Source organism: Coptis chinensis, chromosome 8 (genome assembly GCF_015680905.1).
Source record: "Coptis chinensis isolate HL-2020 chromosome 8, ASM1568090v1, whole genome shotgun sequence".
Classification (NCBI taxonomy): Eukaryota; Viridiplantae; Streptophyta; class Magnoliopsida; order Ranunculales; family Ranunculaceae; genus Coptis; species Coptis chinensis.
Window position 1 is genome coordinate 11,304,203 of NC_141463.1, and position 72,089 is coordinate 11,376,291.

At 37.4% G+C, this 72,089-nt stretch overlaps 2 protein-coding genes and 1 pseudogene across 22 annotated transcripts; 1 reads left to right on the top strand and 2 right to left on the bottom strand.

Annotated features, from left to right (window-relative positions):
* Positions 1-6,835: 6,835 nt before the first annotated feature.
* On the bottom strand, positions 6,836-21,215 carry LOC147479937 (uncharacterized; annotated as a pseudogene). Its single transcript, XR_015205416.1, has 15 exons — positions 20,506-21,215; positions 20,150-20,216; positions 19,855-19,938; positions 19,392-19,508; positions 18,437-18,923; positions 17,985-18,375; positions 16,933-17,029; positions 16,772-16,831; positions 11,845-11,958; positions 10,138-10,213; positions 9,920-10,025; positions 9,667-9,814; positions 9,311-9,495; positions 8,509-8,609; positions 6,836-7,479 (listed from the first exon to the last, which is right to left on the bottom strand). The product of XR_015205416.1 is annotated as an uncharacterized LOC147479937 (transcript).
* A 4,913-nt stretch (positions 21,216-26,128) lies between these two features.
* Positions 26,129-30,407, top strand: LOC147479938 (vacuolar protein sorting-associated protein 55 homolog). 20 transcript variants are annotated; one of them, XR_015205427.1, is made up of 9 exons: positions 26,129-26,229; positions 26,318-26,463; positions 27,441-27,573; positions 27,656-27,695; positions 27,778-27,944; positions 28,021-28,093; positions 28,176-28,275; positions 29,008-29,447; positions 30,123-30,407. XR_015205427.1 is itself a non-coding variant. In XM_086578638.1 (9 exons), exons 2-5 carry the CDS (start codon positions 26,499-26,501, stop codon positions 27,819-27,821), a joined length of 231 nt encoding a protein of 76 aa, XP_086434764.1. In that variant the 5' UTR covers positions 26,129-26,229; positions 26,318-26,498; the 3' UTR covers positions 27,822-27,944; positions 28,021-28,093; positions 28,176-28,275; positions 29,008-29,447; positions 30,123-30,407. The 20 variants fall into 20 exon arrangements, 8 of the variants coding, with proteins under 8 accessions (XP_086434764.1, XP_086434765.1, XP_086434767.1 ...); XM_086578638.1 differs by having other exon boundaries at positions 26,318-26,512; XM_086578639.1 differs by having other exon boundaries at positions 26,318-26,512; positions 28,176-28,216.
* Positions 30,408-59,786: 29,379 nt separating this feature from the next.
* On the bottom strand, positions 59,787-60,416 carry LOC147479939 (uncharacterized). Its single transcript, XM_086578526.1, has one exon. The coding sequence runs from the start codon at positions 60,414-60,416 to the stop codon at positions 59,787-59,789; it is 630 nt and encodes a 209-aa protein (XP_086434652.1).
* Between the last annotated feature and the right edge of the window lie 11,673 nt (positions 60,417-72,089).

Genomic DNA, 72,089 nt, shown 5'->3' on the forward strand with positions numbered 1-72,089 from the left:
GAGTGTATTTAAGATTACTCTCTATATATACTTAACCTACCTTGGGTGTTAAGAAAATACTAGCTTTCGAACCCGTCTTACAAACGGGTGTCGTTATATTAAATTATTCTAAAAAATATTAGCAACTATACATAGCTATGAGATATGAAAATTATATTAATCACTCATTCAAATTTCTTGCACCACTCTATAAAAAGGAAGGACCAAACCTTGATAAAACCCATCGACTTCTTTTTGTTATTAGGTTTAATAATATAAGTTTGATTGAAGTTTTGTGAGAATGCCCAATATGGCAAAGATAATATTGAAGCTACTTGATTAGGAATAACAAGACATTCCCAATCATAATAAAAGAATTATGATAAATACTACTTCAAAATGCAAAACTATATTTGTACGTCGAGACATTCTATTCTCCCTACATATAATACAAATATGTTACAAATATGTTACTAGTTCAATGCATTTGCATCAAGTTTCTGATTTTCTATTAATTATTTTTTGAGATTAATTCAATGTAGTTGCATCTATTTTCCAATTTCCCGTTAATTATTATTTGAGGTTAGTTCAGTAGAATTGCATCAACTTTATAATTTTCAGTTAGTTAATCTCTGATTTTAGTTTAATGCAGTTGCATCCAATTTCTGATTTTTTGTTAATTATTCTTTAAGGTTAGTTCAATGCAGTTGCATCCAATTTTTTATTTTCTGTTAATTGTTCTTTGAGGCTAGTTCAATGCATTTGCATCAAGTTTCCAATTTCCCGTTAATTATTTTTTGATGTTAGTTCAATGCAATTACATCAAATTTATAATTTCCCGTTAATTATTCATTTAGGTTAGTTCAGTGCAGTTTCATCCATTTTTCGATGTTTCATTAATTAGTATTTGAGATTAGTTTATTACATTTCCATCCAGTTTCCGATTTCCCGTTAATAACTCTTTAAGATTAGTTCAATACATCTGCATCTAGTTTCTAATTATTTATGCTTTGAAATTAGTTCAATGCAATTACATCTAGTTTCTGATTTCCTGTTAACTATTCTTTGAGGTTATTTCCATGCATTTGCATTTAGTTTCCAATTTCCCACAAATTATTCTATGACGTTAGTTCAATGCAATTGCAATGGATTTTTTATTTTCTGTTAATTATTTTATGAGGTTAGTTCAATGCATTTGCATCCAGTTTCCAGTTTCCCGTTAATTATTATTTGAGGTTTGTTCGATGCATTTGCATACCGTTTCCGATTTATCGTTAAATATTTTTCAAGGATTTGCATCAAATTTCTAATTTCATGTTAGTTATTATCTAATGTTAGTTTAATGCAGTTGTATCCAGTTTTCGATTTCTAGTTAATTACTTTTTGAGTTTAGTTTATTGCATTTGCATAAAGTTTTCGATTTTCCGTTAATTACGTTTTGAGCTCAGTTATATATTTGGAACCAGTTTCCGATTTCTTTTTAATTATCCAATGTGGTGTGTAATACCAATTTCTACTGATTCATCTGTAGTGTCCTTGCAAATATGGCATAAAAATAAATTATGCTTAATTTATTATGTGGGATCATCGAAGATTATCCAGTTCTCGATTTCCGGTTAATTATTCTTTAAATTATGCATGACTCACTATATGTGGAATCTTCAAAATTTATCTACGAACGGGTGTTGTTATATTAATTATTCTGAAAAATATTTGTAACTATGCAGAACTATTATATATTAATATTATGTTGATCACTCATCCAAATTTTCTTATAACGCGAAAATCTCACTCTATCTCCATTTAAAAAAAAAGAACTCACCTTTGATAAAACCCTTCAACTTCATTTTGCTATTTAATAATAGAAGTTTGATTGAAGTTTTATGAGATTGCTTAATAAGACGAAGTTCGTATTAAAGCTACTTGAATAGTAAGGAGTTCCCAACCATACGAAAAGACATAAGATAAATATCATTTTAAATGCAAAACTATATTTATTGAGACATTCCCACAACATATAATCCAAATATATTTTGAGGATAGTTCAATGAAGTTGTATTTTTCGATTCCCGTTATTTATTTTTTGAGGTTAGTTCAATGCAGTTGCATCCAGTTTCCAATTTCTCGTTAATTATTCTTTGCGGTTAGTTCAATACATTTGCATCCAACTCAATTTCCAATTTCCTGTTAATTGTTCTTTGAGGTCAGTTCAATGCATTTGTATCCAGTTTCCGATTTCCCGTTAATTACTCTCTGATATCAGTTTAATGCATTTTAATCCAGTTTCTGATTTCTCATTTATTATTTGATAAGGTTGCATTTGCATCTAGGTTCCAATTTCCTGTTAATTATTGTTTGAGGTTAGTACAATGAATTTGCATCCAGTTTCCAATTTCCTGTTAATTATTTCTTGATGTTAGTTCAATGCATTTGCATCCAGTTTATTTTTTGAGATTAGTTCAGTGCAGTTGCATCCGCTTTTCGATTTCCCATTAATTATTCTTTTAGATTAGTTCCACGCATTTGCATCATGTTTCCAATTTATAATTAATTTTTCTTTGAGGTTAGTTCAATGCAATTGCATTCAGTTTCCGATTTTCCATTAATTTAATCTTTGAGGGTTAGTTTAATGCATTTGCATACAGTTTCTGATTTCCCGATAATTAATTTTTTATGTTAGTTTGATGTATTTGCATCCAATTTTTGATTTTCGGTTAATTATTCTTTGAGGTTAGTTTAATGCAATTGTATTCATATTCCGATTTTCTATTAATTACTTTTTAAGATTAGTTTAATGCTTGCATTTGCATCCAGTTTTCGATTTCCCATTAAATATTATTTGAGATTAGTATGATGCATTTGCATCCAATTTTCGGTTCCCCGTTAATTGTTTTTTGACGTTAGTTTCATGCAGTATTATATATATTTTAAAATATTTGTCACTATTGGTTTGCTGTTATTTTATTTTATTCATTTTCTATTATATATTTTGTGATGTTATTTTTTGTATAATTTAATTTTCCACATGTAATTTGTTTTGGTTTGGTATATAATTTATTTAAGCCCAACGTCCACTTTAACTGAATCTCCTTATTCCGCAACCCTCACTCCAAAACAACTTCTAAAATAGATGATCATATAACAAATCATGCTAGATTAAACAATACCACCCCCAAACAATTCGGGAAGGTGGGATTAATGATAAATAGCAACGCACAATTTGAAAATAACCAAATTATATTAAAATTGAATTCAAACAACAAGTAATTACCGAATTTCAAATATACTACTTAATTTAACGACTTAACATCCTATCTACTAAAAACAATAAAAACAACATCAAAACAACAAACAAGAAGCAATCTAGCTACTCTTAAAGGGAGCGAGGTAGGGATAAGAATAGGAAGTTTAGTGATCAAGCATGGAAAAACCAAACACCCCCCCCAAACAAATTTTTGAAAATAGGTTTGTAAAAATTTGTTTTAAAACGTGGGTCTTTTAAAGTCAGATTCCCGAGACTTAATGTGGGGTTATTTTACGTCAGATTCCCCTAGACGGTGCACACCCCCAAACAAGTAAGAAACTGGGGTGGCACAAAATGGATGTTGCGTGGTCAACTATAAACAAATAGTCGAAAGAGTTGGAGGTCTAGCCATAAAAACATGATACTAACAACACCCCCAAACAAAATGATGTTGTATAATTGAAAACAAACATCTAAGCGAATGAAAGAAAACTTATGCAACCTATCAAAGAATATATGCAAACCATCATGTTGTAGCTGTTGTAAATAGTTGGAATGACCCAAAAGATGAATTAGCGATACTTTAGGTGAGAAAGGAATGAAGTGTGGATCCTGATGTCTTTTATTAAGCTCAGATGAGGAAAAATAAGACAAACTAGGTTTTTCCCTACACTCGGTGAAAGCTTGGCTCTCAATTACCGGCATGGTGTGCTCATGGGAATGTGTGCTAGGCAAACACTCTTCACTCTGAGGCAATAGGCTTAAGTGCAAAATCGAGGTTTTTCTGAAATGGTGGGTGAATGGATGGCTTATTTGTGGTAAATGGTTGGATTTTAGGAGGTTGTAACTCTGGTGGATGGTGGTTAGTTGGTGGTTCATGAATTGGTGGATCCTCACACGCTCTTAAGAAATCATAGAAATCTTCATCTAGCTTAGCTGAATCTATAAAGTTGTGGTTCGTGGCTTTATTGTTAAGAATTTCATCTATTTCTTCCATTGTTATTTCTTCAGATTCACATTGCACTAAAGAAGTTACTTCCTCTGTTTCTTGCACATTAACTTGTACATGCTTTATATTATAATTTTTAATCTCTATTTCCTCACCCTCTTCCTCTAATACACTATAAGTATCCTCAATGGCCTCAATCGAATGTGTCGAGGAATCATCCAGCCGAGTGTGGTTAGGAAACTCAAAGGCCTGGACATGCTCAACAGGAGGGTCCGTATTAAGAGAATGTCAATAGTTATCAAATTCTTCTTTCGTCACACCTTTATAAATATCTTCTAAAGTGTCATCCTTATATTCATCGTCAGGTGGATCAGTGGGAAGTTCCTCGAAGGCATCGCTCAAGTTTGAGTGGTCATCCGAAACTAGTCCTAAAGAGTCGTCTTCAAGAATTTCCTCATCCAGGTGGGGTGTGGAGTTAATATAATGGTTAATGGGAGGGTCTTGGGAAGGTAATGGTTCATGAACTTCAGGGTAGGTCTGAACTAGGTCGAATGGCGTGGTTATGGGAATAGAGTCGATCCCTGGCATGGTAGAAATGTCTGGCGTAGGTGAGCCTAGTATCTTTAGGTTCCGGTCTAGGTCCTGAAGTATTATTTTGTTTTGGGCCATTATTTCTTCGAATGTTGGTAGTGGAGGGGAAGCTTGGTGGTGTGGGTCTGGTTGGTATGGTGTTTGATAGTCATAGTTATTGACGTTTGAGTGACTCTGGTTGATATCGTACTGTGATGGGTTAGGTTGAGGTTGAATGGCTGGTTGATTGTTATTGGTGGAACTCCATGAATAGTTTGGATGACTAGAAAACTCTTGATTGTATGGGTCACTATAAGAATTTGAAAATTGAGGCTCATAATTATTATTATATCCTATAGTAGGCTCAGACTCTTGATACGATGGGCAATGAGAGGCCCAATGGTCAAGACTACCACAACATGAACATGGTGAAGGGTTTTCATAATAATTACATGATTGCTCTTGATATGATGGGCATTGAGAAGCCCAATGGTCAGGACTACCACAACATGAACATGGTGAAGGGTTTTCATAATAATTACATGATTGCTCTTGATATGATGGGCATTGAGAAGCCCAATGGTCAGGACTACCACAACATGAACATGATGAAAGGTTTGCATAATTATCATATGATTGTTGGTCTATATATTGATATGCCATATTGGTTTTACAAATATATTATAGGGCAATTAATATGCAACCAAAACTCTAACTATAAATTTCTAGATAGGCGTGTGGTATTGCATTTTAAGAAAACAAACCTGATTATACTAGAATTAAAGCTCTTCTAACAGAAGAAACGAGGAGTGAAAGAAGGAGTACCTGAATGCCTCCTTGCTTCGCTTACGAATAACGTCTTGTTTACGCGTGTTCAGTGTATATAACAAGTTAGCACACTGAAAAACTTGAAAAAAATAAAAGTTTGAAACAAACCTGTGAAAATCGGGCAAATTCAGCAGAGGCTTCGGTTTGGTTTGAGCGCTCCATGTAAACTTCGAAGTTCGGCGTTTTGGTGGTAGCGCCTCGTTTGAAGCGCAGTGCGTTAAGTGTATTGTCAGATGTCCAGTGTTTTGAGCGCAGGTGGTGCTCTGTTTGGGCGCAAGTGCGCTCCGTACAGAAATGGATGTCCAGTGTTTTGAGCGCAGGTAGCGCTCTGTTTGGGCGCAAGTGCGCTCCGTGTATTTTCGCGAGGAAAATTTAAGTGCTGAAATGGACAACCACAGTATAAATCAAACAAGGGTGGGTGGGTTTAATGGAACTTTAGAATGACTAATTATACTATGAAAACAATACTAAAGGGAACTAAGATGGCAACGGCGCCATTTGATAACCCGTAAAAACTCAATTAGATTTCTCTAACCTTATTCTTACGGTATCAATAATTTATTTCCTACTCTCACATATATATTCATTCAATATATAGAGTACGGAATCGTTCCACTCCTAGTTCTTTAGCATGTGTGTTTTCTAGCTTATCAATCCTACTAAAGTCTAATGAGAGGTTTACGGACTATACTACGATGCAAATTATGCTAACTAGATACGAATAACTCAACTACGGAATTTCTAACTTGACTCTATGATAAGAAATTAGGGGGATTGATTCGGCCTTAACTCTACTTAATCTATTAACAAAGAACTGTCGCACTCCAAATTGAAATGCTATCGCATAACAATTGGTAAATCTAATCCCTAACTATTCATGGCAATCTCTACCAAGTAATAACTAGCATGTGAAGCATTAAACCCATTCTCATGGTGAACTAATTACTTCTAGAATTGAATAGATTATCACGACGAATTCTAAGCTAACAAAATCAAGTTTTCATCAAGGCTTCCTCAACCCCTCTAATGGAGGTTTAGCCTAGAGTCATTAAACTATCATTTCCATATGAAATTAAATAAGTCATGATAAAAAGATTGAAACTTTGCTTATTTAAACTCATATGGAAACTACTCATGCAAGAATTTATACAAACTAATAATGACAAGTCTTTGAATCTAAGAATTGAAACTAACAAATTAATGGAAAATAAAACTAGATTATCAAGAACACTGTTTTATTAATCTAATGAATAATAAAACAATGATTCAAATACTAAATTAATAATCTACTTTGTTCTAAAGTAATTAATTAAACATGAAACTAGATCTAAAACAAGATATGAAAAAACTAATTAATTAACTAATTGAAATTCTAAAACTAAGTTCTAAAACTAATTAATAGAGGCTAACTAATCTAATTTCTAATCTAGGTCTAACTATCTACCATTAACAAAGAGCTAAGCTTTTGTTTTTATATGCTTCAGATCCAAAATTCGTGCATGGGCTTGGTGCCAAGTTTTGGGCCTGAAAATCGGGCCCAAAACCCAATTCTTTCAATCCGGAAAGGGCTATTCAGCTGGATTTGGCATTAACAGACTCTTTGTCCACTTCTGCTCCTCTGATTGGGTCAAGGCTTGGACCATTGGAAAGCTCTTTCCGATCTGATCGTTTTGACATAAGGTAGACCCAATTCCGAGGTCTGAGTCCAAAGATACGGCCTTCGAAAGTTCTGCTGACTTTGTGTGCTATTTCTGCCCGCGTTGACTTTGACTTTTCAACTTTGACCGGGTTTTAGAAAGGCTTTTTCTCCTCGAATCTTGGCCTTTACTCATAGAACTTCTTAGCAACCAACCCTTGCTCCTTTATCTCGCAAAAGTGGCACAATTCTGTACATAATTGACTTTACTGCCTGAAATACATAAAAACACATAATCAGTATTAACTCTTAGTTATTACTTACATAATTGGTCTAAAAGTATGATTATTAAGGGGTTAAAACTACAGTTTTGGGCTCTTATCATTCCCCTTCATATTGTTTAGTTAAATAATCGAAAGTTCTAAACAATTGAAATACCGTTTTTTCTTTTTTTTTTTTTTTTTTTTTTTTTTTTTTGCATTAATGATTGATTCAAAGTTAAGTGTCCAACAGTTTCAATTGGAAGCGTCCAGTTGTTACATGGTCGCTCTGATTCAATAGGGGATACAGACTCCATTGGAAGCATTCAGTTTTTAGCCAAAAATATATGAACTCGTCCATATGAAGGGGAACTTGTGATTCAACGAAATGAAGCCTGAGTGATAAAATTACTAAAGAAGCAAAATTCATCTCCTCCAACAAATATAGTGTCCAGAAGTTCAAAGAAATAGGTCCTACTTGGTGAAAATAAAAAGTCATATACCTTGACTATCCATAGTCATATTATGCTAAAAACTATGCTTGCTCCTCAAAGAGGTTGTTACCACGTTTAAGGTGAATATATCATAGATATCCTATATATGCAATAACATTTCGTCCATCTTACAATTGTGAGTTCTGGTTAATCTCTACAAATGACCATGTTATTTATGTTTCGCTACCCATCTGTTAATCAGGTACAATATTAAACTAATGGTCATGCTTCTTTTCAGGTGTGCAACGTTTTCTCCTATCCTATCTATCAATGGTGCCGCCAGTAACATGTGATGAATTTAAAGGAAATAGAAGAATGCATGCATGCTTTGGACCATACCATTAAAAAAATCGGTTACCACCCCCTTACATAAATTCAAAATTACGGTGAACGTGGCATTAAATCTACGTAAGAATACATACAGTTTTAATAAAGAAACTTTTGAATAAAAAAAATTTGAAGCCCTATTTGAAGCTCATACATATAGTAAACATTCACCTAACTAACCTAAGGATCATCTCAATGTAAATGGGAGAAAAAAAATCTGCCTCAGTTGACCTCTCTCCATTTGGACATGAGCTGAGCGACCCAAAAACACAAAAGTGACTGCTATAGGAAGATGATGGGACAAAGTGGTTCCTCTACATACCTGTCAACACGTCATAATAACCAAGCTACTATCAGAACCAAAAACGGAATACATGAAACCATGAGCTAAATCAAGAACACACCATATTCAATTAGCATGAATTAAGAGCTAACCCAACAATCTAAAGGTTCTGCTAGGAAAAAATTTGAGAGCACAGATTTGAAATGAAGACCATAGTCTTTGTAACTATTATAATCATGCTAAAGTAGTGATGTTGTAACCTTAATCCTCCGTATTGTCATATATACTGAAAAACAGCATAACAACCTTGATCGTTATGATTTTTTCTATGCAACAAAGAAGCTTAAATTTCCAATTGAAACACCTGCTAAAAGTTCCAAAAGTAATCAACAACATTAATGGGAAACCTTTTAACGACAGATTATCTCATCCCACAACTCACAATTTCATTTTCCATTGAATTTAAATAGTAGTTTGTCCTCAAAAATAAATCCAAGGTTCATTCTAACAGGGTCTTCCTAAAGATAAAAATAATATACCATAGCGATTCTAACGCAATAATGCTCCCAACGCCCCTGCTCCTGGAATTCCCACTTTGGTTTGGTCTTCCATGATGAATAAATACATATAATTTCCATTCAAAGGCAAATTGAACAAACCATATATATGTAATATTGTAATATATGTAATATAATATCGCAATATATATCTATAGTAGAGAAGGTGAATAAAGATTTTACCAAGCGATGATAAATAGCTCCTTGCCAATTCAGATAGAACTTGCAGGCTTTCCATCACCACCTCCTAGTTTGGGACCCTTTGATGCAGCACCACCCTTGGGCACTTTACTCTGAGTCTTCTGTGACTTGGCCATCACCTTAGCTTTCTTTGCTTTCTTTTTCATCCTTTGCCTTCTTTACCCCCTCTTTGATTTCATTGTCCCCCAAAATAAAATAATGGTTAATACAATGCTAAAAAAAAAAAAAAAACTTGGAAGTTGGGCTTGGAAGTTGAATACAGCATTGTGCACATGCTCATAACAGCAAAAGACAAATTCCTCCTAGCCATCATCAATGAAAGGAGAAAAATAGCTTACCAGAGAGCGGCTTCACGGGTTGCATCAGGAGCTTCAGTCTTTTCAGTTCTTTTCTTCTGGATAACCTCCAAGGTAGCACCAACAATAGACCTAGAGTATGGCTTCTTTGTGGCACGACGCCTTATCTTTACAGCCTCTGCAGCAATGTCTTGCCATGCGTGCGAAATAAGACAAAAAACTTAAAATCAACCATGAAGACATATGCATGGCCAATAACACCAATGATAGGGCAAGAAGAAAAATATAAACTCACCTTCTTATGTTGCTTCCTATACGTGGCCGTCCAGGTAAGCTTTGAAGGCTTGAGGCGCGCGGTTGTGGAAGTACCTCTTGCATTTTGAAATTAAATAGAGGAAAACCTGAGGGCATGAAAGAAGAACAGTTTACTTGAAAGGTTTGGAAAATGAGATTGCCACATAAACTACAACCATACACGAACGAAATTGTGTAAAAATTACTACCATAACTTACCTGAGAATCAGCGCACACAAATCTGATACCCCTGCTAGGATATATCTTAGCACCACTGAAACGACAAAGTTCAGTCCTGAAAAGAATTCAAAGTCATTATCAGGATTCAGGAGCTAACCAAAGAAATAGGAAATAGGAAAAAAAAAAAAAAAAAAAAAAAAATTGAAGTACCAAAGTTCATGCCTTATCCAGTTAATATATGAACATTAGGGTGTTTAGAGTTAGTTTGGATATTACTCAACTATGCCTCTGACTCCATAACTTGAAGAGTTAAAATTTATAATCAATTTAGTAGGAAGTTGAACACCATATAAGTTGTAACATAACAATAGACTCATGAAGTCTAGAAATGAACCGATTAGACCCTCCAACAATTGCAACTTTTTTGAGTTAATACCCAAAACGGCTTTAAAATTTCTTAAAAAAACCCATGAAATACCCAAATACCAATAGCCATTTTCAGAAACCTCTACTAACCTTCATCGCCGCCGTTGATCATCATGTCTATAATTTGGGGATTGTAATGAGCTTTGATATCTCTAATCCTCATGCTTCTCTAATTCTTTTTGAAAATCGCGGATTTAACAGACTCAAAACTAAAGGAAGAAAACATAAGCAATCAAATAAAATTTGTAAGAACATATGCCGAAGAAACAGATTTTCGTCGCCTCGTTTTTTGTTTAAACAGCGAAAGGGTTTGGTAGATAGAACCCCGAGTATTTCAAGAGTAAGAAAAACAATCTGACTTTTTCGAATAAACACACTTCAAACCGCATACAATGCTACAAAGGACTAAACAATATCGGTGTTTGCATAAAGTAGGAAGAACTTTATGAGGAACTAACCTTGAGTTCCTGGAGACTACGCTTTGAAGCCACGTCCAAACTCAAAAACGACTTTATTTTTTTATTTTTTTGCTTCTCCAATTGTGAATGATAAAAACCCCCAATTCCTCAATTTAAACACACCCCCAATGTCTACAACAATTTGGTAAGGTGGTAAAATTAGTGGACAACACAAACTCACCGTTAACTTCCAATGTGAAACACTAAGAAACCAACAAAAACACATGAAGTTCACATTCTCAAATCTCACGCAGTGATCACACAATAGAATCCAAAAACAAAAAGTCAGGAATTTTTTTTGAGAAAACCATTTTTAGATACAACAGGTTGCAAGCAAAACCCAAAACCCAATTTCACGCTTCAAAAAAAGAAAACCACAAATCTTCAAGACAAATTGTATGTCTTAAGACAAACTATTTCATTGACTCTTCACTCTATATCTTAAGACATTTAAGACAAACTGTACGTAGAACTGGCAAAACGGAAAAAACATTGCATATATTAATTATAGACAAAGAGACGCAATTCAAGATGTAATTCCTTAGAGGCAAATACTCAGAGAAGGCTAGAGCCCTAGCTAGTACATTTAAAGTATTATTGAGTTTCTCTCACCATTATAAATTGTCTACAAACATATATAGTTCATAATCAGTAAACAACTATACTAAGTAAGGAAATCTTGTTAATGCCAGCTATCAGTTTCACACTACTAATGAATGTCAGTTTGTGGTTTTCTAAACTCCCATACACAGTTCCTGCCAAGAAGACCGAAAGCAATGAAAAATTAAGAAGATAAGCTGTAGTAATGATCTGTTTGTTTGTGTAATTAGTTTCCATAGAAGGTAAAACAGACCTTGCTTACCTGATAATTGTCCATTAAGAAAGACATGCAAAGCATGACCTGTTGACAACATCGTGAGTACAGGATACTGTTCATTCTTCAAGAAGGCTTCATCTGGATCTATCTTAACACTGACTGTTCATTCTCTTAGAAAAATGTGAGCCAACGGTTTTATGTTACCTGTAAAATTTATAAAACAATGCAGTCTTAGATGAAAAAAAAAAACATGAACCAAGAGGACAAAGAGATACGCAAGGGCTTTAAATCAATATCGATATCGATATCGAAATCAAGTAATCAAATAGAGGACAAATATATTACCTTTTGAAACCGAGATTTTTTTTTTTTCGCTTGACTTCTAATAATAATCGGTAGTACATCAGGTATGTTTTTTTTTTTTTTTGTGGCTTTCAGTTTAAGGGAGAGCAAATTAGGGGAGATTTGGGAGAGAGAAGAAGAAAAGAGACGGTTGGTTTCTCCCATTTAATTTCGGTATAAAAGGTAATTATTTGGCAATTAATAAAGGGTAAGTCGCGAATAATTGAATAGTGGCGTGTAGTTGATTTCGGACCTGAATTTACACAAACGTCCTTAAGTTACTATGTAATCTTAAGGATATAGATGGTAGTAAATTTTGAAATGACGAAGTAGTCCTTCTTAATTAAAGGCATTGAATAATTGATTTTAATATTTTATCAAGGATATTTCATGGTACAAAAAAGACTGGTCCAATTTAAATGTCCATGTTAATTATCACTGCCTCCCAATGCTGCTTCCCAGGATTTGCCATATACCTGCTGACAACACTAACTGCCTGTGAAATGTCTGGGCGTGTGCACACCATAGCATACATCAAACTGCCCACGACACTTGCATAAGGAACATTTGCCATATGCTTTTGTTCCTCCAATCGAACTAGGAGAGAACTTAGTGAAAAGCCTAAAATGCCCAAACTAAAGGTGTAGAAACCGACTTTGCATTCTCCATACCAAATCGAGAAATTACTTTCTGAATGTATTTCTTCTGAGATACAACTATCCGTCGCTTCTTCCTATCTCTGTCAATCTCCATGCCCAATATCTTCTTGGCTCCACCTAAGTCTTTCATCTCAAACTCGAGCTAAGTTGAGATTTCAACTTGTCTATCTCCACCATGCTTTTGGAAGCAATAAGCATGCCATCCACATAAAGCGGGGAGATAGATGAAGTCATTACCACTTAAGCCTTTTAAAGTAGACACGCTAGGTCATACTTACCGGTGTACTCATGTTGCATCATCATGAATGTGTCAAAGCGCTTTGTACCATTACGGGCAATTGCTTTAACCCGCATAAATGACCGATTCAATTTGCATACATAATCTTTTTCAAGAACGACAAACCCCCGGGTTGTCTCATATAGATCTCTTCTTCCAAGTCCCCATGCAAGAAAGCAGTTTTCACATCAAGTTGCTCTAACTCCAAGTTGAAGTGTACAACTAAACTTAATAACACACGAATGGAAGTATGTTTGACCACCGGGGAAAATACCTCATTATAGTCAACTCCTTCCTTCTGTGAAAAACCCTTTGCTACCACTCTTGCCTTGTACCCAGTACTGTCGGACTCAGGAAGGACCTCTTTCTTTCTGAACACCCATTTACTGTCGATAGTCCTTTTGCCCTTTGGCAATAAAACTAGGTCCCATGAGTGATTTTTATCAAGAGATTCCATCTCTGCTTGCATAGCTACCAACCAATCTCTGTAATAAGCATCTCTAACAGCTTCCTTGAAGCTATCTCGCTCATCATCTTCGATATTCGGCATATGCCACTAAATCCACGACCATAGTGTTTCACCGGCTTACCGTGCCCATACTTGTGCACTTCTTTAACTTTGTCTCGTGGCCTAGGGTCGCCCACTACAAATTGCGGATGCTCTTGCTCTTCTTCCTTCTTTGTCGTGGTGGTTCCATGATTTGGTACCTCATCATGATCTAACCGGTCATCTCACAGATCGGACAACTCAAGCTCATTAGCTTGAACTTCTATCGCCCATTCACCATTCTTGCCAGAACTTCCTGGGCCATCAAAGATAACACGGAAGTCTCATCAAAGGTAAACATCTGGCGACCGGGGAACTTGTGGTCTTCTAGACACCACAATCAGTATCCCTTTACCCTATTTGCGAAACTAAGAATATGGCGCCTTCTTAGCTCTAGGATCTAGCTTGTCCGCCCCTCACATGGTAGTAGTAAGTCGATCCAAACACTTTCGCGAAAAATACTATAATCATTTGGGTTACCCGACCACACCTCATAAGGTGTCCCGCAATCTATAGCCCGGTAATCGGTGACCTATCATACGGGTAACACGCCATGGACACCGTGATTCCGCCTCAATACTTTTTGCCTGGGGACGGCATTAGACAATAAACATCTTGCTCTTTCAAGCAAAGTTCTATTCATCCCTCTCGCCATTCCATTCTGGCGTGGCGTGCCCTTGATCGTCTAGTGTCCGGCAATTCCTGTTACAAGCATTTAACTCTTGGAAAGGTCCATAGGTATACTCGCATTACCATTGTCGATCAGTAATGTCTTTACTTTCCTATCAATGCGATTCTCAACCCTTGCCTTCCACTTCTTAAATGTCTCAAACACTTCATCTTTCGATTTCATCATATACCCCACACATAGCGAGTATGATCATCAATGAATGAGACATAATAGCGGTTACCTCCCTTTGAAGCCACCACGGAGGGTCCCCAAACATCCGTGATGCACATAATCAAGGATGCTGTTGTCGTGTGCTTGCTTGACTTGAACTTGACTGCTGACTGCTTCCCATAGACGCAATGCTCACGGAACCCCATACTTGCCTTCTTCAAGTTCTTCAAGAACCCTCGCTTGCACAACTCAGACAAACCCTTTTCACTCATATGCCCTAAACGCATATGCCATATCTTAGTGCACTCAGAATCATTACTACATACACCCACTGCTACATCGCCTATCACCGTACTACCTATCAGAGTATACAAGGTTCCATATTTTTGACCCTTCATAACAACTAAAGAGCCATTAACAATATTTAGGACTCCACCTTCGCCCACAAACTTGTGGCCTTTGGAATCCAAGGTACCAAGAGAAATAAGACTTTTCTTTAGCTCAGGAACATGTCTCACATCGGTTAAAGTCCTCACTACACCATCATACATCTTGACCCGTATAGTTCCAATTCCTACCGTCTTACAAGCAACGTCATTACCCATTAAAACGGAACCACCATCAATGCTCTCATAAGAAGTAAACCACTTTCTATTCGGACACATATGATAGGAACATCCGAAATCAAGAATCCACTTTTCGGTCATATAGTCTTGTGTGGACACCACGAGATGAACTCATCCTCTTGAGCTGAAGCATAATTTGCCTCAATTTTTGCCTTACCTTTCTTTTCCGACCATCTCTCTTGTTCTCTTTCTTCGGGTGAGGACAATTACTTGTATAATGTCCCTTTTCATTGCAATTGTAAGAATCGTACATATTTTAAAGGCTTCTTTGACTTGGACCTAGAATTCTCATTACTTGAATAATTACGTTCATCACAATTTCCTCTTGCCACTAGCCCCGACTGCATCAATGCTATTCTCTACACGTGTCTTCTTCATCAACTCATAAGAAAAAGTGCACTTTGAACCGTCCAAGATCGGCGACTTTCTCGTTCATGAATGTAGTCATTAGATGCTCATAGCTTTCTGGCAAGGAGAATATTAAACATGCCGCTTGATCCTCATCATCCATCTTCATACCAACATTCAAATAATCCGCTAGACGTCGACGGAACTCACTAACGTGCTCTTGCATTGTTGAACCATCGACCATCATGTACCGATAAAGATGCTTCTTAAGGTACATCTTCTTCGTCATGCTCTTGGTTATATACATAGACTCTAGTTTGAGCCAAATACCGGCAGCGGTATTTTCTCCCATCACACTATACATAACCTCATTAGCAAGACATAACCGGATTGATGAGCAAGCTTGAAGATCGAACTCTTCCCAATCATCATTACTCATACTCGCCGCCTTAGATTTAATCCCCTTTAAAGCCTTGTGCAAACCTTGTTGGATGAGGATGTCCTTTACTTGGACTTGCCAAATCCCAAAGTTATTCTTCCCATTAAACTTCTCTACTTCAAACCTTGCGTTTGACATCTTGGGAGCCATCTTTCAAGTTACACACAATAACCCAAAAGAAACAGTTTCACCTCGGAATTTAATCGAACACCTTGTCTATACAAATTTTGAGCACTAAACTCAAAATCCTAGGTCGTATACCTACGCTCCGATACCAATTGTTATGAATATATAAATGCGGAAACAACGTTACCCACAACAAACGGATCAATTATACACAAAGATCGATCCTTCACACTAGACAAGACTTCAACACCCTCCAAGCAATATCCCAACACTTCTCAATATCAAATAACAAGCATATAAAGTAAAACAATTAATGTAAAGGAAGAACAAACTACAAGACGAGATATATCGTGGTTCGGCAATTTGCCTACTTCCACACTGCGAGTTCCAAGCTTTCTTGGATGTCCCGAGTAGCAGATTACAAGTCTCTCAATTCACTCACAAAGAATGAACACTCAACTCACAAAGAATTGCACTCTTATAATCTCTCTCTTTCTTGGTTTTGGAAAAAGTTAGGTTTTCCAAAAAACTGATTTTGTTTTTATACCAAAACCAAAAAATCGATTGATTCTTGTAAGCGAAGCCCACAAAAAGGACTCGGCCGAAGGCCACTTTCGAGTCGCGGGCGCGCCAAAACATCGAACCATGAGCGGGTTGCGCTCTGGCTCTGAAGGTAGCTCGAAGCGTAAAATCGAGAAAAAACTCTTTTTTCTCTACATTTTCATATGGTGGATTTTTTGGAAAGGAAACAATAAATCACAGCTAACCTTTAGGATTAATGAGATTCTTTTGACATTATTTTGTGGAACTCCATAAATTAAAAGTGCCTGTAGAACAATCAAGTAGAAGGAGAAAAAAGGATCACTACTTAATAATGAAGTGATAAAAAAAGTCACCTACACAAGATTAATATGAGTAATATGATTACATGCATCACCAACGTATTATGTATGTTTATCCAGAAAGCAAGCTTCTCCTTGTGCTTCAATTTTCTAAGATCAACTTTCTCCAACCCGAACAAATGACTGCAAGAAAATAACTACATTGTCACGCCCTAACAAAATTACAAATGAAAGTACATAATATTGTCATCATTTACGTTTTTGTGGTTTGGTACGTTTTGCCAAGTATACTTTTATGGGAACGATACTTTTAGGGTAATATCGTTCCCCGCATGGTACCGAGCAATAAATCCTAAGAGGTTATTGATATGATGAAGGAATGTTTGTGTGATTTGTGTTTGAATTCAAAACTTCTCGCTTTCTGATCAATTTAGTACCATAAAATGATTTTCCAACACAAAGCGGCTTGGAAACATGCGAGGAAGATGGTTAACAATCAAACTGCATCTGTAAGGACTCCATAATATCAATTTTAAAGTGAATATCTGAGAAAGTGAGAGAGCTACAGATATGTTCATGGATACGCGTGAAGTAACCGACAAAGATACGGTTTCGATTAAGGGGATCGGCGGCATCCATGCTGAGCGAGCATGTTTGCAACCCCCGACTAAAAACATCATCAGTGTATTCAAACGTATTGATGGAGTTGAGAATGTGTCTGGAATAGCCGATATAAAATGTAAATGATCGAATTATAAAATCTAACATATTGATGGAGTTGAGAATGTGTCTGGATTAGCCATAAACTAATATACACACTATAATGCAGGACATGTACCAAATGTCATAAATCACTTCAGGATGAGCTAAGAACTTGGGAACTGCACACTCTCAGTGAAAAGTGAATGCCGGATTTTATTCATCACTAGTACAGTAGTACTACACTCAAGGAAAAAGTTGAGCCAAAGCCTGGAGGCATCTACCATGCATATTGATTGAGTACAGAAAATGATTCCACATGTCTTGTTTCCCAATGCTTGATTATCTAAAGAATAATTGATTTCCAAGTTGCGTAACATGCAGAGCAATAACAAGGTGTTAACTACTAAAAAAATTGCTTAAGATCCGACAAAGATACCTATATTTTTGTAACATGTCATCAATAGCATCCAGCCTCTGACTATCTCTACATATCTTGGGAATCTCTGCCATTGTGCTATAAGGTCCACTGAACTCTTTTAGCCCTTCTATATGGAAAGGGTTCTCTAGATATGCATCAAATGAAGAATCCTTTCTCCGACAAGGGCTCCATGAATTATAGTGATCTTGTGGGGAAAACACACTCTCTGATGACAATGATGAACTAGGAGAAGATGAGAGGCCATGATGCAACAGAGGGGGGTCACAAACTCTGCAATATATAGCTGATATGCACTTAATCAGATCTTCAGATATCCTGTTAGGTGCCTCAGGGAGGGTACCCAGATGTTCAGCCAAACTAACGACACTTGAAGTGCACTTGGCACATACTGTCGATAAGAAATTTAAATTCAAACTAGCAAGTCAGGACAGGCCTACAAATTCTCAGACAGCGCATAGACAGATATGAGATTAAGAAAGAAGATTTAATCACCTCCTGATAAGACAAAGGTTGGGAGTGGCATGACCATAGGTCTTTAGCTAGATTTTCTCCTGGTGGAGAAGTTCGAGTTTTATAAGTTGAGTGATAAGATAATGCAGAATGACTGTGGTGAATCCCAGAATCTAATAGCACCTCCTTCACCACAGCAGCATTCTTTTGCTTCTGGGGATTGGCGCATGAATTTTAAGTCACCATTGGTTGACTAGAATTAATCACTGAATAATCTTTCTTCGGCGTGTAGTCATCTTTGTTTACTTGTCGATGTGTCCCTTTCTGGGGTACTGGAGGTGACTTTACTCTTCTGTCTTTTGTTGGATGAGATACAGAGGAGATTTGCTGATCAAATACATTCCGGTACAGTGAGAGAAGATGTTGTTCCAACTGTACGACTTCCCATTCCAATAATGCAATCTCTTTGATTAGTTCCATGGCAGGCTGAATCCAAAATAAGTGTTATTAGTAAGTCCTATCTACCAATTTAGTGTACAAGAACCCAGAGAAACAGATGCTAAGTATCAAGTAGAAGGAGAAAACATATTCTAATAACCCAAAAGAGTTTGTTGGACATGAAATTGATCTTTGTAGTGGTAGCAACTAAGCAGAATAATGTCCTACTTGTTCGACCTTATGACAACATCAACTGCTTTATATATAAAAAATGTATTCTTCATTTTATGTTTTGTGGCTGGTAAGTTGTATTCTAGTATTGGGGATTTTGAGCCAAGGTCTCTGGTAACTAAACTAGCTGGCACCTCCACAAAATTATAATTATAAAATTTTACAAAAGGTACGTACAGACAAAATGCATCTAAAGAAACCATCATAGTAACATAGTGAATACAAGGATACAAGTAACTAGGTAAATCTGACACTGTTTAGGTGATAAAATGAGGAAAGAGCTACCTTCGGAGTTAAACTTTCCTTTGACGTATAAAGGGAGGAAGACTTCTGCATTAAGGCCTCTTCAGCAGCCATCCGTACAACAAATTGGTCTTGTAATCTTTTTTCAAGCTGTACAATCTGCATTAAAAGACAATCGGGATGAGGGACGACAAGCAAACAACAAGGGCCTAAAACATAAGGCGTAGACCTCCAGGTTCTTTAGCATGAAGCTTATATGTTTGTGTGTGGTAATGGGTGACTTGGAGAAGTAAATGACTAAAAAATTGGCAAAGGAAGAGAAAATGTTTGGAAAGATAAGTTTTATATCCTTCTCTATTTTCCATAACTGTTTGTCATTTGCAAGGATCATAAAAAAGAAAAAGAGATGCATGAAAACATTTAAACATGAAATAAGATACTATATCCAACCACAAATTAATTTCATAAAGCTAGTAGGTCTTTGGTAAATTCAGACCATTCATACCCTTTGCTCATGTAAAGAGCTAACCTCGGTGCTAGGCAATCGCTTTTTCACCAGTTGATTGCATTCCTTCAGGTCCCCCATATCCTTGTAACCAAATAATTCCAAATCAAACACTTGTGGGAATGCCTAAAAGTTTTAAGGATATGGTATATATAAAGCTACCATGGAACTAGTGTAAAATGCATTAGTGCAGGCTACTGGCAACATCTTATGGTTTTCATGGGCACTTGTAAACAAAGAATCAATAGTAGCATTTGGAATTACCGAAGATTTTACGAAAAAATTGAATTCTTACCGACTTAAGACCAGGAGTTTCAGGGGAACTATACAAATTAAATTCTTGCACTCGCTGATCGGCTTCGCTGAAAATTCACAAATACAAACATGAAGTTCAACATAATTAGCATATGCATTTGGTTTTGGTGCGTAGAGAACACCCAAGTGATTTCTGTTTTACCAAAAACTAGTATCAGGATCTTTTTCATGTGTTTGATTAACACACAAGAAGAAATGAAAGAGGGAAAAGGGTTGCATTAAGTAGTTGTTGAATCGCAATTTGAACATTGCTATAATCTTTTCCAGCTAAATAAACCATCACTTTAAACTAAAAAAGGCACAAAAAATAAAAAACTTGCAATGGAACAACCATACCTCTTAGAACGCCTGTGCTGTGAAGATACTCTCATTGACTTAAATGGCTTAACATGATCATGCTCGTTCCCCTTGTGCAAGTTAATGCTTAAGGTCTCTTCAAACCCCATTGTGAAAGAAGCTTGAAACTTGCGTAAATTCCATTACAAAATGATAAAAGAGTTGAAAGCTAAAAATACAGCCTTACATAGTTGATAGTTCAGAGAAAAGACAGAGAGCACTAACTGAGTTGAGTGGTAGAAAAAAGGAGCCAACCCCCAGTAATGAAAATGCCAAAAATGGTTGAATATCTTATGTGTCTTACTGCACACAACCATATGAAACTCTTTTAACCACCAGAAGTGATCATTTGGTTCTGAACATCATGAGCAGAAGTAATAACTTTTACTTAATAAAGCTTAAAAGAAGGAAACCATTAAATTAGAATCTCTCTTCTTGTTCCTCCATACTTTCTAACGTTTTCTTTGGGAAGTTTTTTTGCATTAAAAGCAGAGAAGGAAATCAGACCTTTTATAACACCCCGTTAATTTTCTTTATTTTTTTCCTTATTATTAGGATTTAAAAAGTAATAATAATATTAAAAAGAAAAAAAAAGGATAAAGATAAAATAAGATAAGATAAAAAAGTTGAAGAGTTAGAAGGGTTTGGTTATAACCGAACTCTCCATATTTGTTAGTTTTTTTGGGGTTTTTGAAATAGAAGAGAAAAACAGATAGACGGGCTCCAAAAGAGAGAGAGAGAGAGATTACGGTTGTGAGAGAGAGAGAGAGAGAGAGATTACGGTTGTGAGAGAGATAAAAGCCGGAAGAAGAAGACAACCTTCATATACGCGCAACGGTGTGACGTTGTGAGAGAGATAAAAGCCGGAAGAAGAAGACAACCTTCATATACGCGCAACGGTGTGACTTTCGATTTCGTTGGTTTTCGCTTTTCCGATCAATTCGCAAGTGAGTAACCTAAACTCTAAACAGTATTATTTTTATCTTGATATTGATTAAAATATATTTTATTAACAAATTGGTTCTTTGATACGAAACAAGAATGTTAGTTAGTTGAATCGCCATAAAGGGCATGCGTTACTAATGAACTTCTGTCACCAAGTTTTTGTTTTTATATATTTGATTTGTTGGGTAAAATACATATTAGTTGTTAACAGTTAGTCAATCATAGACTTGAAGTTTTGATGCGTAAGGATTTAGAAGTATTTCTTATCTACTTAGATTTTGTGGACTTTAGTAAATACTGTTAGTAAATTAAAGACTATGTATGAGTTAGAAATTTAACTTACATACTACTATTTCGATGGTGTTATTGTTAAGAAGGTGATATATATTGGCACCAAGGCTTTTTGTTTTATGTGTAGGTATGTTTGTATGGCTAGGCATGTGTAGTGATACCTGTTGGTTTTTGTTTGACTTGGTCTGACTTTATATGTCAGAATTTGGGCGGGCTTTTATGTTCAGAATGAAGTTATAAGCTTAAGCTTAAGGTTTAATAGCTTTAAGCATTTTTCGGTCATTAATGATATTTGATATATTGGTAGCTTCAAGACTTTTCTGAGACTGATGATATTAGATACTTGGTACTGTTTGATTTACTTGATAGCTACAGGTGGAATAATATACTATTCAAATAATGAAAGGTGAGCATAAATGGACTGTCATAATATAGATTCTACAAAAGTATAAAACAGTTATAAAATACAAGAAAAAGTGTGTCCGTATAGATCCAAGGAATTGATTACATGTGAGTATAGTTTTATTTTTGGTCTGACATGGATTCTCTCTATACTCTGGTATATATGGGTTTGCTTGTATTGTCGTTGGTGGTCTGTAGGGCATTGATTATTTGGAAGCCTTTAATATATATTTGAATATTTGATTCTTATGAGTATGTAAAAGTTCAGTATGGCTATAACTGATGTGAAAACATTATTGAAGGTAAGAATAGATTTGCTGAAATTTTAAGAAAAGTTAGCGCTGGTCTGATTTCAAACTCAATTTTGATTTAGTTATAGTTTGAACTAGAATTTTAGGAAAACATAAAAATATAAGGTCTGGAAGTCTGCTTTCCAACCCAATCGACCTCGTTGCATTCCGAGGTTTGTGGATATGGTTACGGTGTTCGGAAGTTAGCACGTCAGAATTTTCTGACTGCAGAAATCCGGATCTGTGCCTGTTTTCGAACCACGTTTTCACATAGGTAGGTTCAGATTCAAACTCTCGCCAAAACATGAAAAAATAATTTTTATGTGTCTGTTTTCCAACCCAATTGGCCTCATCGTATTCCGAGGTCTGTGGTGATAGATATAAGGTTTGGAAGTTTGGTTGACAGAAAACAGTGCGTCAGAAATCAGTTTCTGCGCACTGTGTTCAAGTACAGTTTTAAAATAGTTAGGGTGAGAGTTAGAATTTTTATAAAACATAAAAGAGTAAGATCTAGAAGTCTGCTTTCTATTCCAGTTGGCCTCATCGCATTCGAAGGCCTGTGGAATTAATTATGACGTTTGGAAGTTTGACTGGCAGAAAACAATGCGTCAGAAATCAGTTTCTTCGCACTGTATTCGGGCCTAGTTTTGGCATTTTTAGAATGAGATCGAGTGTTTTTGTAAAACATGAGAAAGTAAGTTCTGTGTGTCAGCTTTTCAACACAAAAAGCCTTGTCTCGTTTGGACACCTGTGGAAAGAGTTGAGCCATTCGGAAGATAGTCCATCAGAAAGTTAATTTGCTGAAGATTAGGATTTTTACCGTTTTCAACTTAAGTTTTCTTCTAGATAGGCTGAGGTTGGGACTTCGAGTCCTACATGAAAAAGTATGTATACATACCTTAGTTTCTAAATAATTAAGTTACATATCATTTGAATGAATGTAGAAAAACTATAGCATTGACTATGTGGCTGTTAAGAACTACGAAGGCTTGATTCCAATCCAGAAAGATTTGGATACGTAGGCAGCTTTGAACAAAAGTGCAGCCACTATATCTATAATATATATATTAGTTTGTGTGATAACTATGTGATTGTGTTAGAAATTACTGTTGTTTTGAGACTACATAAATATATATGTGTGAGATAGAAGTTGTATATGAATATAGACTTTAGTATATGTGGATATGTTTTGGACATTAGTGTGTGTGGACTTGAATTTGGGCTAATGAATTATTTGTTTACGATATTGTATATATGAGTGTGGTTAGATAAATTATATTTGTTTGATTATATGTCTGTTTACATTCAATGATATTTAAGTGCTTGATTTGCCTTGACGCGCGAAAATGACTCTCTGCATGTGTGGTCTATTTTGACATGAGTAATGATAGTATAATTATAAGTGATAATAATGTTTTAATGTGTCGCCCACATCTTTAGAACTCTCCATGCCTCAGGATTTGGTAATGAGATATTATGACTTGTGATGTCATGTGATAGATGGGTATTCATTGAATGTGTCATAAATGACCCAATAGTTTGGACTGCCCTAGAGAGGAACTAAGGTATTCTCCTTGCGGGTTGGTCGTATTCCTTGAATGTACGGGAATGTAGGTTTGGGTATTCCTTGAATGTGGCGGGAATGACTCAGGGTATTCATTGAATGTGTCATGAATGACCCGTTAGTGTTATGATGGGTATTCCTTGAATGTGGCGGGAATGACCCAAGGTATTCATTGAATGTGTCATGAATGACCTGATATTTTGTTATGCCCAGAGGAGGCTTTGTGATTATGTGTATGGAAAGCCCAGAGATGGCTGTGACTCACAAGTTACGAGTTTACAAGATGAAAGTATGTTTCACGGAGGCGATATCCCGCTTGGGACATATGTCTTGTAGTGGTACTTTCGGTGTGAGGCGACGGATATGTGTGATTTGGCAAATGTGTGTAGTGCAAATCGTGGAGTAGGAACTAAAGGTCAATGTGTCTTTGAATAAATGAGTCAACGAGATAATTAATAAGCAAAGTAAAATATTGATTTTACGTGTGATGGAGTTATTGCATATAATGTATATGATTTCTTATGATAAATGCTTACGTGGTTTGTATGAGTTGATACTCACAAGGGATGAATGTACTCCTTGGTTGTGACTTTTCTCGTTCTCATAAGTAGACGAGTAATACTAAAGTAAAAGTATATGAATTGTGTAATGTTATGGATATGAAGTGTGACGGTGAATAATATTAGTAAATGATTGTGATTTCTATGTGATTGTGAAATGACTATAACTTGATATGTTATTACGAAAATATTAATGACTTGTGATAGTCTGAGATCTATGGTTATGCACGCAGAAACTTTATGACGTAATGATGTCATATGAATGACTATCCTTGATATAGGTATTATGATAAGTGGTATTCCCCAAAGATACGGGACGAACCAAGTAATATCAATTAGACTTAATTGTCTTAAATGAGGTTTGGTTATGAATGGAATTTTGACTGGCTGAGATAAATCATTTTATTGTGATGTCTAACTGTTTTTGGGAGGGTAGGATCTATTAATCTTTTTCTAGGGGACGTAAATATCCTACCCTAAGACGGACGTGTTGGCTTAAAGGTAAGGTATACCAAACTCATATTTAATTAGGTTATCATATGTGCAGTTAATAAATGAAATGTAAGTGGTATTGTATTGTGAGTTATTTTGGAAAGTGGGAATGACGAGTACTATTATATGAGATTCTTGGAATTTGTATGTTGGGGGTGAAATCTTACTTGGGAAGAAACTACACGCCGTTTTTGGAAAACGGAACTATATTGTCTTCCAAGTTGAACTTGTTTGTAATGTTATATTATTCATTTGAAAGATTATTATATATATTTTGTTGTTAGTCTACTCATACCAGCAAATTCAATTTGCTGACCTATGTTTGCTTTGTTTTGCAACGTGGGTGTGTTCTTGGGAACATAGATGGTGGAGTGCAGTGGATAAGGACACGTGATTTGGAGTTACTCTTGGAGTCTTCTGGTTTAAGATTTTCTGAAGAGTTGGTTAGTTTCTTTATAGTTTAATAATGTGATTTAAGGATTTTTTCCTTTTCGTTTCTTTTGATTTCAGTTTTTGTATATATCGTGTTTGATAACAGGGTTTTGGGTTTTGTTTCATCCCGGGTTTCCAGATAATTAAATATAATTGTTTTAAATATTGTCTGGAAATTTGGGGTGTGACACCTTTGGTGGAAGAAAGTTATACACAGGTTTACACTCATGCAGAGTTGTTGATTTTAATGTCAATATCAAAATAATATGTAAATTGACTCTATAATATCATTAAAAGTAACATAGTGGAGGAAGGAAGAAAAAGGTCGTTACAAACTTACAATCACATTCCCTTCTCTAGACTGAGTTAGGCAGCAGAACAGAAGTTGGCGACTTCCCTGTCTTACTAACAGTTACCTATATACCACTCATGCATGCATAGACATTATTCAAGGAGTAAGCTATCATTTAATTTTTTTTCGGTAAAAGACTAGCCTGTACAGGTGAGCATTAATGCAAAGAAATGACTGTTACTGAACCAAGAAGATCATCTCGTATTGCTGAATTGCCAACTCCAGTATACGAAGAAAAGACTAGGGCTAAATTGGCAACTGGTGTATACGAAGAAGTGAGTCATTTTCTCTTCAACCCAAGTTACTCCCTTTATATCCACATTGCATTTTGAAGTTCACTTACCCCCAAATATTCATTTTTCAGGATCCCACTGTTATCGAAGAAAGTCCTACGAGGTTTGTGGTTACGTATATGTATTTAGAAGATTGTCTGATGGGATATAATGTGTAATGTACTTAATTTATCAAATTGGATTGTCAACAGAGAGTATTCAGAGGAATCTAGGGTCAACCATGTGATAGAAACAGCTGAGGATTCTAGGGTCAACCCTGTGATGGAAAGAGCTGAGGACTTGAAGTCCAAACTTGAAACCAATGACCCAGTCATACTTGATAGGCGGAACCTGGCTTGTAAGCACAATTTCTTGTCTGATTTCTGAAGTTGAATGACAGTACAGTTGTAAGTGAAATGATGATATTTAATTTAATTTATTTTTTAGTTTTAGTGAAATGATGATATGGTTTAGCAATTAGCACTTCAGCTCTCATTTGATTAACCTTCGCATGTTTACCTTATTAATTTGATGCTTCCATTCTTGTTATTATTTTATCTTTATAAACCTATAAAACTAGGGAAGTGTGAGGATCTTATGATGATAAGTTATCCTATAGTATATATTATTATAACTCTTTCCTGGTAAAATAGAATTTCATTAATAAATGAAGCAAAGTAGGTTGAGAAAGCCTATGAGCACAGGAACATGAAAATGCACAAAACAGCCCTACATGTAGCCTATTACCCCAAGTCCTAGTATAACATTGGATCCACCCTAGGCACAAAGGACTAAAAAAGCGTCATCGAACATTTTGAGTTGGGGACTGTAGTTTTGATTGCCACTAAATAGAGTATGCTATTGTAGTTCTCGATTTGAGATTTCGGTTTGAATTACTTATTGGTGTGATATCTTTGTTTCGCTTTTTGGGTCTTCAACTATGAACGTTATACCTATTTGTGTTTAATTTGTTGAATAGTTAGGTTATTCTTCGATTCGTATCGGTAATATATACTTTCTTTGTAATCCTGAACTTGCTGTCCTAGGTTGTTTCTTTGGAGAATATAACTTGTGATGTTTCCCCTCAGATGGTATTAAGAATGGTTTAGGCTTCATGAATCGTCTAGGCTCACGCTTTTAATTTATTATTATTAACTTTGATCTATATAATTCCAGCTAGTACAATTGTTTATTTCTATTAAATTTCCGAATCAACTTCTTCAAATATACCGATATCGCAGAATTCAACAGAAAAGTTGTTTGAATTCCACCGAATTAATTTGTGTGAAAGAAAATATCATCGTAATTGTAATAAACTATTTCTTGTGTCACTAGATATTCTTTCTATGTGGTGAGGCCAGTGAAGCTTATGGCAGACGTGCCTCATTATTTGATTGCCTGCTTGCATACTGGGAGACTTGCATTATTGGCAATTTTGGTCTCTGCTGGAATCGTGTTACAAATTTTGGTAAACAACAATCTCTCTTGTTAAACATTGTGGTGCCATTACCATTACCATTACCTAATCAATTCTATGTGTGGTGTTGTAGGCATGTGCCCTTTACAATAATTGGTGGCCAATGTTAACAGGTAATGTACCTCTATCTAGCATGGACGTTATATGAGTGAAAATCTGCTTCATTTTGTGATACCATTTAATTGCTTATACCAGTTCTAGATTGTAGAAACAAAGGAATGATTGTATTACTCAAATGAAAAAGGAATATAGGAGAAAGAAACTTGGGAATACGGTTACGGTTGATTCTATATACGAGAAGAATTTTCTGTCTGTGAATAGTGTTTTGGAAGCGGTTATTTTGGACGTGTATAAACTTCCAGGTAGTTAGGTAGTTAGCTAGCTAGCACATTTTTATTTTCGAGATTTTGGTTTTAATGATTGATATTTGTTTTTCAGGTACAAATATTTATATGCTTAGCTTGGGTGACTTTTGGAGTTCTAGTACCATTGATCTTTACCTCCACCGCAGGTATTCTTGTACACTTGCTGATTTTTAATTATAATTTTTTTCTTTGTAATATGCTCATGCTTTGTCTGTTTGCGGATTACAGCTAAGGTTACAGAAGGGAAGTTCCTTTCCTTGTTCTAGAAGGTGAGTGTCTTTTCTTGTCAAGGCTGAGCATTCCATTTCTTCCACTGCTCCTCCACAAGGTGAAATTTAATTATTCATTCCATATTTAAGTTTTTATTTCAGTTTACTGTAGCTTAGGCATATGCTGTTACATATTGTTTGGTTGGGATTCATGTTTAAAGTGTTAGTCATAATACAAGGTCTGCTATGTATGTCAGTGAGACAGTAAAATCATTTGATGCAAGCAAGTGGAGTTGATACTTAAGTATCTGTAGCAATTGGTTTCTTGAAATCAGGAATCCAACAAAGAGAACTGTCGGGATCCAAATTGCATGGACTTTAGTATAGGTTTTTGTAACTGCAGCCCTTAGACCACAAGTCTTATAGTGATTAAAGGTTTCGTAACTCTTAAATCCAGTAACCAATGTATAGTTGGTGGAGGTAAGCATGGATGCATATTTTGGTAGGAGTGTACCCAGGAAAACCATTTATATGCATGTGACACCACATCAGACTCCAGTCTACAAGAGTTCGTTTTGCAAAGTATCACTAGAAAATGTTGACTCATTACAACATTACTCTACGTTTAGATTACATAAGTCCATGAACATACAAACTCTGTGTACTTTCTCATTGCACCTCTATTAGCTGACTTTGAACATTGATGCAGAATATTTGGGATTGTTTTCTCCTTTGTGTTATCTTGCTTAATTTGATTGAGTTGATATAAAATTTCAAACTGTAGAGTTCTGGCTTAAGCCAAGAGGAGATGACTGTTGCTTGTAGACTCATATCTAATATTTTGGGTTCAGGTAAAAATTACATGATGTCAGGCAGACAGGCACATGATCATTGATGTCAGATTATGCGGCTTTATCTAATTGGGATGCAATCATACCAATAATCTCTGCAGAACAACTATTTTAGGAAATCCATTCAGCCACCGCGAAAATTCAATTTTGCCCGTTTCAGGTCAAAGCAGCAAGTTAGTTTCTGCTGCTCTACGTGATGTTAACACCAAGGAACAAGATGCAGTATTTCCACCTAGACATAATACAAAGGAAGCTTTGACTGAAGTGGATAAGTTGGAGGTTACACTGGAGTTGCTGGCTGACAAAGAAGATTTTGGAACTCCTATGCCATCCACCATCAACCTGTCAATTTTTGGCTCAGATCCACCCCTACCAACTGATTCAAATGGGGGAGTACTGCTTCTGGACTCTTCTTGGAATGCTGCTGAGAACCGTTTCAGGTATTTAACCATGTTAGAAACTACTGCTGTTGATACTACTACAACTTATTACAAATCGTCTGTATGCTTTGTTCTTTTATCTTCTTCTGTTCTTATCTTTTAAATTCGTTACATTCAAGTTTCAACTTTGGTGGGTATCTTGTTAAGAGTCAGTTGCCATAACTGAGTATGCTGAATTCTACTATCCTCAATGCCATAATTTTCCATTTTACTGATGCTATTTATCTATTTACTTTTATCTTGAGTTAGACTAGGTATATTGTGTCCTTCTGGGTGAACTGGATTTTGATTATATGGGGGCTGAACCGAGTAACTTTTAATAATGCATTATCTTTGACATTGGTTTTGTTCCTCAAATTTGCAACTCAATATCATAAATTTCAGTAATATTAAGCTTATTTATTTCCTGGGCCAATCAGCTTAGTTTTGTTTGTTGAATGTTATTTAGCTTTTCACCGGATAATTTTATCTCGATTGGCATTAAGTTTGATATTACCTACAAAGTGGCTAACCATTAGAAATGCGTAAATACATTTTTACTTTCTAGAAAAAGGGTTACCATATTTGAAGTTGAACCTTGAGGTGCAAGTGCCTTCAAAAGTCCACTTGCTGTTTGCATTGCTTAATTTTCATCTTTGTCTCTGATTAGTAATTACACTATTTAACTCCCTGCAGGGTGGCTTCTAATGCTTGTTTTGACTGCCAAAGTTTGGATTGGGCTTCATCAGTTGGGTAGGGTAGGACTACGGTTAAATAGTGTAGTGGTTTATGGACAAACTAACATTAGTACATCGCGGTCACTGCTGTCAGCTTTTGGGCTTGTTAAGTGTTGTGGGAGCATGAATCTATTATTCACTTTGTGAAGTTTCTTTATTTTTTTATGGAAGGTATATTTGGATATGAGCTGTTCTTCTAAAGAGAATTTTGGGGTCAGAAAAGAATGGATCCAATTATCCTGTATTGGGAGGCTTCTTTTGGCGATAATTTAGTAGATTTTGGGCTAGGGTTTTTTTTTTGGTCTGATTCGGCCTTTTTTTTTTAAAAAAAATGAAAAAATGAAGAACGACATTTGTCAAGTGTTGTAGAAAAAAAATGACGTCGAAAAATCACCTAAAAGTGTTTTTTTTTTTTAAAGGAAAAACGACGCATCTGTTATGTCTTTTTTCAACAGATGTGGTATAGCACTAGTTCAGTCCATTATTTGATAAAACCAACTTTTGTATGATTTACCATAAATGTGCCCTTAATCCGATGTTAAATAATAATATTTTACAAGCTAACTACATGCATAATTGTCGACAGGTTAGAGCTAGTGTAGTCTCCAGTGCATACCCTTGCTAAAATCATTTCGCACCCAATTGGGCAAAATACGCAACTAACGCAACCCATGTGCAGTATCTCTCTCTCGTCCTTTCAGTGAACCATGGAAAAGGAAGTAATATGAAATTTAAGCTCTTTCACAAGTACACAACATTATTAATATTGAGGTCAAAGCCTAAAAGTCTCAAGCACATGCATTGAATATTTGAACTTGCGTTCGTATAGGAGCTTGATCAGAAGTAAGCTGGACAAGTGTACGATGGCTTATTAGGATAATGCTAACTGTTAAATGTGCAGGTTTAAGAAGGTAACACTCATCTAGGAAAAGTACTCACGTCGGTAATTATCATTTAGGAAAATTACTCGTGGTAGAAACAAGAGGATATGTGGAAACTAGATATGTACATGTACTATATTATTTTTGGATAAAAGAGCTAGGAGGGTATGTGTATGTGTATAATATGAAAGTGCACCCTCAAAAAGGATAAAGAAAAAGGGATATAATTATGAAGTATACATTGGATACTTGCATAAAAGAAGCGAGACTTTTTTTTTTTTTTTTTTGAAGACTTTTTTTTTTCATTAACAGATAGCGAATAGTTCATACAGACGTGACTGAACTTCAGAAAAACCAAGTCTCACATGCATAGGGACTTGGTTATTACAGACAAAAGGACTATGAAGATTTGCTGTAGCTGCCATGAGATGGGCATGGCTAATCAACTCCCTCGGGCAAAAAACAATTTTGCAGAAACTAAAACTAGCTTTGAGATTAAGGATCTCAAACAAAAGACCCTCACAACACCAAGACACTGTAGATGAAACTCCATTGAGCTCTTGAACGATGCCCTTATTATCTGAACAAACCACCACCTTGCTAACACTTAGCTGACGAGCTTGTTCCAATCCGACTTTTACTGCTTGCAGCTCTACCTCTTCTGCTGATCCTGCTGAGGCGAGCACGCTTCCCCTCTGAGAACATAAGCATAAGAAGCCCATTTATTTAAAGTGTAGCCTACAGCAGCCCGTGATGAAATAGGGTCGAAACTGCTGTCACATGCTAGCATAAAAAGGTCAGGAAGATGAGAGTCAGATATCAAGTATTTCAAACATACGGGAGCATGAGCAGGAATAAGACACCTTCGTGCTTGTTCCAGCACCTAAGCTGGGTTAACAACTTGATGACAGGGGATCAAAAACCAAAGAATTTCTATCTACCCAAATCATATAGGCAGTAGATGCTAGGATAGATAAGTTAACAATAGTATTATCCTTGGAAGTACATTGAGAGATAACCTTAGTGATCACATCATCAGCACTAAACTGCTGATTCCAGGAATGAAAACGCATAGCAAGGGGTGAGGCAAACCAAATTTTATTAACATAAACACAACTGAAAAGGGCATGCTCAATGCTTTCAATCGCATGGTGGCAATGAGGACAGGTATACACAGGACAAACATGCCGATCAAATAACACTTTCCTAGTTGGCAAAATGCCGTTAAGCATTTTCCACAAGAACATTTTGACTCGATGTGGGATATGGAGTTTCCAAATATAGCACCAAGTATTTTAGGCAATAGATAAAGATCTAAGAGTCCTACCAACCTTAGATTGACTTAAAAACCAACTATATGTCGATTTGACAGAGAAAATACTATTTTTTTTTCTAAAGTCCAAATGATCTTCTGATCCAAATTTTGTGAAAAAATACGAGTTTTAAGAATCTCATCCCTAACATCTGTAGTGAACATCTTGTTTAACAAACTAATGTTCCAAGCATTTGTAATATTATCAATCAAGTCAGAAACATACCTCACAGCTCTCATAGGATCCGGTTTAGGTCCAAAAGGTTTCTTAAAAGGCATAGAAGGAATCCAATTATCCTCCCAAATATCAATGTTTTGTCCATCGGTTATCGTCCAACAGTGAAGAGAGGAGATGTCATTTCTTACCTTAATGATGTTTTTCCACCATTTCGAAGCAGAGTTACTTTTCTTGGCTTGCAGAAAGGAAACATGTCGAAAGTACTTATCCTTAATAACCTTAACCCATAACAAGTCCGTCTCAGTCAAAAGCTTCCAACACAGCTTAGCTATAAGAGCTTTATTCTGATACAGAGACTATTAAAATCCTACCCCACCCATGCTTTTCTTACTACAACATGCCGACCAATTTAACATATGCAACTTATTACTACCATGTTCATTATGCCCCCACCAAAAATTAGTTCTTATCATATCCAGGTTGTGGCAAAAAGACTTGTTATACAAATTAGTTTGCATATAGTAAATAGGGATAGCAGACACGACACTTTTAATGAGAGTACTCCGCCCAGCCATAGACAAAAACTTTGTGTTCCAGTTTTGTATCCTAGATAACACGTTTTTCATAATCCTAGAAGTACTAATATGATTGGGTTTGGCAGGGTTAAAATCAATACCTAAATATGCATTGCTAGTATTAGTTAACGGAATTTTTAAAATCCTAGAGAGGAGCTTCTTATGCTTATGATGCAAGTTATGACTAAACAACAGAGAAGACTTGTTAAAGTTGACCGACTGACCAGACATAGCACAATACTGTTTGATGCCGTTTAAAATATGGTGGGCTTCAGCTATGTTAGCACGCATGAAAATGAAACAGTCATCAGCAAACATGAGATGAGTTACAGGGACAGATGATCTAGAAATATGAACGCCATGAATATGCTTGGAAGCTAAAAGAGAAGAAATTTTTCTCGACAAAAACTCTGAACATAAAATGAAGAGAAAAGGGGATAAAGGATCCCCCTAATGAATGCCCCTAGATGCATAAAATTTACCAAAAGAAGAACCATTAAGGTTGAGGGAGAAAGAAGTAGAAGCTAAGCAAGTCTCAATCCAATTGATCCATTTTCGACAAAAACCAAACTGCTCTAGCATTTTAAAAACGAAGGGCCATTCCAGTTGATCAAAGGCTTTATGCATATCAAGTTTGATGGCCATACAACCATGAATGCCTTTTTTTCTTTTAAGCTTTTGCAGTAACTCATGTAAAATGATACTGTTATCAGATATTTGCCTCTGTTTGACAAAGGCAGACTGCATAGGAGAGATTAACTTATCTAATAAAGGCTTAAGCCGATTAGCTAAAATTTTAGAGATAATCCTATATACAATATTACATAAACTAATAGGACAATATGAACTAACTTTGTTAGGATGCAAGATTTTAGGAATCAGCATGATATTAGTATGATTAAAGGTTTGAATAAGACTGTTATGTTAGAAAAAATCTTGAATAATATTCATAAGATCAGTTTTAATCAAATCCCAGTTATCTTGATAGAATAGGGGGGTAAAACCATCAGGTCCAGGAGCTTTACCTGGATCCATAGCAAAAAGAGCTGCATGTATCTCAGATAAAGAAACATCTTGAGTTAACAAATCATTATCTAGGTCAGTTATAAGATGATCAATATAAGGAATATTATCAGGAATGGTGGGGCTAGAAGAAGAAAACAGAGTTTGATAAAAATCAACTATGTGGTTACCTATGTCAGTCCTGTTGTTTAACCATCTATCATTTTCATCTTTTAGCATTAGAATCTTATTTTGATTTCGCCTACCATTTGTTATATTGTGAAAAAACTTGGTATTATTATCACCTAAAGAGAGTTTCAGAAACCTGGATTTATCCCTCCAAAAAGCTTCTTGCTTAAGATTAATCTCACTAATTTTGGTTTGTATATCATATTCCAGAGCAAGAGTGTTATAGGTAGGCGTAGTTAACTGGATTTGACTTAGAGTTTGAAGGAGGTGTTGGATCTCGAAATGAGTTTTACTGAAGTGGTGCTTGTTCCAATATAAGAGACCAGTTCTGACCGCATTCAAGTTATTGATAAAACTGTTAGGTGGATTTATAGATAACCAATTCTGTTTGACTATATCTTTATATGACGGATCATGAGTCCAAGCACTTTGAAAATAAAAAGGTTTCCGCATTTTAGGTTGTTTGGGATTGGAATAAAAAAGAATCATACTATGATCAGAGTGAATAATAGGATAAGAGAAAATAGAAGCATTTGGAAAAAGTTGAAAAGTTGGTTCATTGAAAAAGGCTTTATCAAGCCGCTCTTTTGTTAGACTGAGGAGACTTTGATTATTAGACCAGGTGTAGGAGACTCCCGAAAAACCTATGTCATTGATATTGGCATCATAAACCAGATTTGCGAATTCATTTGAGGTTTTTGTATGACGAAACGGTTTTCCAAATTTTTCCCAAGGATGGAGCAGTTCGTTAAAATCACCTATCATAAGCCAAGCATCTTGCATAAAGCACTGCTGTGTACGCAGGTGATTCCAAAAAACAAAACGATCACTTGGTTTTGGTGGAGCATAAATAAAAGAGACAAAAATAGTGGGTAGATAATTAGGAAAAGAAATTTCAGCATGAATAATGTTTTGAGAAGAAAAAGCAATTTTTAAAATTAGATTTGAAGTCCACAGGAGCCAGAGCCCACAACTTAGACCTATAGCAGGTAGGAAAAACTTATTTGGAAAGGGTAGGTTTTTGGAACGCATTTTACTATCTGTATCCGTCGCTTTAGTTTCCATAATGAAGCAAACATCAAACTTGTGGATATTGAATTGTTGCATGATATAGTTAACTGTAGATTGTTTTTTACTCTCTCTACAGTTCCAAGAAGCTATTTTTAGAGAGGGGATGGAGGTGGCCATTTAATGTAAGATGATATGTTAAAAAGGTTTAGATATCCAGAAGCCTGTGTGGGATAAGCAGAGAGATGTGATAATGTGTAGGGAATAGAATCTGGTGTGAGATGTACCTGAGGATTGATGGGGAGTTGCAGCTCAAGGATGCTCGCAGTAGCCAGTTCTTTGCATGCAGCAGCAGCATTGCCACAATCAAGTTCATCAGCATCACTATCACTAGAGTCGCTTTCCATAACATAGCATGGTATGTCCATAGCCACTTTTGAATTAATGGCATCTTCAGGAGCGAGAAATAGTCTCCTTTTTTTTATCGGAGGAGAGTACTTAGCAACAACTTTGTGATCTTTGCCATCTCGTGGATGCTTACGAGAAGTGAGGGAGTGGAGTGGTGTAGTGGTAACTGAAGTGGGGGAGTTGCTTGTGATGTTGGGAGAGGACATGTTTTTTGGACGTCTTTTAAAGAATCGTAAAGGCTTGGATGAGGAGATATCGAGGGGCTGGACTTGGGAACTGGATGAGGCTTGTGTAGGTATAGATTTGTTGTCTGTAGGGAGATTGTGTGAAAAAGGGCCTTTTGAAAAGGTGAGATTAAGAAAATGGTAGTTATTTATATGCATGGTATTTGTCTGATGTAGTGTTGGTGTGATGATTGGTTCCTGACCAGTACTTACGCAGGTTAGTGGTGTGATGAAAGGTTCCTTACCTTTTGATATTCTTTTTGGTAGACAGGACAACTCCTGGATTTCCTCAGGAGCAATGATTCTCTCCTTGGTTGCTTCATCAGTTTGCATAGCATCAATCTGCCGAGGTAAAAGTTGGTCCAGCCTCAAGCCTCCTGGATTTCCTGAGGAGCAATGATTCTCTCCTTGGTTTGCATAGCATCAATCTGTTGAGCCAGGTAAAAGTTGGTCCAGCCTCAAGCGTACGTTCTGGTGACCAACAAAAACAAGCCTAGTACTCGCACCCCACCCCAATTGGGTGATTTGCAACCCCCTGCGCGCGACGTATGTGGGCACACACGCGCACTAAGGTTTTCTGGAGCTCCCACCTCCCGAGAGCCCCCAAACCAAGGAGGCCTTGTGTGCGCGCGAGCACCTCCTTATATCTCTCTACACTATCCCTCCATAAGGACACAACCAATATAAACTTAAGAGTCTTAAGTTTAGTAACCAATGTGGGACTAAAGCCCCCTACATTAGAGTGTAGTGGATACATAAGGTCATGGGTTCAAACCCATGAGGACACAAATTCATTCACATTTCCAACAGTTCAGCAGCAGCCAAATTGTTACACGTTGATACTGCATGAGATAAAACTGCTGCCAAGTGTTCTTCAGAATCCTTAGTTGAAGGAACAAGTGGATTTCCAGATTCAGTTGGCAGTGGATTATGTGACGTAAGCATGTTTTGGTTTTCTTTGGATATCAAGGAAGCACCTCCACTTGGCAATTGAATGTCCAAGTTATTATCCACTGCTTCAGGCTGGGTAGACTTATCTTGCAGTCGCCTTCTTTGCATCGGTGTATCCTTTTTCAGCTTTTTTGCGACACCGCGTTTGAGCCAGCTTGTGTACCTTCGTTTGTTGATGAGGTTCTTAGCCCAACTTATTGATTCCTTCGCACTACAGGCTGTTTTCTCATGCCCAAGTCGACCACATTCGTAGCAGAAAGCTTCTAGCCTTTCAATTTTGATGGGAAATGCTACTATATTATAAGCGTGATCTTGTGCTTCGGCAAATATTGGTAAGGGACGATTGGCTTGTAATATTACTCGCACCCTCATGTAAGCTCCGTCATTATGTGTGGGGTTACTTTAGATTTTGCTGCAATGATCCTTCTTCAGTTCTTCCAATATAAAATTAGAGATGCTCCTTATTGCTCAACGTGTCAAAGGGAGTTACCCATTGTCGTTGAATCCATGAATTAAGTAATGGTAATGGGCTTTACTATTTGCAAGATCGACACAAAAGAGAAAGTGTAGTTTTGGAATGGTGAGGTGTGGTAGGGTATTCAGTTCCCTTCTTTTTTGTCGTCATTAAGACACGCTTGGGAAAGCTTCTTTTTTACATCGACAATTGAAAAGAAAAGTGACGAGGAAAGGAAAGGTAAGCGCCAGAGTGAGAGTTGTGATTTTTTTCGGCACATGCATGTGTGGTGCAGGTCTTTTTGCTCCCTACCTTTGGGTTGGAGCCCTAGCTAGTACATGACTTCTTAGTATCATCTGTTCACAAGTTCACACTTCACAAGTCACAAGCCAAGTTCACCCATTTTGCTTCTGTGTACAATAATGTTCAGTCCCATTCCTACATCACCAAATGTGTCTGTTTCATTGAAATCTATAAGCCCGGCTTGGGTTCTATAGGAAATTGGGCCCAAACATACACTCATCTGAGAAAGTCCGCACTTGTTCAGTTAGTTTGAGAGTAGCCTCAACATTCAATCGTAGTCCTAGCACAGATGTGGACATGCAGACCCAGCAACGTTGCATTTCATTGCTAGGGACGAAGTCAATCATGTTAACACAACTAGCAATATACAATTGATTTGATTACGCAAAACTTTGGAGTTTGCAAAGTGATACAAAGATGATAAATGTTTTGCTTCTGATGTCATTGGGTTATCCAAGGTGTTTAGTTTGAAATATGGAAGTTATAAATTGTTTTACCTCAAAGAAATGGAAGAACCAATTTTCAAGTGGAACTGACAGACATGCTTGTGGTTCCATGAAGCAATTAATTTTCTTAGATACCACAAAATAATGAAATCTCAACGCAACCAAAGGCAGTTACATTTGCCCTGAAGCATAATCAATGTTCTAGAGATGCCAATGTGTCTCTGTGATTTTTAATTGGGACTAATGACTTCATGTCGTGTAGGTTAAGACACCCTAACACAAAAAAGAGGATTTCACCAAATTTCATGTGCCGTGTTTTTTAGGTTATCTATATCGCAACTGATAAGGAGAGAACTCTCCTTCAATTAGTGCGCACTTTGCTTATAACCGTCCAAAAGGACAGCTGTGGGTAGTATTTAGAACTAAAAAGAAACTATCACGAGGCAAACAAAACAAAATAGAACGAGGCAAACCCAAAAAAACTTACCATCTGATAGTTTTTGCAACTGACCACCTGATATTTGTTGAACAATCATCAAATCATCAAATCATAAAATCCTTAATTTCTGTTTTTATAGTGTCCTTAATCTTTACAAACCATTCTATGGACTTTGATTTTAAATCATGTAATTCCCAACTTCTCATTTTTGTTACAAAGACATAGCAAACATGATGTAACAAATACCAACGATGGGAACACACCCATACAATTTTTAATCCATGGTAATTATTTTGTTCTTAAGAAATATTGATGCAAAATCTGTTGCAATACCACTTTAAATCTCAAATTTGATCTAAACTAGGATATTATATCATTTAATTCGCCAAATTGAGGACAAAACAAAACTTTTTCATTCGATTTCTTCGTAATTTGTGGTGATATGCAATGGCTAGGTTTCCGACCAATGACAATGACTTTGGCCATGAAAAGATGGAGAGACGAGAGAGGAGTTCCCAAACCCAGGGAGTAGAGACGGAGAGAGAAGACTTTATATATATATATATATATATTGTAGATGTTGGTTTCTTTGGGACTATGACCTGATGATTTGTTGGATAGGAAATGACTGCACTCTTCTTGGGATAAGAGTTGCCTATGTATCAAGTTTCTCGGGGTAAACCTGAATCAAGCTTTACGTAGTTCATCTCTCTCTATTTATAGATGTGTGCTTGAACCGTTATGGATTGCATATCCACCTTGTGTGCTATCTTGGTGATTCGCCATTAATGTGCTGTTACAAAGTTAATGTTTCCTTGATTGTGGCATTGATTGAGCTCCAAGATTGTGCTAGTTGATATCTTTCCATGAATGGCTGTAACTGCTGCTGGTGACGACCTAGATGCTGGGTACGATCTAATGTTGTGGGACGAGCTGAAGTAAGACGTTATGCCATGTGGACACGTGCTCTGTAGTATAGAACGGAGGGTACCTACACAGGCCCCTTTATTTTTTATTCGTTCATTGGTCAGCTGTTGCGTGGAAGGAGAACGGTTAAAAAGTAAAGTTGGAAAGCACGTGTCTGACAGCTGTTTTGTTTTGAATTTAGGTTTCGAAGAATGTGCAAGAACTGTTGGGCTGGATTCATGGGCCCAGAGTTACGGCGATTTGTGGGCGAGTAATGATTTAGGTTTTGGGAACACGAAATGCTTTGATTGTCTTGAGGTGTCTGGGCAGTTGAGGGGTTTTTTTACTTGTAAAAGCTTTTTGTTTGTTTACTTTTCAACTAAAAGAAAAAAGGAAAAAATCCAGAGCGAAAGAAAAGGAAAGAAAGTAAAGAAAAAAAACTTCTCATCCCTTGCCATCAGGTTCGTGTTTTTAACTTTAGAAATTTGAGCTTTCCTTCTTTCTTTGATTGTGCAATATCTATGACTAGTGATAGTTTTAGTGGTGAGGTTGAAGTTGGTAAATGGAGAGAGAGAGAACGGTAAGTGATGAAGAAGTTGAGGATAGGGTTCGTAGTGGTGATGAGGCTTCGTCATCTTCTTCGTTGGAGACGGTGGATGAGAGGAAGCTTAAGTCGGTGGATTGTTATGCCGCTTTGAGGAAGGAGTTTGGTTGGGTGAAATCCGATCTGTCTGTGTACGATCTGACTGGGGAGAAGAATTTGTATACAAACGACTATGTTCCTTGGGGTGGAGGAGTAGTTGTTTGTTATGGGCAGTTGAAGGCTGGGATGAGGCTGCCCTTTTCCCGTCTTACTGTGGAGGTTTTGAACTTTTTGGGGAAACCCCCCTGTCAACTCGTGGGGAACAGTTGGAGGATTCTCCATGTGTTGGATTTGTTGAATGACAAGGGCTACAACATCTGTTTAAACGATGTGACGGAGCACTTTGTTGTGAGGAGGTCGGGTGTTGTGAACTTTAGTTTTCATGTTTATAAGGGGAAGTCTCCTGTTATTATGGGGGTGAGTAAGGAGGAATGGGGGCGTAAGCCGTTGTTGGCTGTAGGTAGATATTACCCACCTGGTTTGGAGATTGATAAACATGTTGTACAATCTCGTGGTAGGTCATTGGTTATAGGTCGTAATGTGTGTGTTTTAAATTATAATTTGGACGCTCTGATTTATTTGGTTTGTTTTTGCAGAGGTTATAATCCATTTTCGTACGAAGAACGGTGTTATTGAAATGTTTGCTTGTTTGAGTTTGGAGGATAAACAGGCTTTGTTGGGGGCGGTTGCACATTACTTTAAGAGGCGTGGAGGGAAGAAAATCAACCGTAAGAGGCTGGAGCAAAAGGGTAGGGCTCGCAAGGTAGTGGTTGAACTTTCTTATTCTAGCTCGGAATCTGCCATGGAGAGGGAGAGTCAAAAGAAAGCACCTGTTTCTAGAATGAAAAGGAGTGGAGGTGCTGGTGACAGCCGTTCTGGTGGAGCTAGGACGTCTGGTGGGGTCACTGAACACCGTTCTGGTGCGGTGAGGACGGTTGGAGGGGAGACGCCTTCCAGACGTCTTGAGTTGGGTGACGCAAATCGTTTGTTATCCCAACGTTCTGAGTTGGGTGATGCAAATTGTTTGGCAGCCCAACGTTCCGAGTTGGTGGGTGGAGGGCGCTCTGCGTCCAACCGCTTCTCCTCTGGTGATGCAGATCGTTCGCATCAACCGCTTCTCCCTCACGGAGATCGCGGATCTTTGAAAGTCTTTGGTGGTCTTTGTAGGTGGTAGTGCTGGTAGGGAGGGTGATGCTCCCACTTCGTTCCGGAAGCCTAACCTGAAAAGGCGTTCCGAAGTGGTTGAGTTGGAGGGGGCTAAGAAGGCCCGAACTAAGTCTGAAGACCGACCTGGTTCTGTTGAAGGTCGTTCGTCTTCAGGTTGGGTTCATCTGAAGAGGATGAACCTGATTGATTTGGCTGATGATGCTGGGGTGGCTGAGGCCCGTGGAAAGAAGAAAGTTGGTGAGGCTAAGCCTATTCTTTGAAGAGAGGGGCAAGGGGTCGAAAACGGACCAAAGTAAAAAAGAGTGTGATCTTTGTCCTTGATAGAATGGTTACGTATGAGGACCCCTATAGTTTGTTGCCGAAGTTTGTTGTGAATGGTGACTGTAGCTTCAAGTCCCCTTTGGTTGGTGGGGCGTTGTTGGAGATATTGTGCTTGCCGGGGATAGGCGCAAGCTGGATAATAAGGGCCTGGAAGTGAACTTGGTGGAGATGGAACGGTCGTTGTGCTATGTGAGTATTCTTCCATTCTGATCTTACTCCTTTTAGGTCTTGTTGATTTTGATCCACTCTAATGTCTATATTTGTTATCTTGTTTGCTAGGTTCTGACAATGTATAGGAAGCTGAAGGATATGGCGTCTATCTTCGACCGTTACAAGAAGGAGCTGGATGTCAGCAAGCAAACTTGTAGTAGACTGGTGGCTGAACAGCAAGTGCTGAGAACGGAGGTTGCAGGGATGAAGGATCAAGTGCAACAGTTGGGTGGTAAAGTGGCTTTGTTGCAACCTGCTCTGGACTCTGCAAAGCTGGAGGTTCAGCAATGGGTCGATGAGTGCAGGAAGCTGCGCTCCGTTGTTGAACGAGCGTTGCTGAACGAGCTTAGATTGCATATAACGACTTGGTGGACACGGTGGAGAGTGGCGACGTTTACGTGCTGATAGATGATTATATTGAGGCATTGGATAAGTATGATCGCCTTAAGATGTCTGTTGAAAGTGGGGCTGCAATAGTGTCTGCTGCATATGCTGGTGTAGATGCTATTAGACCATCTGATCTGCCATCTGACCAAGTCATTGTGCCACCAGTTGCTCCAGCTGTTCCTTCTGTATCCATACCCCGTTGTGTGTGAGATAATCCCACAACAAAATTCATACTAATATCAGCCCAAGGCCGAGCATGTACAAGCAAAGGCATATATAGGTCAGCATTGGTTGCATTACCTTTAGAGGCCTGGCAGACACGACAACGATCGACATACTGATACACATCTTTAGTCATGCTTGGCCATAAATAAGAATCAGAAGCAAGCTTGTAAGTCTTATCATGCCCAAAATGTCCTTCCCCATGTAACTCCTGAATAATCTTTAAACGAAGACTACAATCCGGAACACACAGACGTTTACCCTTAAATAGGAAACCATCATGAAATAAAAAATCAGACCGCTTACCATTCTGCATATCTAATAATATAGAAGAAAAGAAAGGATCATCAATGAGTAACTCACGAAAATTCTCAAAACCCACCACCTGAGTTCGCATAGTAGTCAACAGAGAGACACGCTGACTAAGAGCATCAGCCACCAGATTCTGAGCACCAGATGTGTGTTTAAGCACAAAAGTAAAATCCTGCAAATAGCTAGACCAACGCAACTGAAGAGCGGAAACCTTATCCTGATTACCAATGTGCTTCAATGCCTCATGATCTGTATGTAAGCCAAACTCAGTATGAATCAAATAATGCCGCCAGTGCTTGAGGGTTTGAAGGATAGCATAAAATTCCATATCATAAGCGTTGTAATTCTGCCAAGCACCGGTTAACTTATCACTAAAATAAGTTATAGGCCTCCCATTCTGAGATAGAACGGCCCCAATTCCAACTTTAGAGGCGTCGGTATGAACCACAAAAGGAATCGAAAAATCGGGTAGAGCAAGGATAAGAGCCAAAATTAACTTCTGTTTGAGCAATTCAAAACTATCTTCTCCGTCCTTAGTCCACACAAATGGACCTACCTTCATACAAGCTGTAATGGGAATAAATTGGGAATAAATCGTTGATAAAAGGATGCAAACCCATGAAAGCTCCGACAATCATGTAAAGTCGCAGGACTAGGCCAGCGCTTAACAACATCCACCTTCGCTTCATCCACTGAGATGCCATTCTTAGAGATGACATAGCCCAAGAAAAGGACACAGTCAACACAGTGAACTCAAAAAGAACACTTCTGGGGTGCAGCAAATAACTGTGCCATGCGCAAAACCGATAAAACATCACGCAATTGCTGCAAGTGTGTCTCTAAGTCACGGCTGTAAATCAGGATATCATTGAAGTAAACAACGACACAACAACCAATGAAAGGTTTCAATACGTGATTCATCACCTGCAAAAAGGTGCTAGGTGCATTAGAAAGCCCAAAAGGCATAACCAATAACCATTCAAACAAACCCTCACGAGTCTTGAATGCCGTCTTCCACTCATCCCCAATCCGTATCCGTATTTGATGATAACCACTCTTCAAATCCAACTTAGTGAACACCACTGCTCCATGAAGCTGGTCTAACAAATCATCCAAGCGAGGTATTGGAAAATGGTACTTAACAGTGATCTTGTTAATGGCCCGACTATCCACACACATTATCCAAGTGCCGTCTTTTTTTGGCGTTAACAGAGCTGGGACCGCACAAGGGCTAAGGCTCTCCATAATATGCACCTTGGACAGTAAATCCTCCACCTATCACTTGAGTTCATCGTGTTCCTTTGGGCTCATCCGATAATGAAGACGGTTAGGAAGACTAGACCCCAGTACAAGATCAATGTGATGCTGGATATCGCGTAAAGGTGGTAGCCCCTACGGCAAATCAGTAGGGAACACATCACTAAAGTCATCTAACACCCCTTTGATGCACTCAGGAATGTCACTATCAAGCCCCTTCGATTGTCCCAAAAGTAAATACACCACACCCGACTCCACCATCGTTTTTTCTAAATGACGTCTAGATAACAAGGTAGTCGAATCACTATTACTTGTGCTTTTTATGGGCACCACTTCCAGACTAGGCATCAGTACAATTTGAATAGATTCAACCACAAAGTTATACGTATTAAGATGACCATCATGCATCGCCCCTCGATCAACTGCCATGGCCTACCCAACAAAAGATGACATGCATCCATTGGCACCACATCACACTACACTTTGTCCTTGTATTTAGCACCAATAGAAAAAGAAACTAGGCAATGCTTGGAAACAGTTACCTCCGTAGTTTTACTCAACCAGGACAGAGTATATGGTTTGGGGTGTTTTTTGATGGGTAGTTTCCGTTTTCGGACAGCATCCTCAGAGACTACGTTCTCACAACTTCCCGAATCAATGACAATGCAACAAACCTTACCACCTATAGTGCAACTAGAGTGAAAGATGTTGTTGCGTAACCATCCATTACCACTTTCATCCTTTGGAGTAAAACAGACCCGAAGAACCACTAGCAATTCACCTTGATCACCATGAACGATCTCCTCATGCTGCTCATCTTCACCCACGTCAAACGACGAATTATCAAAATCGTGCAACTGGGCATCAGTTGGCTCATCATTATCCACAAACAAACTTTTCTTTTTACAATTAGAGGCGATATGACCCTTTTCCCCACAGCGTAAGCATGTAGTGTCCTTGAATCGCTGACCCCCACCTTTCAGAGTTGGAAATCTATTTGGTGTCCCAACAATAGGCCGAGAATTTGTAACTAGAGTAGTAAGTCCACTCCTTCGTGAGAATTGTTTCTCAAGGCACAAAGCACGCTGATGAGCTTTAGACACAGACCATGGATCGAACAGGTTCAATGTGTCTTGAAAATTCTGACGCAACCCTCCCATATAACGGTGAGCCAGTTGTTCATCACCCTCCATTAAATCAGCACGTACCACCAACTGATTAAACTCCTGTGTATAATCATCAATGGATCAAGACCCTTGTCGAAGACTCTGGAGGCGATTATACAGATCGCGCTTATAGTTATAGGGTAAGAAAGCCGCACGCATATGTTTTTTTAATTTATCCCAAGATGCAATTTTGTTCTTACTTTGGCTGCTTCTAGTGGCATTCACCTGCTGATACCATGCCGAAGCCCTTCCCCGAAATCTTGTGACCACCAGGGGAACCCGTTTGTTCTCAGGTACCTCTTTGAACTCAAGAATCTCTTCCACAGTAGAAATCTAATCAATAAGTTCATTTGGTTGCAGATTACCCTGGAACTCAGGAATTTCTACTTTGATGCCAGATTCCCAGCACCTATTGTCATGGTTTGCTTGGCGAACTATAGGAACAAAAGGATTAACATCCTCCTCACCGCTATCTTCTTCCTCCGAGTTTGGGGAAAGAGAGCGACGATGGCGCTCAGGCTGCTACTAGAGAGCTGCCAATTGGGTGGTGAGCGCATCAACCTGCTGCTGGAGATCGGCCACACAATCTCATTCATACACATCTTCTAAGGGATCCATCCTCTAACCTCTACCATGACCTGCTGCTACACATCTTGATCGAGGCATGATGTCAGAAAATCTTATGGCTCCGATACCAGATTATGCAAGGCGATATGATCAAATAGCGCTCAATACTCACAACAAAAGAATAGAGAACCTCTACTATGAATAATAAACTTTATTGAAATAAAAAACTGCTTTCTCTCATTCACTCGATGCCTTTTATAGGCTATAGTTTACTAAAAACTAAAAGACTCAATACCATAACAGAGAAGGTCAAAAATAGAAACTACCTAATGCACAAACCACCGAAATAAGATAACACATAACAAAGACCCCTATAGGCACATGCCTATAACTTGCAACTAAAACAATCGACCCTCCAAGCTAGAACATTCCTATAGGCACTCCTGTAGGCACATGCATATATGCAACCTTATATTGCATCACTACTTCTGCAAACTCACCTATACTATCCCATATTGCATATTTCATTCTCAACTATCCAAGGGATCATCCTTTTCCTATTCAAAATCTCTATAACTCTATTTTGACTAGAGGCTATCTTGATTCTTCTATATCCTACTTGTCTGCATAGCTTGATCCCTACTTGTATGGCAGCGAGTTCTTGGTGTAGTGTTGTTCTCTCCCTCCCTCTTGTAGCATGACATGCTACAAGATTGCCTTTGTGATCTCTAGGAGTGCTACCATTCCCTGTTTTGTCCTTCTCAATACTACTTGTCGTGTTCCCATTTGAGTAGGAATATTTTGCGCCTCTTGAATTATGCTTGTATACCCAATCTTCGTGCTATGTCCCTGTTCTTGGGGGTGTCCTCTATATTTTTGGCTATGCTCCTCAAAATTCTCTTGATTTCCTCTTGTACTCCCTTACTGATCACTCGTGTTGAAGTATGTAGAGTCTCACACATTCTATAAGTGTGAGACCGTATCTTATTTTGGTAGTTTCTATTTCGGTGAAGCCTATCACCCAGTACAAATATATGAATTGTAGGTTAGAGTAAACATGCTCTAAACCCTACCTTCTTCTTGTGCCTCCATCCTTCCTTCTTCTTCTTCACTCCATCTCTTTAACCTAACTAGCTAAATCACTATATGTATCTCCTAGAATAATTTAACATGGTATCAGGAGTTGACTCTGTTTAGAGAATGCTAAGAGAGAGATCCACAGTTTCAAGGTTCTAGTTTAAGTATTAGTTGTTGTCTTAGTATTGTTTCGCTTCCGCAATCTCTTGGTATTGATAAAGAGGAGTACGTCAGGTTTTCAAAGGGGGAAGGCATGGTTTCATCATCTCGCTGTATCTCTCAATTTCTACGTGCAGGCGCGCACGCGCTCAGTTTAAGAAGTCTTCGAGGCGCGCACGCGCTTGAAGTACTGTATCTCGAAGTTTCATGTGATAGGCGCGCCCGCGCTTAGTTAAAGAGTCTTCGAAGCGCGCACGCGCTCGGAGTACTGTATCTCGTAGTTTCTTCATTTCCATCAAGTGAGTTTTTCTTCTCTTTACAATGACTGATGTTGTTCCAAAATCCGATGAATTCAGTAATGCGTTTGTTTTCTCTATTGGTATGACTTCTGTCAAATTGGAGGGTGTTGCCAATTACCTTCAATGGGCAGAAGCAGTTACTGTTTATCTTACTAGAAAAGGTAAGGAAAATCATCTGACAGCTCCCCCAGATGATAAAGGGAAGACAACCTGGACGAAAGATGACGCCTTGGTTAAGAATTTCCTGTGGAATACTATGGAGAAAGATGTTTGTAATACTGTGCGCTTTTTCAAAACCTCTAAGGAGATTTGGGAGTATCTACAAGAATCATACTCTCAATCTCAGAATACTTATTGCATCTTTCAGTTGTATGAGAACATCTTTGATCTCACTCAAGGCGATATGTCTATCTCTAAGTATTATAATTCTCTTCGTAGCATGTGGGAAGAACTGAATATTTATCACCCACTTACTATAGACATAAATCAGTTGAAGAAACAAAGAGAGGAATTTCGAGTCTCAAAATTCCTATATGGGCTACGTCCCGAGTTTGCTAATGTGAAAGCCCAAGTTCAAGCTGAATCTAAGCTCCCTACTCTGTCTGAAGCCTATTCTCGTCTTTCTCGTATTACTGCACCTCCTCCAAGGCATAATGACAGTGCGACTTTATTGATCCCTCCAAGCAGCAATAACAACCCATCCTCTGGTAATGGCAATGGAGGTAGAGAGGGTAGAGCCGGTCGTGGACGTGGAGGTAGTCGTAACCAAAGGAGTGGACGTGGTCGTGGTATTGGCAGTTTTGATCCTTGTGAGCATTGTGGGCGCACAAATCATAGTTTTGATTTTTATTGGGATATAACAGGACGCCCACCTTTGCACAAAGCCAACAATGCCACAGTAGTTTATCAGAAAGTGATCGATTTTCAACAAGTTCAAGAAGACCTTGCAGCCCTGATGAAGCGGATACAAGCTAATCCAGTCAGTTCATCGAGTTCATCCAACCCAACCCACTGCAACTCTAGCCGATTCAGGTAAAACATGTCTTCATACAAGCGGTAACAACTCTTGGGTCATTGACTCAAGAGCTTCTTAAAATATGACAGATAATTCCCAGTTGTTTTCTAATCTTGAGTATACTCACCACACACCATCATATATCACATTAGCAAATGGGGCTAAGGCTAGTATTCTTGGTCGGGGTACTATTCAGTTAACTCGTAATATATCACTTGTCTCTGTCTTGCTTATTCAAAATTTCCCCTTTAATCTATTGTATGTTCATCGTCTCATCCAATCTCTTCACTGTAATGTCATGTTTTCTTCCTCTCATATTGTGTTTCAGGATCTACAGACAAAGACACTAGTTGGTGGGGGGTATGAGCACAGGGGCATCTATTACTCTCAAGATGGTTATGGGAATTCTCACTAGAAGCAGGCTTTCACAGTCTCAGTCTCTCCTGTTCAGTGGCATAGACGTCTTGGTCATCTTCCGCTGGCTAGTTTGCAAAGTTTAGTTCCCAGTATTTCTTCTAGTATTCAGTCTTTAAGTTGTGAGGTTTGTGAGTTAGCTAAACATCGTCATGCTACTTAAAAAAATAGGTTAAATAAGTGTTCTAGTGCTCCTTTTCAGTTAGTTCATTCAGATGTTTGGGGTCCTTATAAAACCACTGGCCTTTTTGGAGCCAAGTACTTTATTACATTTATAGATGATTTTTCTCGTGTTTGTTGGGTATATATTATGGAAAATCGTTCTCAAGTATTCTCTGTTTTTCAAAAATTCTATGCTGAGATTACTAATCGGTATTATGCACACATGCATGTTTTGCGAACTGATAATACCAAAGACTATACCTCTACAATATTGAAGTGTTTTTTAGATGACCATGGCATTACACATCAAACCTCCTGTGTGGATACACCTCAACAAAATGGGGTTGCTGAGAGAAAGAACAGACCCCTTCTTGAAGTCGCCCGGTGCTTAATGTTTTAAACAAATCTCCCAAAGTTTTATTGGGCAGAGGCAGTCCTTACTGCCACATACTTGATTAATCGTATGCCCTCTTCAGTGTTTGGCGGAAAAACACCACACTCTGTTCTTTTTTCGAGTCAGCCTTCTTTCCATCTTCCCCATCGTATTTTTGGTTGTGTCTGCTTTGTTCATAATCTTCAACCGAGTCGTGATAAGTTGGACTCTCATGCTATTAAGTGTGTTTTCCTTGGGTATTCACGTACACATAAAGGGTACAAGTGTTATAGTCCTCATCTGCGCAAATCATTTGTCTGTGCTGATGTTACTTTTTTTGAAAATGTCCCGTTTTACTCTTCAGAAGGGAAGGTGTCCTCTGAACCATTTGAGGATTGTGTTCCACCATCTCATGTTGTTGATCTTCCTGCGACTATTGGTGTTAATGAGGGAGCTAATATTCAGGTTACCGCTACTGATATTGGAGCTCTAGCAGACGGAGCGCGTGCGCGCCCTACAGATGGCCTTACAGAAGTGTGTGCACGCCCTTTACCTATAGTTGATGATCGCAATCCAGTAGATGGACCGCGTGTGTGCCCTACAGAAGCGCGTGCACCCCTTACCTATAGCAGCTATTCGCGAGTTTGAAGCCGAAAGTTCAACTGCTCCGCTGCCCTCACCTCTTCCTACTATGTCTGTGGATCCTATTGCCATTCCATCTGACCTCGATGTTCCTATTGCCCTACGGAAACTTGAACGTCCACCTGCCAGTATGCGTCTTCCTAGTAAGTATGCCCAGTATTCTATTTCTTAGTATGTTTCCACTGATCATTTACCACCATCTGTCAAGTCTTTTGCTACATCCTTGTTGTCTGTCTCTGTCCCTTCTGACTACAAGGATGCTCTATCCCATCCTGGCTGGAAGCAAGCAATGGACGAGGAGTTGAGTGCCTTGTATTCTAATGACACTTAGGTCCTTACATATTTTCCTTATGGGAAGAAAGCGGTTGTTTGTAAGTGGGTTTTCACTATTAAGCATAATCCGGATGGTACTATTTCTCGTTTAAAGGCTCGCCTGGTTGCTAAAGGCTTTACCTAGACTTATGGTATTGATTACTCCGAGACGTTTTCTCCTATTGCAAAGTTAGCCTCTGTGCGTATTGTTATTTCTCTTGCTGTTCATCATCACTGGCCTCTGTTTCAGTTAGATGTGAAGAATGCCTTTTGTAATGACCCAGAATTTTACCTACGGGTAAACCGGTCATTTTACGTGTTAGTTCAATGCCACTCTAGGTAATTACGTATTATATGGCGAGCTTTAACATTTTCAGTTGGCAGGCTTGATTTATTGATATGGGCTTTTCATTGATGGTTATCTTTATATTGGGCCTTTTCTATTATATTGGGCTTGTTGTACCTTTTAATTTATTGGGCCTGTTATATTATTTGGGCCTGTTCTATTAAACCAAGTTTGAGTTGTTTTTATTGGGCTTCTTTTTATAATTGTGGAGGGTCTGTGTGTAAGGAAGCCACGTATGGCTTCTAGAAAAGGGGAAGGATGAGGACTAAATGGAAACTCTCGGTGGTTTTCATTTTTTCACTCTCCCATTCGCTCTCTCTCTCTCTCCCAAAATATTGAAAAGAAAAGGAAGATCTAAACTAAACCAACCATGGGCGGCTAAACTAAATCTCCATTTAATTTTCTCCATTTGAAAACCCAAGTGAACTACAAAACTAGTCAGTGGAGAGTGGAGTGCTTTCCAGTCGAAATTTCTGCTATGCTATCGGTTCGGGTTGACAGGATCTCAAGGGAGCAGCAAGGTGGAGATGGAATACGCTTAAGGGGGCTTTTCTACACTTTAGCTGGAGTAGAAAAAGAAAATTAAGTTTTATGCGAAAAAGAAAATGAAGTTTTATGCAGGCGTACAGGGGAGGTGTCTCGGGGATGTTTGATTTTTTTTGAATTTCAAGCTTAAAGGTAAACGTGACACCAATTTTGAGTTTAATAGAGATTTGATATGCTGATAGGCATTAAGGTGAGGAGTAAGGTTTCGGCTAGCTTCTGGTGAGTGCAAACACTCAAATTTGAATATTCCATTTGATTTGATGATTAGGAAGTGATTAATAATTAAGACGGACTGCTTGTATTCAAGGAAGGGAGTTAGTTTCTCTGCTCAGGAAGGATAGCTTTAGATGTTATATATATATACAATTGCTTTCTCATGAATATATACGAGGAGTTACATGTGGTGGTCTGCGGCTATAGGGTTTACACCTCTAGTTTTCAATTCCTTGTATCTTGAATTAATAATTGGATAGCTAGACCACCTGCTGAAACCAAACAAGAACTGTTTTTGATATCTGAATTGAGAGATGTACTCAGAAAGGCCGCAATAGGACGTTGTCAGGCCACAAGGAGTCTATCACCAGGCCATTTGTGGGGCCGCTACATGCCATGTTAGGTCACTGCAGGCCTTTGTCGGGCTACCACAAGCTGCAATGAGCTTTAATATATCTGTGCCTATTTTATTAACTTATTGTTTTATTTCCCGCGTAATTAATTGGTTGTTAGAATAGTATTGAGATAAGTATATTAATGACATGCGATTATCATAGGTTCTCTTGCGCTAAATACTTCTTTTGTCTAGGTTGAATAATAATATATATATGGTGCGTTTACTCGAGAATTCGGGAAAAACCTCGAATAAGTAGAAGTGAAGTGACATACTAGGTAGAATACTGATTCAAGGTTGAGAATCGGTTAGGGGACATTACATGGTTAGAACAAGAGTGAGAAACCTATACCGCCTTCCTCATCGGAAATGGCTTAATCCATCCCATAGATCCTTACCCGAATAGGAGAACTACAATTGGCTTGATCCCTAAAAGGGTACGTAGGCAGCCACCCAGCTCAGCCGCTTCCATAGGAAAACCCCCACCCCTTGTAGTAAGAAAATCGGTTGTTCAAGTTATTTTATTACTGGTTAATTCTAGTACAATTCATTTGCCTATGTGTTAAGCATGATAGAAATCTTGTGAGTATGAATTATATTGAATGCTAACGTTTTTTTGAGATTATGTTAATCGATGTACTTACGAGGATTTAATAAGGAAACGGTAAGTGGTATTAAGCAGCTAAAGGTATGTGTTAACCTCGTCTTTTGTTTTCAATTTCATTTCAAGTTGATTATTATATATTGACTACGTATCCAACATTGAGCGTTGGAGTATCTTCACAAGTGCTCCCATAAGACAAGAAAAGGCATACGGACAAATTAAGAACAATTTAACGTGAAGCGCACTCTGATTGGCGAGGCGGTTCTTTTAGCTCTTTCTTGTTTATAAATTTATTCATTTAAGTTGTTTTGTAATAATTTAGTATTTCTTTATTGTCTTTAATAATGAATCCATTAGTTAGAAACTAGGACAGGGATTAGCGTCAATTATGAAAGACTGATATGGGGTATGAGATTTGTTTCGGGGTGCTGCAGCTACTTGATTTAACTGGCATTTGTCGAGATGGTTAAGTAGCCGGTGCCACGAATCAATATCTTTAGTAGTTGGGTTTACGGTTGAGGTCTTAATATGATAAATGGAAGTGTGTTATTTGATTTTTCAGGTTAGGACAGGTTGTAAATTTATGAAATGTTAGAAATACAGAGGAAACTCTGCCAAATTTTTGTTAGAACGCGATGTTCATTGGGGGTTTTATATTTTAGTTTTAGTTTGGACTCGTGTGAGTCAAAACCGCTCACGTCTTGGTTTATTAGATAGTTGAATATTTTGATCGAGCTCTTTTATCTGAATATTCAATTGTCTGGAAAATCGGGGCGCTACACCTTTTTACATGGAGATCTCCTAGAGGAAATCTATATGGTACAACCTCCTGGTTTTGTTGCTCAAAGGGGGAAAGTATGTCTATTAAAGAAGTCTCTTCATGGGCTCAATGTAGGAACCGTTATTTCAGAATGACTATTTCTACAAACCGCGAACACCACGCGCAGCGGAATTAATGGGTGTCCACGATTTGAGATTGGAAACATACCTGTGAGAATCGATTTAGATGTAATATCTGAGAATCCAAGCTTTATGAAATCCAAAATCAACCCCTTGATCTTCTGTTGTATTCCTTTAGAATAGATTGGACGTTGTGTGGACAACGATCTACCAATCCCTTTTTTTCTCACAAAGCTAGATCCAATTTTGGATCTATCTTTCCTTGCCTCCTTTTCTAATACAGTGAATAGTGAATTTCAGCCAGAGAGAGAGAGTATTCTATTTATAGGCTACAACAGAGACTATAAGGAGAAATTAGGGTTGGGCCTCCTGACGGGCTTGGGCTTCCCATGTTTGCCCAGAACACACGGCCTAAGTCCGTCAACAAATGGCTTATTCCACTAAAGGCCATTGTTGCACTACCTCCCTAATCCCAAATTACGTGTCAGCGTTTATGGGCTCCATATTATATGCTCATTGATCTCCCCGTGTTTAAGATATCGAATGTCAGTTGATTAAGTCAAGTTACTGACAACTACATTAATCAACTTCTTATGTCCTTGAGTAGTACCACTCAACCTCATTGTCATGTCGGAATAAATCCACCTGCAGGGTTTACATGACAATCTTTTTGAGCTCCTCAAGGGGACATCATCAACCCGACTTTCGGCGGGTCACGGATTCCTTCTATAATCAACAGCTCACCTTACATACAATGTCATTATCCAATCCATCGAGTTTGTTGATTCACAAATGAATCTCACTCATTGATGATTTAAAGTAATGTACAATGCACGTAAGTATCCGTTATTATATCCGGATTAAGAGGACAGGCATCCATAATAACAGAGGTGTTTGTTCTCTTATATAGTCAGTATAAGGAGAAACAACCTCACTTGGTCCTGTTCAATACACACAAAGTGTATTAGTATAATCTTTATAGTCAAGATAGACTAATACCAGATTATACTACAACCGTACCAATGGTTTGTCCAAATCGATCTAGGTTGTGAACGATTACTTATACTTTATAAGGTACTGATGATATGATCTTCTGTGTGTTCACACCATATCATCTACAACATAAAATTTTAGACACATGCATATAACTAATAACATATATAATATGCATAACATTTGCCCATATGATTCTCATTCAAAATATAAAGAATTAGAGTTAATACAAAAGTAATGCTTTTAGTATATAACCCTATCACTCCAGCAATCTCCTAGAGCTTGGTTTGCAAAGTTTAGCCAGGTTTTGATGGCTAATGGAATGACTAGGTGTGAATATGATCATTCCGTGTTTTACCGAAAGACCCAACAAGGAATTATTGTCTTAGTTGTGTATGTTGATGATATCATTGTCACAGGGTCTGACAAATAGGGTATTTCTCGACTTAAAGTCAATCTCTTAAGACAGTTCCAGACCAAAGCTCTAGGAGAACTGAAGTATTTCTTAGGCATTGACGTTACAAGGTTCCCTGGTGAAATTCATCTCTCACAGAGAAAGTATGTATTATACTTACTCAGTGAGACAGGTAATTTAAGAGCTCGCCCAGTAGAGACTCTTATAAATTTGAACGACAAACTCCAATCAGATGTTGGAGAGTTGTATGCTAATATTGAGGGATACCGTAGACTGGTGGGAAAGCTGATCTATGCTACTATCACTTGCCCAGATATCTCGTTTGCAGTAAGTGTAGTATCTCAATATATGCATGCACCACGAATTCCTCACTACCAGGCAGTTATTCGTATTGTGCGGTATTTGAAAGGTTCTCCTGGTTGTGGATTGGTATATCGTTCTAATGGAAATTTTGAGTGGATATTCAGATACTAATTATGCAGGATCAGTTTCAGATAGACGATCCACCACTGGGTATTGTACCTTCCTTTGTGGAAATTTGGTGACCTGGAAGAGTAAAAAGGAAACAGTTGTGTCAAAGTCTAGTGCAGAAGCTGGGTATAGAGCTATGGCTCAGGGGACTAGTGAGTTAATGTGGATTCATAATCTGCTACATGAGTTAGGTTTCGATGTACAGCTATCGATACCTCTTCATTGTGACAATCAGGCAGCCATTCATATCGCTTCTAATCCAGTATTTCATGAGCGAACTAAGCACATAGAGGTAGATTGTCATTATGTCAGACATAAGGTTGAAACAAAGGAGATAAGTACTCCTTATGTGGCGTCTCGAGATCAGTTAGCTAATATCTTCACCAAACCAGTGATTCGTCCAATTTTGAATTATATTGGTAACAAGTTGGGCATGAGCGATATCTATGCTCCAGCTTGAAAGGGGGTGTTGAAGTATGTAGAGTCTCACACATTCTTTAAGTGTGGGACTATATCTTATTTTGGTAGTTTCTATTTCGGTGAAGTCTATCACCTAGTATAAATATATGAATTATAGGTTAGAGTAAACATGCTCTAAACCCTACCTTCTTCTTGTGCCTCCATCCTTCCTTCTTCTTCTTCTTCACTCCATCTCTTTAGCCTAACCAGCTAAACCACTATATGTATCTCCTAGCATAATTTAACAACTCGTGCATCGGTTCTCTGCTTTTTGAATCTTCGATTATTTCTTTCTCTCCACACCCAGTATTGGGTAGCTGCTAATCCACATTTGAATGCTTTAGCTTGCGCATCCTTCCTCTTTGCTACATTCATGATCCATCTCCATTCCTCTGCAATGCTTATGTTAACATTTGTTATACCCATCAAGCTTTTAACATCCTTCCAAATCCTCTCAGAGTACTTGCATTCAAAAAAGAGATGTTGAGTGCTCTCACTCACAACATTGCATATGATGCATTTTGAATGATCAATGATATTCAACTGCATTAGTTTGTTCTGTGTCAATAGAGTTCGATAGTAAACTTGCCAACTCAAGAATTTGTGCCTAGGTAAGGCCCATTTGCACCAAACCAATTTACTCCAAGTCACCTCTCGATCTTTCCTCGTGATGGCTTCATACCCAGACTTCAATGTATATTTCCCTGAGTTTGTTTCTGTTCAGTACCATCTGTCTCCCATGCCTCCTCTGTGGACCTTTGTTTTCTTTATTTTCTTTTTGATGGCAGTTGATAAATTTACATTGTCACAGTTCCAAGTGTGCCCTTGCAGAATGTAGCTCACTTTGGCTTTGTCGGGTATTCCTGAAGCTTGTCTAGTATGTTGATCAACCAGTTGCGCTAGCGGTTTGTCAAGCACCCATTTCTCATGCCAGAATGACGTGTCTTTCCTATAAGTTATCAACTTTTTTATCATCCCCTGTGTAGCTACTCTATTATGCAGTATCTTCCTCCACAACCATGAGCAGTCTTGGGGCTCTTTCATTGTCCAAAACTCTTTTGATTTGATGTTATTCTTGTGCATCCATTTGACCCATAAGTTCTCTTCCTCAGTCATGAGTTTGAATGTCAGACCACATATTGCAGGCTTATTCCATGCTGCCAATTTAATGATTCCCAACCCTCCATTGCTTTTTTCCCGACATAAAACTTCCTCACTGACTAGGTGTATCTTCTTGTTCATCTTTATCGTGCCCATATAAAGGTGGTGCAAATTCTTTAAAGCTCATTTGTGACTATTTTGGGTAGAATCAGAGTCCTGGCCCAGTAGGATTGTACATTGGTAAGTACTGATTTCACCAGTTGCAATCTGCCCGCATATGACAATACTCTTACCCTCCATGATGTTATCCTTTTCGACGTAGCTTCAATAAGAGGATTACAATCATCAATGCTTAATCTTGACGCTACCAGTGGCATACCTAGGTACTTGACTGGTGGTGTGATCAGTTTAACTCCAATTGCTTTAGCTAGGTCTTGAGCCCCTTCAGTTGATAGTCCTGCAACAATAATGTTATTATTCCTGCTGTTCATGTGGAGCCCAGAAAATCCTTCAAATTCTTCAAGAATCTGTACTATGACCTGAGTTGATGAGAGTTCAGCTCTACAGAAGATCATCAGGTCATCGACAAAGCATAGGTGGGTTATAAGGGGGTTAAAACATTTTGGGTGCGCATTAAAGCTTGTCTTCTGCCTTCCTTGTTCTAGCCTCACTGCCAGAGCCTCCATCATCAGTACAAATAGGCACGGGGATAGTGGATCCCCTTGCCTTATGCCTTTCTCTCCTTTAAAATGCCTCACTGGTTGCCCATTCACCATAATAGAGTAAGAAGGTGTTGTGTTGTAGATTACTGTAGATGCCTTATATCATTACTGTAGAGTAAGAAGTATTCTCTTTTAATTACTGTAGATGCCTTATTATATCATCAAACTCTTTTAGTTGTCAAGCCATGTGGGAATCTCGAGATAAGAGTATAAGACACATCTCAATTTAGAGGGTTGGTAAAAGTTGCGCTCTAATTCAAGGAGAGAATGATCTCCCCTTAGGGCATCTCCAATGGGGGATGTAAAATTACACCTCCACATAGGTTCCACCTAGGTGCCATTAGGATTTTACAACTCCAATTGCAAATTATTGTATAGTCCATAAATATCCACTCTCTATTGTTCCCAATAGAGACGTGTAAAAAAGTTTGATTTTAAACTCAGATGATACTTGACACTTGAAGTGACGGCACTTCAAGTGTCGTCCGTGTTTAAAATTTTCCAATCGTGACTTTAGAAATAGATAGGGACATCACTCCAAGTGATGTCCGAACATTTCTTTTGTTTAGACGTGTGTTCAAGTGTCGCCCGGGCTATTTATCAATTGATAGCGAGATGGGAAATTCCCCATCCCCTCTATCAACTAATTGTCTATTATTACCTACAGTTTAGCACCCCCATTGGATAGATATTTTTGACACTTGGGGTGTAAAATTTCCACTCTATACAGTTTACACCCTCCATTGGAGATGCTCTTATCAGGATTCTATCTATATTTACCTTTCTACAGATTGTTGTATCAAAGGAAGGCAATTCTAAAGGTGGCCTGAGATGCTAACTCCGTTAATTAATGGGTGCTAGTTTATGCGTGTTAAAATTGTAGCTCTTGGGATTGATATCATGCGTGCTCAAGCTTTACTCAGATTTCATATCCAACCTACTAGCAAGTAAATACTAGGAACTTCAATGTAAGAGGAATTAAGATGCACTTATTGAGCTATAATCAGATAGACAAAATTTTGTTCGGACTTGGGATATGGCATGTAGAAGAAAGAGTCGTTATCCGAGACATAATTGATTCTAGCAAATAGTTAAAACTTACAAGGCAGTGAACCCACCTCGGATGAATTAGCATACAGTGGCGGAGCCAGGAATGTAAGTGAGGGTGAACCAGCAAGGCAAAAACCAAGCATACAAAAAAAAAACTAATTATTTTTTAACTAATAATTCAAACCCGATCACAAAATAAGTATATTTGGAACGTCAAAAAATCATATAAAGCGATCGCAATAAATGTATTAGAAAAAAAAAATAAAAAGAAAAAAGAATCCAATCTAAGCAATTACTTGTTCATATTTGTCCTCGGCGGCCTGCTTTTTCGTCATCTTTCTTCATTTTCTGGAAGTGTTGCTAGAGCAACTCGGTATCAATGCTATCAAAAACTTCTTTTTCAATGTATGTTATTAAACAATCATTCAACCATTCATCCGCCATCCGATTGCACAGATGATTCTTTACGATATTCATAGCATAAAATGCCCTCTCCACGGTGGCGGTAGCAATAGGTAAAATCAACACGAACTTAATTAACAAAGAAATAAGTAGGTACACAATGTCTTTCTTCGTCTCAACCTTTTTTTTTTTGCTAGGCCACTAATTCCATTTACTCCACCAAACTTAGTATCAAAACGTATATCAATGATATAATTCTCAAGCTGATCCGCTAATTCCATTCGATCTATCTCTGAAAAATCATCGGGATAAAGTCAAGCAAAACGGATCAACTTTTCCTTATCGAAAGCAACAAACGACTCACTAGTATCAAGACATGCCATTCAAAGAAATAATTCTGAGTTTGAATTGCTTCATTAAACCATTCGTTTAACTCTTGAAGTTGCAAATCAATACAATGGTAGATTAATCCAACATGATAGTAATGTAAATTGGTGCTTCCTTCCACTCTTTGTCGAGACCTCCCTCGAGCCACATACCTCTCTTCCATATTTGAAACAACCACATCATGTTTGGCACATAGTGAAGAAACTTCAGTCAGGAGACTATCCCACCCATCATCTCTCATCGTCTGTAAGTGTACCTTTGTTATTTTAACAAGAGTCATGGCATTGACCATGTCTTGGTCTCCACGCTGCAAATCCTTTGACAAATCATTGCTAATTCCTAGTATCGCTTTCATTAAATGCAAATTGAAGATAAATTCAAAAGAATGCACTGAATCCAATAATTGTAAGCCTCTCATCTTTGTTTTGAGCTTGAACCATCTTCCGCTACATTATCAAGCACATCAACTACTAAAGCACAAGTGTTAATCATGCCAAGAAGTGTATAATAGTGTGAGCCCCACCGAGTGTCACTAGATCGTTTAAGACTAATCTCTTGATTCAACCCTCTACCACTTGAAATTTCTCCATTTTGTAACGCTACAACAACTCTAGCCTTCATTGCATCATGTAGCATATCTCATCGCTTACATGATGCTCCAATAATATTTACCACATTAGAGAGAATACTAAAATGGTTAGCGATTGACTCATAGTTCTTTGCAACCGATACAAGGGCTAATTGAAGCAAATGAGCAAAATAATTAACATAAAATGCACACTCATTCTCCTTCATTATAAGTGCTTTTAGGCCATTCAAATCACTTCGCATATTGTTGGCCCCATCATACACTTGTTCACGCAGTCTAGATATGCTCAATCCATGCTTGGATAACAACTCATCGATTGTCTTTTTAAGTGTTACCGAACTAGTTTTCTTAACATACACAACTCCAAAAAAGCTCTCAATCACGCAACCTTTTTTATCGACATAACACAAAACAATTGCAATTTGCTCCTTAATTGATATATCACATGTTTCATCAACTAAAATAGCAAACAGTGAATTTTCATAATCCTTTAGAATAGCATTTGTAGTTTTCATAGCAGCTGTATTCACAATATCTTTTTGGATATCATACGAGGTCAATTTCCGATTTTTAGAAGCATTATCAAAAACTTTCTTAAAGACTTCGTTATGATCTTTAAGAAACCGTATAACTTCAAGAAAATTAATTGCTTTTATTGATCGACTCCTCTGATTCATCATGGCCACGGAAAGCTAAACTTTGTCTCAAAAGAAACCTAATAATGCAATCAGTTATTGCAATTAGGTGTATTTGATAATCCCTTTGAACTTTGTCAAATTGTCTGTGAAGAAATGTCTCAATATGCTGCTCTTGATTTAGCAAAGCCTATGCTACCCTGTAAGCAATATTGTGAGCACTATTTTGTCCTCCAACGCACTCTTTTAATTTGGTTTTCTTTTCCCAATTAGCAAACTCCATGTGAGCAAAAAACATCTCCGCCTTCTTGTGCCCCCTTATCAGGTTTAAAGAGATAACAATATAGACAAAACGCAGTATCCTCATGAATACTATATTCCAACCAACTAAACTCTCCATACCACTCTTGCTGAAAGTGTCAAATTCTCTTGCCTATTGTCCTTGGAGGAAAAGCATGATTAAGCTGGCAAGGACCCCTAAGCAAATATGCTCTTCTCACCGAGTATTGATCATTAGGATGATAATCTGAAATTTTTTTCCTTAGTGTAGTGTCTCCCGGAAGACTAGACAAGTCAAGTTCTTCTCGATTTTCACATTGAATCCGCTTTGACGTGGGTTGTTTAACACCACCATCCTCAATTTCTTGGTGACTCAATTCACTTTGAGGAGGATCCCACATCAACACTAGCAACATTATCTATGTTATTAGTTGGTTAAGCAGGTTGAGCGGGCAACAACTTTCCTTTAGTCAAATACTTTAACATAGTTGTTTAAATAATTAAAATAAATTATTAATCAACTTAATTGAAATTGCACCAATTAAAATAAACCACCAATGATATTCACAAAATAAAGTTAAATAAAAATCACAAACATACAAAAGCTAAATTTGTCATATTCATGAATCATGATCAGTTATTTAATATAACCTTTCAACTAAATTAGGGATCTTTAGAAATTATGGTATATTATATGTGGTTTAATGAATTCATAAAAAGAATACAAGAATTGAAATTAAATAACATGGTTTAGGATTTAGGAATCAATACAAAAAGATAATAAAGAATACAAGAAATTTAATAATATTAGGCTTACCTAGAAGACTTTAGTTAGGAATTATGGGTAGCTAACTAGAATAATAGAGAAGGGAGGCTAGGAGAAGTGGAGTTACGTTGGGGGGGGGGGTGGGTGGGTGGGGGTTTAATGATATAGAGACAAAAAGTATGTATGGGGTTTATGTTTGTTTGGGTTTCGGTTTTGGAGTGTTTGTTCAAGTGATTGAATCAATACATAAACTATATATATTTTTTCGAAAGTTGAGGCCGGGTGAGCTAGGGTGTGCCCTGCCCCCTCCCCCCTCTGGCTTTGCAACTGTTGGCATACCCTATGATGTGTTATGGGATGTATCTCTAGGTGGTGTAGGCATCAAGTGTCATGTTCGAGGCTAGATTTGAGGCAAACATCCGCAAACAATGACCAACTCTAGGTGGAGGCAAAACACAATTGCAAATTTCTCGTAGGACCTACCACTTGCGACATTACCACTGTCGCGTGCTATCTGTAAGCGAAAATAAATTTGTGCGACACTCCAATTATAGCCATTTGAGACTTTTTTTTTGGTATAGATAGTTTTCTAAAAAAAATGGATTCCAATGATGAATATACCTATGATAATCAAGAAGTAAGATGGAGTGGTGACGGCGAGGAAGAGCATAACAGTGGCAACAGTGCATTGTTTTGGAGAAATCCAACGAGTGATTTAGATGATGAAGAAGGAAATTATGGAGTTGGAAATTAGGGAGACGCTGGAGTTGGTAAGCAGGGGGATGAGTCGGCCGATCCACTATTGCTTAAGTATCAACAAGTTAATTTTGAATTTCTTTCAGATCCTAGATTTCGGACATCTTAGACGAGTGTTTGATAAGCACCCAAAACTATGTTATAAACCCCATAGAGACATTACATATTGGTTGATTATGTGTTTAATAAATGTAAATTAATTGTATTTTCGTGCTTTCACAGGTTTTGGCATTTAACGACAAAATTGTAGCAAACCCTACATTTTAGCATGAAACAGTTGTACGGAATAGTGCTTGAACTTGAAGTCTTCTATCTCTGCCCATTTGAAGTTCAAAAAGGCCAGAATAAAGCCCGCATACTCAACACTGACCATTTTTGGGTCAAATCAAGACAACGATGTAGAAAAGTCGTGGAACTTCTGACAATCATATATTTTGATTCTGGACTCCGAATTCGGCACATGAACTGTTAAAACGATCAGTGTGGCAAGCTCTACGTAAAGACGTGAAGTTGTAAAAATCACCATGGCCCACATGGACCCACTATTGGTCAAAACATGTGGGTCCATCACTTAGTGGTTTCTCAATCATTTGAGCACTACCAAAGTGGATCACTACCAAGTGGAGCACTTGTGATTTGCACTCATTCCATTTTTTGATTCATAAATTAGTTTTTGCAAAGATATGTTTTTTAGTTATTTGTTTTAGTTTGTAACTCATCAATGGAGTTTTCTCCATAGTGTAAAAAGAAAGTTTTGTTTATGTTTCTTCTTCATCTTCTTTCTTATTTAGTTATTGATTTCCTAGGATTATTAACTAAAAACCTCCCTTGTGAAGGGTTAATGAAGCTCATCACGTGAGGAATCCGACTCTGTTTCTATCTTCTGGTCATTTGCTTAGGGCGTTCAAGCCTGATCTTACATCCTATCACAAAATAGTAGCAACTGACCAAATTTGAGGACCTGGTTTCAGAATTCAATAGTGGGGCGTGACTACTTTAGTAGCACCTGTGATTCTTTTGTAAGATCAGACTCCCATCTTTGAAAGACATGTGTAAGGTTACGCTAGGAGTTGAAAAGTACTCTCAGAGATAAGGTATTTGTTCAACCCATGCTAACAGGATGTTCTCAGAGATGAGTTCATTGTGTTAAGGATCACGACTCGACACTCACCTTTGATTTGTCTATGAATCAAAGGAGAGATTAGAGATGCAAGACAAGTTGTAAGCAATGTAAGAGTCACCTACATGAATGGATTTAATTCTCCTCACCTTTTCTCTCTCTTCTATTTTCTCTCATAATTTTAGAATTAAATTGTTATTTGTGCGTGAATTTAAAGTAAGATTAAGAATAGTGTAGTGTAAAACTTCCAAACAAAATCATTCTCTCATTTAAGTTCTCTTTTGAGTAGTCTAGCAAAGGTGTGAACAAGTGCTCTAGTATTTAGGCATGGGACTATTCCCTTACTCGAACTAAATTTCAACATGAATCGAGAGTAAGAAACTTGACTTAAATGAAAGTTAAGAGTAACATCTAATAAACACTTATCAGTGTCTAAGAGGTGGCATATATGATAAGCATGTGTCAAGAGTTGTTCTTGACCAGCAGGCATGTTTTTTTAATTTTATATTAATATTAGTGTTTAACTTTAGTAGTTAATACATGCATTTTTATTTATTTATTTTTTTAATTTCAGTTTCATTTTGCGTATATCAACAATGTGTAATGTATCGGGTTCGGTGCACTCCACGTGCGCTTAAGATGTGGTAGGATGATATTAAAATAGTCGGTGCACTTGACCCTGTTAGAGATGCAATTCTAGAGACTCCCTTTGGTTCTCTAGTTAACATACCTTACAATAAGATTGACATCCGAGGAGTTATCAATGGTTTAGTTGAGAGATGGTGGGATATATAACACACATACTTCTCACTTCCATCAGGGAGAGTTGGGCTTCACTCCATTAGACTTTTGTATGATATATAGTTTGAGTATAGGATTAGGTGAGCCGTTGAGATATAACACTGAATTCCAAAGTTGCGCCCAAATGATGACTTTCTTTTCTTGTCTAACCGAGGAGTCATATGATAGTGTTGGTGTACTATTAGGATTTCTTACATCAAAGTTGCATACATTCCACCCTTGACTAATGCTGAAGGGTTGCAGCTTTTAATAGACTATTTGTCACTTGATTCTGATGATGGTCAAGCACATGTCGATGGGTATGTCAGGAGTTTTATATATGTACTTGATGGGTGTCTTGTTTATTCCTAGTGGCCATTCCACAATTAACTTGGGGTATCTTGCCAACTTTGTGAACTTGAATGAGTTAGGCCGTATTGATTTTGGTGGAGTCATATACTGTAATTTGTTGTGTCATTTAGATAAGGCTTCTCAGAAAATTGGTGCTGCCACTACTCCCTAGGTTGGAGGGTTTGTATGTCATTCTCTTAGAGGTATGGTTCTATGAGTACTTTCATGCTGCAAATCTTATCCTCACAGAGTACACTGATGAGAGGCCTTGGCTCAGGGCTTAGCACAGACCTCGTCGAGCTCGTAGGACCAATGAGATCAGTCATAATTTAACATATGTTCAGAACCAGATTGAGATTAGTACACATGCTTCTATTAGTACCCATCCATGTATTAGGGGCTAAAGACATGACCTTATAGGACGTCATCAAACCAAATGTTGATATGATTGGAGTTGGCAAATAGCTTTTGACCTAGTTACGTTGCAGACTTATGAGTAGCTAGTATTACCGTTATTGGTCCAAGGTCTCTATTGGTCATTTGCTCCCAGCTGTGGCTCGTACATTCAACATTCATATGGTTAACAAAATGGGTGTCAAACGTGAATATCATATTGGTTAGCCGTCATAGCCGACGTTTCAATTGAGACCTGTAGATACATTTGTTCCAGCACCAGACCCGATTCATTCAGAATGGTTTTGGGTGTATAGTTTGAGTGACCCGATTGGCTAGACGATTTACCATCCCATTCCTTCTATTGATGACACTCATGTGGTACATTAAGATCCCGACATTGCACACCTACCTATGGTAATCAATGTTATTGCTTTGGTTCATTATAAAAATGTCATATATTATTAATGGATAATTTTTTCAAGATGAGCTGCGTACGAGGTATGAGACAAACATTCATATAAATGAGGGCATGCGCTCTTCAGTATTCGACTACAATGCTGAGAGAGACACACTTCTTTTCTAGGCCGGCTCACGTGGAGTAGGACGATTTGCAAAGCCAAGTTGATAAGTTACAGGCTCAGCTTGATCGCACCGGCTCACGTAGAGCAGGACGATTTGCAAAGCCAAGTTGATAAGTTACAGGCTCAGCTTGATCACACTAAGGTACATTAGGGGAGTTCATCACTTGGACAACTGGAGAGTTCAACACAAGGACAATCGAGGGAGTGAGGTGTATGTAGGGAGTGAGGACTTGATGACTTATATTATTAGTTGACGTATGATGATTGCTATTGTGTTGTATGATTTAGATTGAATTGTTCCTTTGAATGTTTTGGCAGGTTTTAAAGCACTTCCTTTTATCAATTCGATTTAGCAAATGAATTGCAATTTTTATTAATAGAACGACAACTATTACATCTATATATATATATATATATATATATATATATATATATATATATATATATATATATATAAAAGCTCGTGCATATTCTCTCTCCTCACCATATCACTATATTTTCCAACCGAGCAATATTAGAGGCTCCTAAAAAAAAGGAATTGCTAATAATTAGAAACAATGTACCTTCCTACATTTGTTTAATTCTCCTTCATCTATTCTCAAATTATAATCACCTCCCCATCACACATAAATTTCGCCCAATTTCGAAACTGTTCGACGAAATATTAGAAGTTTTCAAAAAAAAAATCAGAAATTAAAAAAAAAAAAAAAAAAAAAAAAAACTTTCACAAAATATGTTCTCTTTTTTTTTCGTTCTGTCGAAAAACTTCAAATTTTTATTCATATTTGTTACGTTCTGTCGGATTGCATGATCTTAGTTTTAATATCAGGCACCGAGCGTATTCATTCAAAATCATGGACAAAATATTCTAACAAAGTGTGGGCAAAGATTGCCATGCTTTCACATTTCTATTTTTTATTAGTGATTCATTTCTTTGGGCCTTGCTAGCCCAATCTATTTTCATTTTCATACATCCTCTTAAATGGAGAGATAGCCCAATCTATATGAATCTTTTGATTGATACCCATCTATTTGGGTGTTTATAGATTTATTTCTCCTGAGCAAGTACCAGTTCAATACGATGGTTTGAACAAGGATGGTGATGCATAATTATTTAGCACTGCTTATGCAGTACTGAGGTTATTATCAAGCCAGCAACCAAGCAGACAAAAAATAATTTATTTACCTTGCATTGAGTGGTTGTTGGGAAAGTTCAATTCTGATTTCATAGTATAATTGCTTCTCTACTTTTTCAGTAATATGATATTTGCTTTCAAACCAAGTCGATGACAAGTGATGATTTTACTACCTCCTTTAATAGTTTAACCCATCGTTTTGTTGTTGTTAATTAACAAATTTCTCTAATATTTTGTATTGGTGCAGATGGATGTTGAATATCTGGAATGTTCGCATTGGCTAATGAAGTTCATTGCATCGTGCGCTCCTCTTCTTGGGATTACTTGATCTGATGAAATTTATCAGTATGTTTGTGACAATGTCTCACTGAGTGGGAGAAAAAAAAAAGAAGGGAACATCAGAACTAGGTAAGTGATTTATTATTTCTACTAAAGCTGAAATGTTGTTAAGAAGCGGAAGTTAATGCATAAGTGTTTTTTTTTTCAACTATAATGATATAAGGGATGCTACAGTTCTTCTACGTACATAGTTCAAAGGCGTCTAAATCCTGGAAGAAGAGATTAAATGCATATGCCTTTTCTTATTTTGAGAAGAAGTAAGAATGACTTTGATTTGTTCATAAACTTTATGTTGTTCTTTTTGTGATTTCATCTTGAGATTGGACGTCCAAAGTTTATATGTCACCTCAATAAACTTTTAGCTTGACCCTATAATCAATCAATTTCTACACTACTAAATTTATTTTCCTCCATATTGATTATTTTCTCGATCTTCTGTTTTGATTGATAATTAGTGTAGCCTTAGCCCTTAGCTGAATTCACTATGGTACTTTCAGGTTTCACCCAATGTAGTTAGAGGTAATGAGACCAAAATGTATGGTGATTGTTGTGCCCTTACTAATTGTTTTCTCTACTTTAGGAAGGACTGCTCAGGTCGTGGCATTTTCTTGAACAAAATTAGATACATTATAAAATGAGGAAGTGTGAGACCATTCTTCTAAGTTTTAGAGGTTTCCATATTGCCTTGACATAGCATGGGTAGTTTATAAGGTGACCATGCACACATTGGTTAGTTATTGACTAGCCATGCACATTGTATAAGTTTCATGACTAGACTTAAATATCAATGCATGTGTCTCTTTTGTTTTGTGACACAATGTAAAGAAGTACTATCACTATTGAATCAGAAAAGGTTTTCACTTGCATTACCTTAAATCTATATCTGAAGTTTTCAATTTGGTTTATTTCTGATTCTGTTATTTCTTTCACCCTTCTTTAAAAGCGTTGGAAAATCTAGACATTGTGCCTGTCACCAATGGTAATATCCCTGTCTCAATTACAAGATGACTTTATGCCTACTACCAAGCAAGTGCACCATTCTAAACTACAAGGTTATATAATTGTAATAAGGTTACCTAACGATCCCAAGTTAGGATGCGCGGATCAAGTGGCGGTTACATGGTCAGCATTGTCGACATTTGCAACTTAGGTATAAATAAATGTTTTGGTATTTTTCTTTTCAATTAGTGGTTGCCTTCTTGCAGATTTTAATTCTCATATTTGAATGGTTTTTAATTATGTTTTATCACTTCTCATGTAGGAGGGAGGTTTGCGCATTATGTTTTTAATTATTTTTCTTTTCAATTATGTTTTTAATTAATTTTCTTTTCAATTAGTGTTTTATCGCTTACAATTTAGTGTGTCATTGCATGCCTTCGTCAGCAACAACAAAAAAGGAAGTTTGCACACACGAGAAATTAGGGGACGAAAAATGGAAACAAAACCTACAAAGAATCCACGGTAAACAAAATACTAACTAATAAGTAGTAACCCACCGTACTTCTTCCCAAAACCCGTAAGTTTTCTTCCTCTCCCATCCCTTGAATATTAATCTACTGAGAATTAACTTGATAATGGTGGGTTTAAATATTTGCATATAACTTGCAGGGACTGAACACACTGCTTCCATGAATCGCGAGGTAAAAGTAAGTTTTTTATATATATATTTTTTTTCCCAACTTTGCGTTTTTTGGTTGTGGGTTTTCTTTTCTTTGGTAGGGGTTATTTTTTTTAGTTGTCATGATCTTAGTCACCAGAACGTTGAGCGGGAGCGAAAGCGAGAGCGGGAGTGAGAGCGTGAAACCGTTTAACTTGAGAAGCTCCCATTTTGAGAGCGTCTATAGAGCGCTTATATATACTAGTAATTAACATTAATTAAATTAATTGTAAGTTAAAAATATTAGTAATAGTTAAAACTTGACATATTTAGGAGAAAGAAATTTACCAATAAATCCCAGGCAAACATATTTTAACTCTTTTAAATTGATGGCCAAACAAAGAAAAATAACTATTACTATTTTGAGATAGGGAGTAATGGATACTGGCCCTAGTCTTCTTCTTTAGTCAGAAACCCACAAAATTGAACCAAACAGTCAACCATATAATTTTATCTGGTTCAATCTAATCAAACATGTTCTCCTTCTCATAAAAAAAACATATTCTCCTTTCTTCCATATATTTCAATCATCTTCATCAATCAGGTTCATAATGTTTATTGGTTTTCTTCAAATCTGTAAATGTTTTGTCAAAAAACACTAAGATTGGGTTTCAATTTAGGAGAAAACTTAAAACAAAAGAATGATTAAAAACCTTCACAAGTGTTTTGTAAGTGTAAAGCGCGGTTTAAGAAATCGAGAGCGGGGTTTTGAAAAATTGAAAGCGTGGTTTGAAGGAGCTTTTCATCTAAAACCGACAAACCGCGATTTCAGATCGGGAGCTCTATACTAACCCCACGGTTTGTGTGACTAAGGTCATGATTGCATCTGTTGACAGGTTTGAACTTGGATCACTATAGAATTGTGCCATCACTTAATTGCACATTAGTCATGTATCAGAATTTGAACACTTTAACTCAAGCCAGTCGGAGACACTTGCAGGAATCTAACTAAACAAATTATCATAATGCACCCTTCCAAATTATCTCCCCAACTGTTTTATTTAAATAATGGAGTTGGTGTTTTGTTGGTTGTGAATTGTGATTGTTTGTGTTTTTGTATACAGTCTACTCATGAACAAACATTCTTTCGACAAAGTGCATTAATCTCCGAAAAAAAGAATGAGAAGGTAATAACACTTGGTTTTCTTGTTGTATTTAAGTTGGTTTTTAACACTTAATTAAGTATACGATATGCTCTGACGAATGCTTAGGTTAACTTGAAATTGTATAACATTGTGTATACTTTTCTATTGAAGTATACACACCATATCTTGCATAAGTTTTATTATAATAGGTTGCGGAAAATGTAATAAGCTCTTAATCCAATTCCCTTTTAAATGATATATTCCCGAGGTTTGGCTGTAATAGATGATATGTTCAAAGCTGACCTTGGAAGAATCCCAACATAGATGAGCATAGAATGGAATACCAAGTTGTCTTCATAAACGATAATATACGACTTATAGGCTCACTGTTTGCCCTACTACCCGCCAATAGTTATTTATCTAATTGTATGCAAAAATTGTCCTCTCATGATGTTGCATAGGGATATTACAAGTCAAAAGAGTTCCAAAAGAGTTCCACTACACGCATGGCGGAGCCAGGGGGTTGAGGTTACGCCCTGGCTAACCCTGTACTCCACCATTCTAACTTTCCATATTGTACTCCACTATTCCACACTCTACATTTAATATTTGAAATTTGGAATCTAATTGTCCAGTACTACTTTGTCCCACAATGAGGCCTTCCACAATTAACTCTTAGTGATATTATATTAATTAATACTTGGAGTGTGTCACTCAAAAATTGGTTACCCTAAACTTATAAACACATATTTCAATTCTTTTTTTTTTTTTTTTTGGTAGCCTTTTTCCATTGTTTCTTTTTCTTGATACAAGGCCCATGTACTGAGCCAATTGTTCTTGATTTTGATGAAAAAGAAAAGAAAAAAGAAGGAAAAGTAGGAATCAAATTCTTTGAGAATGGAAGTTAGGCACTTAGTCTAATAATCTACAAATCTTATGAGCACGACTAATGATCTACTAATCATATTACTAATGTTTTCTTACCTTTTTTAAGAAAAATAAGGAAAAATAAAAAGAAGGAATCAAATGAGCACGATTTCCACGAGAGAATTTAACTAAAACCCATACAATAATATCTTAATACGTACTTAAGTGAGAGCTTTTGTTGGTATACGATTTTCTTTCCCAATGGTAGTCTCGGCAAATTCCCCTTCAATCAATCTAAGCCTATATACTTAAGTTTGGCGCTCTTTTACTTCCATCAACAATGGCTACAAGTGGTTATTCATAGAGATGTAAAAGTGTAATATACTACTCCCAAAGTTAGGGGACTTCGGCCTTGCTAAATTATGTGATTATCGAGTTAATCCTCAAACTTCTCGCCATGCAGGTGCTCTCGATTATATTGCACAAGAACTTGCTAGAACTGGCAAAGCAAGTACACATACTGATATGTATCCATTTGGAGCATTTCTCACTACCATTCTAAGTCAAGGTATGCGTCTTCTTCTTTCTTTCTAAAATTTATGTTTTGTAATTAAACTAACATGTTTAATCAGGGTATTTGATCACATTCTCCAACTCTACTAAGGTATCACGGTCAGCCAAGCGTTCCTGCCCAATATATCAATCAACAATAAGCAAACTTGCAAACAAATAGTAAAACAACAAGCATAAGAGCTTCTAAAACCAGTTTATGTACGAGACCAGTCTCCATCTCTTACTCGTTCAGTCAAACACCTTAAGCCACTAGCAAATTAAAACCCTAAACATGAACTGCCAGGCCACTATACAAGTAACTACATGTCATCACTAGGCAACTACAAGTTTTACCAGGCTACTAAAAGGCAAGTATTCGGTGAGAGCTAAAACCTTTCAACAAATTTACAAAAAGAAAATTAAAAATATAAAATAAACATCAACTAAACTGGTGAAGAACAATAGCGAGGGAAATCTAATTTTTTTTAAAACATCTAAAGAAAAGATTGAGCAAAGTTAAACCTGAACCACAACATAACATAACCTATCTATTCTCCAAAAAAAAATTAGTTTAGACCCGATATAAAGTAAAAACAATTAGTTTACAGCCAAAATTGAATTTAAATAGAGCAAAAAACAATTACCTGAGAGCCGAAATTGGGAAGAGTGGTGAAGAACCCTAGTGGACGATGAGAGACCGATAGAAGTTGAAGGAAAAAAAAAAAAGACGGTAGAAGTTAAAGGAAAGAAAGATTTTGGAAGTTGAAAAAAGTAAGTTTTAGCGTGTTTTTTGCCCCCTTTTTCTTTTCATTTTTTTTTTTTAGGGCGTGGGGTTTTGGGTTTTGGTAGGCTGCCTTTGTCCACGGTATCCAGGCTATTTTGCAAACATTAGCCACCTTTTTTGTTGAAACGGTGGGGTATATGAATGTCGAAGCACAAATTAGGTGATATTGGGTTGTTCCGTGGTATATGACATTTTATATGCCACTATTTTATGAGACTAGTGGTATTTGCTTGTGCGGAAATTAGAAAAGCTCTTCTTAATTACCGTGA

Excerpts from the sequence above, each read along its gene's own strand:
- LOC147479938 (XM_086578634.1), top strand. Across the intron at positions 27,574-27,655 it reads GAATCGTGTTACAAATTTTG|GCATGTGCCCTTTACAATAA; the intron begins GTAAACAACAAT and ends GTGGTGTTGTAG. Across the intron at positions 27,696-28,020 it reads TTGGTGGCCAATGTTAACAG|GTACAAATATTTATATGCTT; the intron begins GTAATGTACCTC and ends TTTGTTTTTCAG.
- LOC147479939 (XM_086578526.1), bottom strand. The coding sequence starts at position 60,416 with ATGATGAATCAGAGGAGTCGATCAATAAAAGCAATTAATTTTCTTGAA.